A 71,288-nucleotide genomic window follows, 5' to 3' on the forward strand; every position below is an offset into this window, starting at 1 on the left:
GTTGAGGGTTTATCTTCTCTTCTTTAGGTTGTTGAGAAATGAAAATTGATTAATGGTGTGAAAGTGTGTTGTAGAGCCCTGCTATTACACATTTATTTTTTAACAGATGACAACCTATTATTTTGTCAAGCTACTCGGTCACAAAATGAATATTTAAAACAATTGCTAGAAGTGTATGGATTGGCATTGGGTCAGCAAATAAATATGAATAAATCTAAACTTTTGATTAGCCCAAACACATGACAGGAAGAGGTTGATGCTATTATGGCTATTTGGGATGTTCATTCTCTTTAGCATCATGATAAGTACTTGGGGCTTCCTTCTTTGGTTGGTCAACCTAAATGTAATACTTTTAAAGAGTTAAAAGACAGGGTTTGGCAGAAGCTACAAGGTTGGAAGGAAAAATTACTGTCTTAGGCTGGTAGGGAAGTGTTAATCAAAGTAGTAGTGCAATCCTTGCCAACTTACACAATGAGTTGTTTTATGTTGCCTAAATCTTTGTGTAGGGAGTTAGAAAGTTTATTTGCAAAATTTTTGTGGGGCCAACAAGGAACTGAAAGGAAGATGCATTGGGTTAGATGGTCCAACTTATGCTCTTAAAAAATGAGAGGGGGTATGGGCTTTAAGAAATTGGAGTTTTTTAATTTAGCCTTGCTTACAAAACAAGGATGGAGGATAATTCAGAATCACAATTCATTGCTTGCTCGGGTTTATAAATCGATGTATTTTCCTTCTACTGGTCTCTTACATTCAAAGTTGGATAAGAAACCTTCTTATATTTGGAGAAGCATTTGTGCTAGTAAACCATTGTTGGGGAATGGAGGTATATGGCAAATTGGGAATGGTGAAAAGGTTTGGATTTTTTAGAATAAATGAGTTCCACTCTTTTGGTTGCCTCATTCATCTTCATCTACTGAGATTATTCAAGAAGATTCCACTGTGAAACTACTTTTGAATCATGATACTGATTTTTGGAATGTGAATTTGATAAAATCTAATTTTCCTTCCTCTATGGATGCTGAAATTTTACAACTTCCTTTACCATCGCGGGAATGTGAAGATAAATTTGTATGGAAAGGTACAAAGGATGGGAAGTACTCAGTTAAGTCGGGATATCATTTAACTGTGACATTATTTGAGCTGAAAGTTCTCATTGTTCCAATCTTTCAAATTTTTGGTGTCACTTTTGGCATTTGAATCTTCCGAACAAAATGAAGAATTTTGGATGGTGTGCTTGAAAGAACAGCCTCCCTTTGCGAATGAATTTGTTGAAATGTGGTGTTATCTCAAATGGGAATTGTTCACTTTGTCAATTAGCTATGGAAGATGAGAGACATGTTTTCTGGGGCTGTCCAGAGGTTACAGAGGTGTTGGATCTACACTACCCTTCAGCTTTTCCATTGTTGCAAGTTGGTAATCAATTTTTTGATGCGGTGTGGCATATGATGAAAGTTGATTCAGATTTGCTTACTACATTTATTACAATTTTGTGGACTGTATGAAAGTATAGAAATTTAAAACTTTTTCAGAATCTTGATTGTGTGTTAATAAGCACTGTGGATAACTATTTGGCATATGTTGAGGGGTATACCATAAAATAACAACAGCTGATTGCGAGTAAAGAAAAGGTTCTCTCTTGGAAACCTCTTGACCATGGTATAGAAAAGCTTAATTTCGATGGGGGCATTGTTTTGTTCTGAATCTTTTGGGGAAGTGGGAGTTATCATAAGGGATGAAAATGGAGATTTGTTATTTTCTATGTGACGGAGGGAAATGAGGATGTATGATGTTGATGATATTGAGACATTGGCTACTTTGATGGGATTTCAGATGATCTTGCATTTAGGGTTTTCTAGCTTGCTATTGGAAGGAGACTCTTTGATTGTCATTAAAGCTTTTAACTCTAAGGAACCGAATTTTTCAAAGCAAGGGAATGTGATTTATGAGATATAAAAGTTACTTTCTTACTTTTCAACACATAATATTTTTTATGTTGGTAGACAAGGAAATGAAGCAACTTACTTACTTGTAAGGAATACTCGCTATGTGGATGATACGGTTTAATGATGGAATAAATGTCCAGACTTTATTCAGCCTCAAGTTCTATTATATGGTAATTTATAATTGCTGAACGTTAATGTTTGCTGCATTTTCTATTGTTATGAATGCAATGATATTTGTTAAAAAAAAAAAAAACGCAAAACGCAATCCTTTCCAAAACAAGAAAAAACAAAAAGTAAACGCAATCCTAACTCTCAAAAGTCAAAGCCGGGAGGTAACTGAAAGGCAGGGGTAAAATAGTCATCAGAGGTTCACGCGGTCCAGCTGAACAGGCACGTGTACCGGTGCCACCGGCCCAACCGGTCCTTACCACCCCAAATGGATCGGATTATATATTCTACCGCCAACCCAACACACGCATATACAGCACGGCTTGAAAGTTGAAAGAGAGCAAACAAGAACCCTAATTCAATTCGCTCCGATCCAAGATTCGCTAAAATCCCCCAGTCGGCGCTATTATCCAAGATTCGCAGATCAAGCTACCTAGGGAGGAAGAAGGCAGAATACGACGACATTGGAGATGATTGTTAGCCAGAAGATGGTGGCGGCCGAGTCCGAGGTTATGTGCCAACCGAGCCTTCCCATGCTGGACGTGAAGTACCATCTGCACGTGGCGACCAACCAAGAACACGCTCTTCCGATCGACGTGGTGGCCTCCCCTTCGTCCTCGTCTTCGACATCTGCCGATATTTCTCGCTTCGAATCCGTACGTTCCTTTGTTTTTCCCAAAGCTTTTCTTGTTTTCTTTCAATTTTCTGGAATTAATGGTTTCCTTTTTTTTATTATTATTTTTTATCGATGGGATTATTTGTATGGAATTTTACAAACCACCCTTGGATTCTGGTTTTGACGTTACTATTTTTAGGATTTGTTTTTGTTGGGGTCCCTAAGGCCCTATAATTGATCCCTAGATTTCTTTTGCTAGAAATTATGATGGATCCAGCCTAAGACTTTGTATTCTGTTCTTGATGTTATGATCTTCTTGGGGTTTGTATATGAAGTTCGATGATTTTATTCGTATAGAATTTAAGTAGTTATTTATGATGTTATGGTTTTGTCTATTTTGGGGTCCCTTAATTCTTATGGCTGAACGCTAGGATTATGCTCGTTTAAAGTTTAAGCAAGATTTTTTGTTATTATAACTTTATTGGGGAATGATTAGAAGCTATTTTACATGCACGGAGTTTGGTGTTCCCAAGCTTTTGTGGTTTAATTTGATGTTTGAGAAACTACTTGATCTTTTGAATTACCTTCTGATTCTTTCTAAAAAATTGAAGCGATCAATTGAGACAGGTGCAGAAAAAGTTTCAAATTGTTGTTGGGTTTCCTTTGCGGTAATTGGGCTTCTAAAACTTTGATATGAGTCAGGAGATGGTAGCACCACTGCTTGAGATATGAAATTGAGGAAGAGTGAGAGATAGAAATATGCTTCTGAGTTCTTGTGGTGTCACCTGAGTTTTCTGATTTTCTTTTTCAATTCAAGTCATTAACTTTAGGAATTTAAAGTTATATTCTCATTTTCCAAGCATGTATTGGACATGTATTTAGCTGTTTCTTTGTTTCTGGTATGTGTCAGAAAGTGGCATCCCGGGGTTCTTGGAGTATAGGTACTTCATAGATTAGAGCCATAGATCCATTTAACTGGTTGTAGACTTGTGGAAACTAAGAAACTAATATTGAGATTTCTAAGATTTCTGTTGTTTCTAGTTATTGGTTTGTATGTTGTTTCTTAATTTTTAATTGGATAACAGAGGTGTGACGATATGTTAGATATAGTTGCCAGCTTTTGTCTCTGTGAATAATGGCTGAATGGGTGCAATCAACAGCTTGAGATTTTATTTCTAATAAACAGAGAAATTAAGGGAGGGGAAATCTTCATTTTATATCATGAGAGCAGGAACAAGGCATTATTTACAATTGGTGACATCTGATCAATCTATGCAATGTTTTAATAGATCTGATGTTGGGTTTCTATTCTTTTCTTTTATGCTTCCTTTTGAAAGTTTAGTTCTTTATTCTCTTGTGGGTTTTCTGTTTTTTGTACAGTTGCTTTATAATGTATAATGTAGATACCTCTGACACTGGCTAACCTTTGTATATCTTCAATCAGGTTGTGAGTTGCTCGGACACGATTAAAGATGCTGTTATAGAATCTTCTGCTGCAAAGTTTGTTCCAAATATTCGTTCTGGTAGCTATGCTAACATCGGGCGAAGGGAATCCATGGAGGATGAACACATTCGAATTGACGACCTATCTGCCCACATGAGTTCCTTTTTTGGGTGTCTTATACCAAGGGCATTTTATGCAGTTTTTGATGGTCATGGAGGGCCTGATGCAGCTTCATATATGAAGAAAAATGCAATGAGATTATTTCTTGAAGATGCCGATTTGCCACAAACATCTGATATTGATGCCATCTTCTTAGAAGAGTTGGAGAATTCTCATCGCAAAGCTTTTTTGTTGGCAGACATTGCCTTGGCCAATGAATGCAGTGTTAGCAGTTCTTGTGGGACAACTGCACTGACTGCGCTAATACTTGGAAGGCATTTACTGGTTGCAAATGCCGGTGACTGTCGAGCAGTACTCTGCAGGAAAGGAGTTGCAGTTGAGATGTCTCAAGATCATAGGCCTTCATGTATACCAGAACAGAGGCGAGTTGAGGAGTTAGGTGGTTACATGGATGATGAAGATAATGAATATCTCAATGGTCTCGGTGTCACCCGAGCCCTTGGAGACTGGGCCTTGAAATTCCCACGTGGTTCTGCATCGCTACTCATTGCTGAACCAGATGTTCAACAGGTTGTATTAACAGAGGATGATGAATTCTTGATTATTGGTTGTGATGGGATCTGGGATGTGATGTCTAGCCAGTATGCAGTCAGTCTTGTCCGCCGAGGATTGAGGAAGCATGATGACCCACAGCAATGTGCCATGGAACTAGTTATGGAAGCATTACGATTGAATACACCCGATAATCTCACTGTGATTGTTATCTGCTTTTCCTCCCCTAGTCGTGTACGTCTTGAGTCAAGTTCTTCTCAACGAAAGTGGAAGTCGTGTAGTCTTTCTGAGGAGGCTTGGCGTACATTGAAGAGCTTGCTAGAAGGGAATTGAATGCAAAGAAGTCGTTTTATTTACTGATTTTCTATATTGGCTGTTGAGAGGAGATTTTAGGAAAATCAGCCAGCAATTTTGTAAGGGCTAGAAGTGAGTATAGGTTATGTCAAAACCTTCCAATTGGAAGGAGTGCTCGGCTATGGCCACCATATTTGATTACTTTTTGCATTCAGTATTTTGCCCTAATATTTAGAAAATTGTGAAGAAGTGCTACAATTGGATTCATACTTGGCATAATTGTTGAGAATGTGGAAAAAGTGCGGTCGATTTTATTACATACCATGAATTGGGTGATTCTCAAGCAATGCTTTTTTACTTTGGAATATGTGGTCTGATGATTGAAGGTTGTCATTAGGACAATTAGTGTGGGTTGAGTGGTGCCTTCTCTTTCAAATTTATAGTTCATTTTTTTAAATAATTATCGTGGCAGTGTCATTTTATTAAAAATATTTAAAAAAAAAAAAAAGAAATAAAGACGCCAACAGTAGATGATCCAGAGGGTAACCATAATCATTTTACAAAACAACTTATATATAATATTGTCCACCAATTATATAATAATGCCTCAGGCTGACATCTCATCTTTCGTACTCACATACTAAATACATGAAATTTGTTAGACATGAAATTTGTTAGACGCAGTCGGCATGCAGTGGACTGTACAGAATAAATAAAAAAAAAACGATTGTACAGAATGAATAAAAAAAAGTTATAAAAATAATTTTTTTTTTCATATAGGTCTTATATTAATTCATTTTTTTCAAAACGACTGCACGCCGAGTGCATTTACCGACTGCACAAATCATTTCACTAAATACATTGCTGCCTTCTCTTTCTTCAGGCCAAGTGATCCAGGAGAATTCCGTACCGGCTACATTCAAGTCTCAATTAATGCTTTATAATATACTTATTTTGTATAAAAAATAGTAGAAATTGCAGTATTATCTCATCCTTACCTTATTTTTCTGACGTGACATTGTTAATATTACTCATTTAATTTCTATCTTGTGCGTGAAGTAGAGTATATACTCATTTAATGGCACCGTTTTATGACTAATGTGAAATAACTCTATTTAAGAGGGGCTTCAAAGTAACAAGATCTATGAGGGCTAGGGCAACGGGTGGTAGAACCTCCCCAGTCCTCTACACTCGGAGAAAAGGGGGGGGGGGGGGGGGGGGGGGGGGGGGGGGGGGGGGGGTGTGTGGTCATTTTCCAGCCCACCTTGAGTCAATGTCCGTTTGCTCCTATCTAACGGACGAACATATTTTTCGACCCACTTCTTGTATTTCACCCTACCAATGTCTAGATATAAAGTTACAAACCTAAATCGTTAGATTCAACCCAAACTCTTCATATCCAACTCTAAAATCTTTAAAGTCATACCTCGAATGTGTAGATCTTTTTGAAAAAGAAAAAATGACCAAATCGTGGTCGTGAGTCGTGCAAACCCATGGTCACGCCTTGGTCGTAGATCTCTCAACCACAACTAGTTTGAGTCGTGAGTTGTACCAATGCTTCCCCCCCCCCCCCCCCCCCCCCCCCCCCCCCCCCCCCCCCCCCCCCCCCCCCCCCCCCCCCCCCAAAAACTTGCTTTTTATGTACAATTTTAATCAGCCCACTTGCTTGTTAGCCTTCGAGTGTGGGCAAATGGGACGGATAAGTGGACCTACTCAACAAAATTGACTCAAGTCTACACTAGCTCAAACCAGTCACCTCAAGTTAATTAAAAAATATCTTGTCAATTGAGTCTTTACCAATCTTATTTAAAAATATTAGTTTTGTTTTTTTAAATATATGTAAATATTCTTTTTATAATAACAGGTAGTGTCCCAGTCAGATTTGTAGAGTTTCGTTAAACTATAAACTTTGACTCCAATTTAGTAATTGGAAAACTCTAATCTTAGTCAAAATAGAGATGAAACCAAACTCAAAATAGAGTTGAAGTTCGAGATCTTTGGTGGCTCTAACCAACGAGAATAATGTTGTGTCTACTCTTTCTTGCCGCCTCTCCAAGGCCAAAACTAGTTGACTACCTTAATCTTTCTTCCTCTATTGTTTTTCCTTTCTTATCCCATTCTTCCAACTCCTTTCCTCCTTTTGCCAACCCCTCTCTGTGGCCCTATTGTTTCTTGTTGAGATTGGCTAGATGTAATATTTTTCACTCTTCCTAAACTAACATGATTACCACCAACAAACTCATTCATCTTTGATTTACATAAAGCCACCAAAATGATAAATTTTTATTGGCGGGCAAGGCACATGAACCTCTAACACTGTCCTAAAAGATTATCACCCCTCAAGTGCACAAAATTTTATGTAATTCTATTTTTTTTTTATTTTTTGTCAAAAATTGAGCTCTGCTAAAAAGAAATTGAATTTTTTGCTTTAATTTTTTATAGAAAATTTATACAAAATTTGTATATATAATTAATTTAATAAAATCATTATCTTGCTTGTTAAAAATAAAAAAGATAAAAGTAATCCGACGGGTGAGATTACATGTCATTTATTTTGGACTGATCCAGAACATACTGAAAAGAAAGAGAAATGCTACTGTACTGTTTCATGTGTACCGCTACCGTATATATATGTTTTTATTTAGTGATTAAGAAAGTGATTTTATATTTTTTATATATATTTTTACTTAATAACAAAGAAAATGATTAAAAAAAAGGAAAAATAAATCAAAAAATAAAATATAAAAAACCACTGAGCCGTACGCCCAGCGGTATGGTGGAGACGGCATGGTAGCCGCTCCCTGAAAAGAAATTGGGGTTTTGTATAGTTTCTGTATTTTGGCATTCAACAGCCGGAGTAACATTTTTATATTTATTATATATTTGGTGCGCCATAGTACCAGCACCCACCCTAAGCTTCTCCTCCGGAGAAAGAAGAAGAAGACGACCAAGGAAATGGCTTTGGCAAGCTTCGCGAGACGGAAGGCCTACCTCTTCCTCTCCAGAAACCCCTCCAATTGCAGCTCCTTTGTTTTCAACTACTCCCACTCCCTCACTCCCTCCTCGAGGGGATTTGCCTCCTCTGGATCTGATGAGAACGACGTCGTCGTCATCGGCGGTGGTCCCGGAGGCTACGTCGCCGCCATCAAATCCGCCCAGCTTGGCCTCAAGACCACCTGTATCGAGAAGCGTGGAGCCCTCGGTGGCACCTGCCTCAACGTCGGCTGCATCCCTTCCAAGGTATGGTTCCTCTCCTTATTTTCTATTCTATTTACACTCCTTTCCTTTTGTAATTTTTAATATACAAGTCCTTTCTTAATTTTTTTCAATGAGGGGTTGTGTTTTTTATTGGCGGGATTGAGTGTTTCTGAGAACTAATTACTTTATCGATTATGTTTAGGTTGTATTGCAACTTACCTGCGTGTATCCAAATATAACCTCATCATACTTTGGGTTTGAAATACATTTTGGGGAGTCGTTCAAATTGTGATCACATCATCATCTATGTAATCTATGAACCATAAAGAGAAACCCTTTAGAAGTCAATAAAAAAATGTATCGGTTCATAGATTACAGAGATGATCTAATTGGTTTATCAGGTCTTTATTCATATTATCAAGGTTATTTATTGCCCAGTAGGGATGTCTTTATTCATGTCTTCTGGGTAAATAAATCCTCTGTGCTCTTTATGAAAACTAAGATATTTTTTACAAGTAATCAAGAAGTTTTATTAATGAAATAATAGGCATGGCCCAATGAACCAGGAGCTATAATAGATAAAGTGTTACTAGGTGCTAATGATCGTTGGATTAAACGCCATTTCTTCAAAACTAAAATGAAGGGTGGAGTGTAAGGTCACGGGTTCAATCCCCATATGAGTGTTGTTCCATTTTATGACTACATGCCTTTCTCCCCCACTTCAATTGCCGTTAGTATGGGTCACACATGAAATTTTTACTGATAAAAAGTAAGTCTGGGTCACATATGAAAGCTTTATCTTCATATTTCTTGTCTTCTTGTGTTCAGGCACTTCTGCATTCCTCCCACATGTATTATGAAGCCAAGCATGCATTTGCCAACCATGGAGTAAAGTTTTCTTCTGTCGAGGTTGATTTACCTGCCATGTTGGCCCAAAAGGATAAAGCTGTTACTAATCTTACTCGAGGTATTGAAGGCCTATTCAAGAAAAACAAGGTGAACTATGTCAAGGGCTATGGAAAGTTCATTTCCCCCTCTGAAGTCTCTGTGGACACCATTGATGGTGATAACACCATTGTTAGAGGTAAGAATATCATAATTGCCACTGGTTCTGATGTCAAACCTTTACCTGGGATCACCATTGACGAGAAGAGGATTGTATCATCAACGGGAGCTTTAGCTTTGTCTGAAGTGCCAAAGAAACTTGTGGTCATAGGAGCTGGCTACATTGGCCTGGAGATGGGCTCAGTCTGGGGCCGGCTTGGCTCTGAGGTAACTGTTGTTGAGTTTGCCCCAGATATTGTCCCAACCATGGACGGGGAAATTCGTAAGCAATTTCAGCGTGCTCTTGAGAAGCAAGAAATGAAATTCATGCTCAAGACTAAGGTGGTAGGAGTTGATACTTCTGGAGATGGTGTGAAGCTGACACTCGAACCGGCAGCTGGTGGTGACCAGACCATACTTGAAGCCGATGTTGTTCTTGTCTCTGCTGGCAGGACTCCATTCACAGCTGGACTAGATCTGGAGAAAATAGGAGTGGAAACTGATAAGATTGGACGGATTTTAGTCAATGAAAGATTTGCTACAAATGTGTCAGGTGTTTTTGCCATTGGCGATGTTATTCCAGGGCCAATGTTAGCCCACAAGGCAGAAGAAGATGGGTTTGCTTGTGTAGAGTTTATTGCTGGTAAGATAGGCCACGTGGACTATGACAAGGTCCCTGGGGTTGTCTATACTCACCCTGAGGTTGCATCTGTTGGAAAGACAGAGGAGCAGGTGAAGACACTTGGTGTTGATTACCGTGTTGGAAAGTTCCCGTTCCTTGCAAATAGCAGGGCCAAGGCAATTGATGATGCGGAAGGGTTGGTCAAGATATTAGCTGAAAAGGAGACAGACAAGATATTGGGAGTCCACATCATGGCACCCAATGCTGGAGAGCTCATTCACGAGGCAGTGATAGCTTTGCAGTATGATGCTGCAAGTGAAGATATTGCACGCGTTTGCCATGCACATCCAACGATGAGTGAGGCATTAAAGGAAGCTGCAATGGCCACATATGACAAACCAATACACATCTAGGAAGTTGGCTATTACTTTCCTTTCACTTTTTGGTTTCAAAGAATTTTGGAATGATTACCTTCCCTTTTCTGAATCTTCCACTCATGGAAGCAGACGGGAACTTTGAAAATAGAAATGTCCTGTCATTTCACTGTTTTACCATGACAAAATATTTTTTGTTTTTATTTGTGTTCTAATAACAACATAAGAGGGTTATGTTGATCTAATGGGGTGCCATTACAGCCTATATAACTGGGTTACTGCTAGCGTGTTGGATATACCGCTATTTTGTCTCAATATTGTATACATCATGCATTTATATATAAATGCATGCATTGATGTTTCTGTAAATGCACACATAAATGAAAATGCACGCATGCTCTGCTTGTTTGGACTCTTTCTTATTCTTGCAACATTAATCTGGTAAGTAGTAGTGTCAGCACTTTTATCTATTGGATTGACCTTTTCGTTTGTGTGCCATCTGTACCTTTGGTGTATGTTCTTCATAATGTTCAATATGCCCGGCTCTAGATAAAGTGCTTCGATATAATATTTTTCCCTCAAATTTTCTTCTTAAGTGATTTCAAATTTTGTATAATGCATACGTATGTATGAATGTATTTACACAAAACCAAGGTCGCAGTGAAAGGTGGATCAAAACCAGATGGTGTAAGAGTAATGAAAGTTTGGGAGAAGGAAACTACAATTCGTCCTTTTCTGTTTCATCAGGTGGACTGCATTGCCCCAAGCGCAAAAAAAAAAAAAAAAAAAAAAAAAAACCAAGAGGCTCATACAATCCCACCAAATAAGAATCGAATGGGAGGACAAAAACTTCGATGGTGTTCAACAAAAACTATTTTGTCCTCACATATATACAGGAAATCCCTATCTCGGTTTGGGGGTATCTTAAACCAAAAGACCTTGCAAATACATCACATCCACACCGTTTGTCAAAGCTCTTCCTCCTCTTTGAGAGCAAAGGCCTTCATCAAAATGATCAGCGATTCACTCCATCTATCCTTGTAATTTTTAGCATGCGATTGCATAAAATCATCGAGGGATGAGGAAACCTGATTCATGCAGTTAAATATCTTCTCGCATATCTGGTTTCCTCCTTGCCTGCAAAGCTAACCGTGCATCTCTGTCCCGCTCAAACTCATGGTAATCTGCTCGCTGCAAGAACGATACCATTCCCAAATACTGGTCTGAGCTCTTCTTGAAAGCATCCAACTCCCTTATTTTCATCCTTGAACTCCCCTCAGTCCTTGTTCGTCTTGTCAAGCACACTGAGTTTCTGTTTCTTTTTAAGTTGTTCAAGTACAACATCAACAGCAGAAGGTGCAGGACCTCTTGCCTTTTCAGAAGCCTCCTTTGAATCGGCGTCAACAAACTTCTTAACTTCAATTTCCTGACCAGCAAAGTCCCCGATCTCGGTAATCTATAGTAGGAAAAATATGCGTAAAAATATAACTATCAAATTGTCCATACATGAAATAGGGGATTCACCAACCAACAAGACATGGTAAAGAATTTCACATTCACTATCAATTTAGACACATCATAAAGTGTTGAAGTCATCCAGCTAATTGTGTACTGTTTAAACAAAACTAGTTTATGAAGAAATTACTGAAGCATAAGTCCACCTATATATCATCAACATAAACTGATCGGTCCCAAGGTGAACAGAGCCTTAGAGATTTTTTGCAAGTTTTAGATGGAACAACCAAAAGATCAAGAGCTAAGAAGAGCAATGAAGTAATGCAAGGATTAGTGCATCCATTTGAGAAGTGTCTACGAAGAGCCCAACATTCAAGATGGGCTTGAGAGGAGAAAATCCAGTTTTTATCTATATGATATGCTATGGAAGATACAACTTAGGCCTATTGTTATTGAATGCCTTAAACTTATTTATTTCATTAAAAGAGTTTATTTTATTAGTTTAGAATAATTGGGTTTATTAAGAAAGACTGAAGGGCATGATGGAAAAGTAATTATTTTGTTAAACTAAGCTTTCAAAAGGGTTACTGTAGTCGAGTTACTGTAGCTGTGAAATTATTCACTCAGGGGCACTTTGGGAAGATGGGGGCTTTATTTTACCTAGGGTTTTGTGAGATTTTAGTTTAAATACTCTTTATTGGCTCATTTTGAAAATATGAAAAAGTTTATGAAAATTGATGAATTTTATTCATTATGAGTTGAGTTTATTTCTTTTTGTTCTTTATTAAACTTTGAACTTATCAAAGGTAAATCACATCCTTTATGACGTTCTTCCTTTGTAATTTGGGTTCTTGAGATTGGTTCTTCAACAAGTCTAGATTTTAATATAATCTATGTTCTTGAAACAAACTCTTAACGGGTCTAGATTCTCCACCCATTGACTTGATTTTGGTTTTCTTAGGTGAGTTTTTAAATTGATTGTCGGTTCAAAGGATTCCAATTCCCCAGGTTCATATCATTTGGTATTCAGAGTAAGGTTTCCAATCAGATCTGATTTTATCTTTTAATTCTTGCATCTTTAAATTTAACTCTAGGGCTTCATTATTCTAGGGTTAAAAAAAAAAGTGTAGAAATTCATTTTTCCTAAGGCTACCAAATTATTCTATTATTCAGGTTCTTTGTGTTTTGGTTCTTTTGAATTGGGGCTGCCGAAATTCCTTCATCCTAGGGCTACCAAAGTTGTTTTGTCATTAGGGTTTGTTAGGGTGGCCAAAATTTATATCATCTAGGGTTTCAAAATTCTAGGGTTTCTTGCATCTCTAAATTTGTCAATGGCTTAGAGTGCCGTTTCAATGATCATTTTCTATTTTCTTGTTAATTTTTGTGTGTTTGAATTCAATTGCTTGATTTAAACAATTGAATATTATTGTTTGTGATTGAATTGGTGAGAAAGGAAAAGAAAAGAATAGAAAAGAAAAGCCAAGAAAAGAAAATTCGATTTTTTTTTGCTTGAGTCTTATCATCAAAGGGACTGAATACACTACTATAGTTGGTATCCTATTTTGTATTTGCTATTATCCTCATATAATTTCCCAGATTTTTGTGTCATTTTATTCCTTCCATGTTTTCTCTTGTTCTTGTTTCTTCGACCGAATTACTAGTTGAAATAAAATAAGGTTGTATTGTCTTGATTGCATTCAATTAGTTCTTAAAGAACTTGAGTGAGAAAAATCTTGAGGTAAAAGGCAAGAGAGTGTGAGATCATTATCGGGAAAAAGATAATAAAGAATGAAACACGAGGTGAGTGTTATTATTTGAGTGTAAACACGTAAGTGAGTGTGTGAGGTTTTAACCACTAACATTCTTTTTGTGCAGCACATTACGATATCTCATAATAGTGACTCAACACCCAAGGGGGTGATAGACAATTCATTTTGTATGTTGTAGTCCATGCAGCAAAAGTTTGAAAAGTTAAATTTGGCATTGGGGGAAGTGAGGGATATAATGGATCAATGAGGTGCATTGATTAGACATTTGCAAAATGTGAGACATAGGAGGAGACGTGAGCCTAGTATTGAAAATAAGTATAAGAATGAGGAGTATGCCGAGTCACTTGTTGTCAGGTGTGCTCTCAATATACAAAGTAGGATGGATGACATAGAGCAGCATAGAGAGAACATTTTTCATAGTAGATGCCACATCAACAATAAGGTATGCAATATAATCATTGATGGAGGGAGTTGTACTAATGTGGCTAGCACTACTTTAGTTGAGAAATTGAATTTGTCCATCTTGAAACACTCTAGACCATACAAATTGCAGTGGTTGAATGATTGTGGAGAGGTTAGGATAAATAAGCAAGTGTTAGTTTATTTTTCAATTGTGAAGTACAAGGATGAGGTGTTCTGTTATGTTATGCCTATGCATACTGGCCATATTTTGTTAGGGAGGCTGTTGCGTCTAAACTTTGACTCAAATTAATGAACAAAAAATTTAGTGCAGTTTTATCTGCAAGTATACAGGTGTTGTAGTATTTTACAGGATTGAATCCACAGGGATTGACTTTTGTGATAAAGAAAATAAATTCAGATAATGAAACGAAATTACAAAAAGAAACGTGCAATCAAATGAAGATTGATAAAATAACTGAATCAAACTAAAATGATAAAATGAATTGATATGGAGAAAGACTAAGGTTTCGAGGATCCGTCTAATAATTTATGATATTGTTTCTGATCGATTTACTTCAATTAAACTAGAATAATGATTCCGTTTAATTGGAAGATTTAACATTTAAGATCAAGAAAAATAGTCGCTTATGATTGAGCGTGAACGATTGATAATTAAAACATTTACAAATCTATTTAAAAACCACAGGGATTCCTCAAGCATTCACTGTATTCGGAAATCACAATGAATCAAGACGAGTATATACATAATCAAAATATCCAACAATAAAATCCTTCAATCGATCAAGCTCGTAGAATAAATTTTACGTGAATCCGAAAACAATATTTAAATCATTAAACTTCACCTCTTACCTTAGTATTAAAATTTAGCCAAACATATTTATTATAAGTGCTATAGAAACCATATAAATATTATTCATTAGAAAACTAAAATGAAATACAAAAAATACTAGGCAACAATTTAGAAACAACAAAATTTGGAATCTAGTTAACATCAAAAGAATAAAGCTCACGACGTTACTAAAATGCATAAAACAGAAATTGAAACTATAAGATATTCATCAAGAAGAAGCTGCAGCCCGATGCCAAACGAAAAACATGAAGAAGCAAAAAAAATAAAACTCCAACCACTTCAACTCCACGTTATACTCAAGCACCAATCTCTTCATGTTCCTTTCTCCATCAAAATAAATCCCATCCAATTAGATTACTCCAGCCGGCTCACACATCCATTCCCCACATGTGACGCCCCCAAATCCCCCTGCACGGACACGGAAAAATCGAGACGTCCGGATGATGACAACCCGGGTCACCACCCTATCGACGAGTGCCAAGTGTGTGCAAAAGCAACATATGTGCACGAAGAAACACGCAGCGGATAACGAAAGTCATATAACTAAGTATCAGAATTTTTTTTAACGTAATACAAGCTGTTTAAAACATACATAAATAAAATATTACAAAAACACAAATATAGTTTTAAACTAAATACAAAGCATAAACTTCAGCACCCTGGCGGAGCCGCATCCTTGGGCTCAGTCTCCTCCTCCTCATCCTTGAATCCTACACCAAAATCTACGGAACCCAAAAGGTACCGCAGGTAAGTAAAACCCAAACACCACCAGATAAAAACACATAGTACTCAAACAACATGCATGAAGTGATGCCAATGCGCAAAACCCATAAAACATAATTTTCCACACACGCCAAAAAACTCATTTGGCTCAAAAACAAACCTTTCCAAATATCACGCCAAAAGTCACATTTGGCCTTTATTCATCTCAAACCATTATCCATTTTAACCCGTATGCACCATGACCTCCCCTAGGGGTCATCCGCACACCCTGGCTCCAGTGCCACACCGCAAAGTACCACCACGCATGTGATACATAACGAGCGATGCCCAGTTCCACGCCCCGCGTGTTCATAGCCAAACATCCTCTAGCCCTCGCCAGCGAAGGGCCACGGAGTCGGTGCGTAGAGCGATGCCTGGTTCCGTGCCCGGCGCGTTCGTAGCCAAGCACCCCCTAGCCCCCGCTCCCGTCGTCGCCCAGCGACAACCCATGGGACATCACTCAGTTTATTCCGCTCCCGAGTGACCAGAGGAGCTCCATCGAGATAATACCTTATCCCGGCTTGGGGTCGTGATACACACGCACCCGTAAGTCCACTTACGCCAATAAACAGGCTTTTCACAATTACACAAAAACACACGTGCATGCACCATGTAAATGCTATATCAATGCACAAAAATAATCAACCAACATAATTCAATAAAACAAGCAACTCCGTCCTCCATCCATCCGACCCCCGAACTCCTCGGACTCAGTCCGGAATCAACCAACCAGCAGATAAAATTATTGAATGAGCAATATATTTTTAAATCTGAAAATAGGGTTTGGAAAATACTTATTGCGCTATATGGTATTTTTAGAAAGCTTGCGGCGTTGCAAACGGCGGAGAAAAAGCAACGTAACAGTGAAAATTCACTGTGGCCGTGGGTTGTAAAATACCCACTTTTGAATGGGGACAAACCAGGGCTTGGGATTGATAGGGAATGGTCTAGGGATGATTATGAAGTTATTGGAAGTGGTGGTTGGCCGTGGGTGGCGGCGGAAACGGTGGAGAGAGGCCGGATTTTCCAAAATGGAAAGCTAGCTCGTGGGAGCTATTCCGGTGGCTATTAGAGGCTGGAAATGGGTGGGTTAGGACGGCAAGGGACCGGTGATGAAGTGGTGAAGAAGTGGTGGCCGGAGGTGGAGCGACGGCGGCAGATTGAGGCAAAAACAGTGGGAGCTTTGATGGCGTTTTCCGGCCAAACGGCTGGCCGGATGAGGTTGGGATTTGGTGGGGAGGTGCGCCGGAGGGAGGGGGTTCGACCGGTGGGGGCAGTGTGTCGCACGGCGGCCGGACGGAGGAGGGTCGAGGGGTGAGGCGGTTTACGGCGTGGGAGAGGAGAGAGAGAGAGAGACGGGGTCGACGCGGGAGGTAGGAAGAAGAAGGAAAAGAAAAGAAAGAAAAAAAAAGAAAAAGAAAAAGAAAAAGAAAGAAGAAAAAGGAAAAAGGAAAAAAGGAAAAAAGAGATGTAGGAAAGAGATGAGGTCCAATCCTCACTCCGGGAAAACAAAACAAAACCGCCGAAAAAGAGATCAAAAACCGTAAAACGATTAAAATAAATAAAACGCAACATCAAATAAATTAAAAACCAATTTTAAAATGTAATAAATTAAAATAAATAAACTAATATATTAATTAGAATAAAAACAACCATTCAGTGAAAATACACGCGAAAGCGGGTCATCACACCACATCAACTTCTTTTCACATTAATCCCCAAAGAAAATCTGGAAACTCTTTACACGTCTCCCTCTACCTCTCTACAACCGACCTACACATCTCCAAGAAAGAAATAATTCCAGCCGACTCCCTTGTTCTCCAGCTAATCACCTATCAACGATTGCTTCTCTTCTCTTTCAACCACGTACCTCTCACCCTTCTATCTCTTACGTAACCTGCCTTCTTTCACTTCCAGAATTTCTTTCACTCACCTGCACCTCACTTTTCAGTAAAATACAAAGACACCTCTCATCACTTTCCAGCACAACACTAAAGCACCTCACTTTCTTCCACTCACAATCCTCTTACTCTCACAATTCCCACCGACTGCTTCTCTCTACACGTCCAACACAACATCCCAGCCCCCATCTCTCTCTCAACTCACACTTAAATAATCTGCACCGACACCCTTCCAGCACAACACAACTCCCTACACTTAATTCTCTCTCACCGACTTCATATTTCAGCAAAATAAAAACACCCACCGACCCCTCTCTTTACTTTCCAGCAACTCTCCTTTCTTTCACTCACACGTCTCCACCTCAATGTCTCTTCTCACCCTCTCTTACCAAAATAGCCAATTAAATTCCCCTCTCTTTAACCGATTGCTCCCCTTTTATAGACTCCCACGTGATATAACTCCCTTAATGCAATTTAAGCACGACACTTCCTTTTCTTTTTTCTGCACGTCTCCATTGATTTACACGGCTCCTCCCTTGATTGAAAACTCAAGCACGGCTCCTTTGGTTGAAAAATTAAGCACGACACTTCTCTACTCACCCACTCTCCTATCTCTTCTCTCCGTCCACTTTAGCTGCACCAACCTTCTTTCTTTTTTTTTTTTTTTAATTTTTTTCAGCCCACATGCCTTCACGTTTTAGCTCCATTTTTAGACTTTAATGTTGTACCTCCAAAAATTCTCAAGCCTTCGTGAGTTTCGTTCAACCATGAGGATCACATGCATCTTGAATAATCCAAGGAAGAAAATAACCACTGATTCTTCATTTTGTGTCTTCTTTTTCAGCTGCCAAGTACGTCCTTCCTTCCTCTCAATTAGTATGCATTTTTGATCAAAAGTTCCAACCGAATCTCATTTGAATTTTATTTAAACTGAAAATAAGAAGAAAGAAATAACACTCAAAAATAAATTATCAAAAACAGACTATATATGTGAGGAAATATTGTCCCATTAAATCATAGTTATAAAATTAAGCATAAACATGATATCAATCAATTAAAAATCACAACTCGTATTTATGCTTATTAACTATTTTTCTATCTAAAACTAATAATAGTGTCATGAAGAATTTAAAATACATTGATTTTTAAATAGCTAAAACATGCAATATTTCAGCTCAATCAGAGGCCATGTCAGCATGATAGAAGGGTGATCCATGATGGGATCAAGAGCATATACAACTTTGTAAAGGAGGGCAAAACAATCAAACTTGCTCATTTAACCACATAACAATTCCATGAGGACCAATTGAAACTGAAGAGTAAAATTGATCAAAAAAGAAAGAGTGAAAGTGAGGTTGATCAAAAAACAAAGAGAAAAGTGAGTTTTTATGTTAAGGCGAATTTTAATACTATGGAACTTAACGAATCTTTGCCTAGTGTTATTATCTCTTTATTGTAGGGATATGAAGTCATGTTGCCTAGTGATGTTCTTAGTGGATTATCATTTATTAGGGGAATAAAGTATCAAATTGATTTTGTGACAGCATTGGATAATTGACAACATTATATTTGGCCAAAAGAATTTGTCCTATATACTAAATTTAAGTCATTGATACACTTGAAAGGACAAGGTAAGTTGAATAGAATACATGCTAAGTGAGAGGAATGTAATGGGACATTTCCTCATGTCATCAAATACACATATAGTAAGGAAAATTTTGTGATTGATGCATTATCAAGAAAGTATGTCCTCGTCTTCATTTTAGATGCAAAGCTATTGAGATTTGAATATGATAAAGAATTGCATGCTAATAATGTTGACTTTGCTAGTGTGTATGGAGTACGTGAGAAAACATCATTTGGTATGTGCTATAAACTAGATTGATATTTGCTTAAAGAGAATAGATTTTGTGAGCCTACTAGTCTTATTCGTGAGTTACTTGTGCATGTATATGGTTTGATGGAGCATTTTGGTGCAAAGAAGATTGTAGACGTGTTACATGAATGTTTGTGAGAATATCATTTGCTATTCATTGACTTCTTGCATGAACATTGGCAGGAGTATTACTTGCCTTTCATTCAGTTTGCATATAATTGAAGTGGTCATTTTGGTGTCAACAAAACCTTAGACATATTGTATGAACATTTCTTTTGGTCTAAGATGAGAAGAGATGTCAAACGTATTTGTGGCAAGTGCATTACATGTAGAAAGGTCAAACTTAAGGTTTTGCCACATGGATTGTATACACCCTTACCTGTTCCTAGTGAGTCATGGGTAGACATATTTATAGACTTTGTTTTGGGGCTACCTAGGTTGAAAATGGGTAGAGATTTTATTTTTGTAGTTATGGATAGATTTAACAAAATGACACATTTCATTCCATGTCATAAAACTGATGAAGCCACAAATATAGCTAACTTGTTTTCTAGAGAGATAGTGCTATTTTATGGTGTGCCTAGGAGTATTGTTTATGATAGGGATGTTAAATTTATTAGCTACTTTTAGAAGATTTTGTGGGAAAAATTGGGTACTAGGATTTTATTTTCCACTACTTGCCATCCATAGATTGACGGCCAGACTGATGTAGTTTCTAGGACCTTAACGCAGCTCTTACGCACTATTGTTCATAAGAATTTAAAATTTTGAGAGGATTCTTTGCCATTTATAGAGTATGCATATAATAGGACCATGCACACTACTAATTCATATTCTCCTTTTGAAGTTGTTTATAGTTTTAATCTACTTACTCCTTCAATCTTGATGCTCTTTCTTGTTGATGACAAGAGTAGCTTGGATAGACCTTTTCAAATACTTGAGAAAATTAATGATACTTTATATCTAGTGGATCTTCCAGGGAAGTATCATGTGTCTGTTATTTTCAATGTTACTGATCTTTTTCCCTTTGATGCAGGTGGAGATTCAAGGTCGAATCCTTTTGAGGAGAGGGGGAATGATGGGTCCCAATGTGAACTATGTCTTATAGATCTTTTGCAAGTTTCAGATGGGGTAACCACAAAATTGAGAGCTAAGAAGAGTAAGGAAGCAATGTAAGGATTGGTGCAATCTACTTGAAACGTGTCTAACAAGATCCCAACATTCAAAATGGGCTTAAGAGGAAGAGATCCAGTTTTCATCCATGTAATATGCTATGGAAGACACAACTTAGACTATTGTTATTGAACGTCTTGGACTTATTTATCTTATTAAAAGGACTTATTCTATTAGTTGGATTTATTATGAGAAGTACTTAAGGGCATGATGGAAAAGTAATTATTTTGTTGAATTAGGGTTTCAAGAGGGTTACTATAACCGAGTTACTATAGTGTGGTACTGTAGCAGTAAAACTATTCACTCAGGAGAATTTTGGAAAGATGAGGGCTTTATTTTACCTAGGGTTTTGTGAGATTTTAGTTTAAATACTCTTTATTGACTCATTTTGAATATATGAAAAAGTTTATGAAAATTGATGAATTTTATTTATTGTGAGTTGAGTTTATCTCCTCTTGTTTTTTATTGAACATTTGGACTTATCAAAAGTAAATTACAACTTTTGTGGCGTTCTTCTTTTATAATCTGAGTTCTTGAGACGTGTTCTTCAACGAGTCTAGATTTTAATATAATCTAAATTCTTGAAACGAGTTCTTAACGGGTTTAGATTCTCTACCCATTGACTTAATTTTAGCTTTCTTAGGTGAGTTTTCAAATTGATTGCCGGTTCAAAGGATTCCAATCCCACGGGTTCATATCATAAACCATTCCCATTTGTATCGAAATTAATTTCACGACTATGGACACACTAATACATGAAAACCAGATGAGGCCTGACAAAAAAGTACTAATAAATGAGGTGCTTAACTTAACTTTCCCCATGCCTACAGCATTAGCCGCAGCATCCTTAATTGCTGAAAGGGTAGCAGCAGTAGCAGCAAGCTTCTTGGCCTGATCACTCCTGCTGTCTTGGACAAGACTAGGTTTCTAAAGCGGTACATCTTGTCCAAGAGATCCTTTGTTTTTTGGTGCTAGCCCTAGATATGCCATCCAGCCCTACTAAATAAAATCAAGCAAAAATGAATAAATAAGGTCTACGCAAGTTCCATTAGAAATAGAATAGATAATAAAACCCTCACCTTGGATGGATTCTTTAGTTTTTTATTCATTGTTTTTTTCGATAGTGAAATATTGTTTCATTCATTCATAAAACGGACAATTACAACTTTTGACTTAAGAAATACAAGCCAAATTCTAACTTTTCTAGCTCCCCAACACTCAAGTTTCTTTGTGACTGGTAGGATCTTATCCAGCGCTTTCAGACTAACCATTTGAGAGGTAGATCTTTGTTTTAGAACACCGTCAAGACAGCAAACAAAGCTTCCACACATACTCTACGAATCCCTAGTCCTAGAGACAATGTTTTCTATTTTATTATTATTATTATTATTTTGGATTTTTGTTTTTCCCTAATTCAACCTAAATGAAAGTAAATAACCTAAAAATGCATGAAAAACTGAGTTTGTCTTGGCGCGTGCGGTACACGCGCCACCCTAGGAAATGGCGAGCATCAGATCTAAAAAAGCCAGAGGCCCTGGACTCAAAAGCTCCTTGGACGGACGCATATGAGATTCACACGCCAACTTCAACCCGCGTGTGTGGCTCATGCACCACTCATTTCGGTGAACTTTTTCGCCTTTCTGAAAGATTGGCTCCTTGGGAATCTTGCGGTGGGGCATGTGTTGGTTGCTAGGCACCGAAGAAATTCAGATCGGATTTTATGACTTTATTCATTTGCTCTCACATAGCATCTACCTGAGCTTTAATTTCTAGCATGATGAAATTAATACATTAGCCTCCTGGTTTCAAGAAAGAGCCCTAACACCACTTATTTCATTTATGGTGCCTGAAACACCTCTAAACACACTCTCGGTCTTCAAAATACCTCTTATTTCTCTCCATCCATAAACACCACAAAATACAATGAGAGATCATTTTCCACAGAGCAACAATGTAAACACTTCCCCTAATACCTTTCCAACACTTAAAAATATCCATAACTCTTCCAGGCATAACCCTTGCCACACCAGTCCGGTTAAAGATCTCGTTCCAGAAAAACTGAGCCATGTCACATAGTAACAATAGATGATCCACGGATTCTCCATCTTTCTTACCCAGAAGCACCAATCCATAATGATAAAATCAGGTTTCAGGATGCAGTCCATTTCAAGAAAGCAATCTTAGGAAGGACCCACCTATCAGATGTTGAAAACCCAATCATATTATATAAATTTGAAAATCAATTGCTCATTGGATAAGAGAATTGAAAATGAATATACATCATTGGACACCCTACTGAAACAAGGAAACAATCCCAATTGCCAAATAAGATCTGAACTAGGACAATGTGCTTAAACTGACAATAGGTAGCGAATACCAAGGTCAAAAGGTGCAAACCTATAGGTCTTGTGGCTTTGGCTACCCAAACATAGAGGTGCAAAACTATTACAAGTTGAAGGCAACTCAAAGAAAGTGCCAACCACAAAATGAAACTGAGTCACTGAAAAATTAAACCTTTTTGGCTTAAAATCGTTTTGAACACTAAGAAAAACAAACTAGGCGAGAAGAAAATTTATTCCGCCAGGAATTTCCTGAAGTAGTACCTTGCACCAGTAACAACTCACACAGAGAACCTTGAATCAATGGACACAAAGAACTGAGAACAAAAGAATGACAAAAATCAAAGAATCAAGAATGGGATTCTTGGAAGTCTTCAAAGGACTTCTAACCTCTTTTTTATTACTCAACTTCAAGAAAACTGATCAATATAGAATCATATGAGGCCCCTGCTTTTATAAGCTCCTTTCTATGTAAAACGACAACATATCAAACTCAACTAATACAAATAGGTGCAACATGCACCGTTTCAACCCATATTGCACTAACTCATAACGTACTGTATCACTTAAACAATACTCATGGATAGTTAAAACCGTTAAACCCATGAATCCATTCCCTGCACTTCACTCCATTTCTTACAGCAGGTTTTACACTTGACAACCTATCCTCCTTTAAGGTCTTTGACCTCAAGGGCCTTATAAATTTCTCCACCAATAAAGGACCTTGCCCGCAAGGTGTGGGTAAAGCCTCTACAGGTCCCACAACAACTCTCATTAATTATCTTCAATTGGTGCACCAAGCCACTTTATTAAGACTTTAGTAGCTGCATGCTACCCTGCCTTCCTCATTCTCCTCTCCAGAATTTGCTCAAGTTCAGGATGGACTTGACCTTAAGAATTCAAAGGTGGAGGAATAGGTAGTGGAGTAATATTTTGGCCAAGTTTCTTTTTTAAGCAAGAAACCTGAAATACTTTATGTAGCTTTGAACTAGTAGGCAAATCCAACTAATAAGCTACAGAATCAACTTTCTGCAACACTTTAGAGGGACCAAAAAATCTTGGAGCAAAACTATAGATTATGTCTCATAGCCACAGACTTTTGTCTATAGGGTTGGAGCCTAAAAAACAACCAATCATCTATTTCAAAAACTCTTTATGTTATTTTCTTGTCAACAAACAGTTTCATTCTCTGTTTGGGACTTGTCTGTGGATCCTTTAGAAAAAGGCAATCCCTTTATAAAATCTATTGAAATATCTTGTCATGGAGAAGAGGGAATAGGCAGTGGCTGCAAAAGGCCAACTGGGTGAATTGTCTCATTCTTACTCGTCTGACATATCTCACATTCTCTGACCAACTTTCTGATATCATTCCTCATGCTTCCCTAGAAAAATTATTGCTTAGCTTGATGCAGTGTCTTATGGTATCCCATATGGCCAAGTAGTGAGTTATAGTGAATGTGCTATAATACCTTAAGTTTGAAAGGAGAATTCTGCACCACCACTATCTTGCCTTTCCTCAATAGCAAGCTTTGTTGCAGGGTATAATGCTTAGGTTCCTTATGATCTAGTTGAAGCCTCAATAGGATGCCACCAGTGGTTGCATATAACTGATAACTCTGCTTCAACTCCTCAATCCAATCTGAAGTTGGAAATGTAATTAGTGCCAAGACAGCTACTACCTCCTTAGATTTCCTTGAAAGTGCATCAGCCAATTTATTATCTTTACCTCTCTAATAACCAATTGTGAAATTATAGCCCATCAATTTTGAAAGCCACTTCTGTTGGACCTCATTGCCAACCATTTGTTCAAGCAGATACTTCAAAACTTGTTGATTAGCCTTGATCTTGAAGGCTCTACCCAACAAATATGGTCTCCATTTAGCAGCTGCATAGACTAATGCCAACAATTCTCTTTTATAGGTATACAATAAGAGTGCTTTTACCTTTCAAAACTTTGCTATAAAAAGGTATAGGCTGACTCTTCTGCTTAAGTACAACTCCTAAACCCCCATCAGAAGCGCACACTTAATCGTAAAAACTTTGAGAAAAATTTGGCAACCTCAACACAAGAGGTTGAGTTACAGCTATTTTAATTCTAGAAATGCTTGAGTTGCTGCCTCTTTCCATGTAAAATAATTCTTCCTAAGTAACTCACTCAATTGGGCTGCAATCATATCATAGTTCCTTATAAACTTCATATGATAACATGTACGACCAAGAAACCATCTTAAGGCCTTTACAGATTTAGGAATGGGCCACTCCAACATTGTAGAAATCTTTGAAGGATCACATTTAACTCCACTGTTAGAAATTAAATGGCCTAAATAATCAATTTTTTCCAACCCAAATTTGCACTTCTTGCTTCAACACCCCTAATACAATTATAAGATGTTCAACATGTTCTATTAAACTTGAACTGTAAATTAAAATGTCATCAAAGAAGACTAAAACAAATCTTCTCAAGAAGGGTTTGAAGATGTCATTCATGAAACCTTGAAAGATTGGAGGGGCATTAACAAGCCCAAAGGGCATTACTAAGAACTCATAGTTGCTCTCATGAGTTCTAAAAACTATTTTTTCAATATTCTCAACTTTGACCCTAATCTTGTGGTAACCAGATCTTAAATCCACATTGGAAAAAACTTTTTCCCCAAATAATTCATCAAGAAGCTTATCAGTGATAGGTATTGCAGAAAACCAGCATTGCCGAACATTTATGTTATCAAAGAAGAGTTAAAAAAATTCTCTCCAGTTCAAGATTTAATTCTTTCCAAGTTCAACATTTATATTATTATAAACCTTGTAAGGATAGCTTCACTTCACACAAAAATTCATTGACATGCTAGTGAAATCCCAATTAATAGGACACAGAGTCCTCAACCATTGGACCCTAAGCACAACATCACAATCCCCTAATGATAAAACATGAAAAGATACTTTGAACTTAGACCCTTGAATTGTAATCACCTTTTCACAAGTCCCCTTACTCAAAACTTTAGCCTCATTAGCCACCCTCAATTGCAAGCTTGAATCAGAAAACATCTTAAACTTGGCTGCATTACAACAATTGGATCAGGGAAGTTGTGAGTACTTCTTGAATCTATTAAAATTTCCACTAGACATGTACCAACCCTTCCTAGCAACTTCATAGCATTATTACTCCAGCAATTGCATATATCGAAATCCCCAGCCCTTCTTTTTCTTTCCCTTTGCTTTTTTATCAAGGTTGTAACTTCTTCACTGTCCTCTTCTCTCCTAGCATTAATAATAGTATCCACTTGTTCTTGATTTTCAACTTGCAACATATAAACTTTTGGATTTTTGCAAACATGGATTGGATTCCAATTCTCTTCACAATGATAGCACAAGCCCTTTCTCATTTTCTCATCCATTTGAGCAGATGAATTTTTTTTAATAGGTTGTACAAACCTATTCACTTTACTTCCTTCCACTCCTACTTCCAAAGTCTTCTCACCAATCCACTCTTATTTCCTTCCACTCTTCCAGTGTCTTCTATTTGACAAAAGGTACTCTTCTTGAATCTTTGCTAGCCTAAAAGCTGCATTGAGATTAATAGGATTGAATATTTGAATTGGCTATTGAATTTCATCCTTTAATCCACTCAAGAAACAACTTAAGTTATGCATCTCAAATAGCCCTTTAAGCCTATTTGATAACCCTTCAAACTGAGACTTATACACAACAAAAGATGATGTTTGCTTTAGTTTTTTCAAGGCCTCCATAGGATCATCATAAGCAATTGGGGCCAAATCTCACTTGTAGAGCTTTGATAAAAGAATCCCAAACCATAAATAGTCCATAATCCACAGCATCTTGGCACCAGACCAATGCCTCCCCTTCCATATGATAAGAGGCCATCAACAATCTTTGACTTATTGACAATTGATGGAAATCTAAATACTAGGTAGCCTTAAATATTCACCTAGCAAGGTCGGTCCCATTGAAATGGGGAAATTCTAACCTTACACCCCTTGGTTGGAAACATCTGTTATCATGATTCATTAATCTTATATCATTAGAAACATCTATTGAAATTTGTACTTGACGACTTTCAACAAAAGATTTCATTATATTAGCAAGTTGGTCTAACCTGTCAGTAATGCCCATAATTGCCTGACGATGTTCACCAAGCTGCTTTTGAGTGCCTTCTTGCTACTTCTGTGTACTTTCTTGATGCATCTTCAATGCTGCTCTAGTTCCTTCTACCATGAGAGGATTGTCCTCTCTGATATTACTGTTAAGTATCTTGCACCAGTAACAACTCACAAAGAAACTTGAATCAATGAACACAAAGAACTGAGAACAAAAGAATGACAGAAACCCAAGAATCAAGGATGAGATTCTTGGAATAAGTCTTCGAGGGACTTCCATCCTCTTCTTTATTACTCAACTTTAAGAAAACTGATCAATACAGAATCATACAAGGCCTCTGCTTTTATAAGCCAATTTCTAGGTAAAATGAAAACGTATTAGACTCAACTAATACAAACAGGTGCAACATGCATCGTTTCAAGCAATATTACACTAACTCACAACGCATCGTATCACTAAGTGATACGATGCGCACTTTTTCACTTGGACAAACCCTTCAAACCCTTCTTGAGAAGATTTGGTTTAGTCTTCTTTGATGACATTTTAATTTACAATTCAAGTTTAGTAGAACATGTTGAACATCTTAGAATTGTATTGGGGGTGTTGAAACAACATACTTTGTATGCAAGGATGTCCAAGTGCAAACTTGGGTTGGAAGAAATCGATTATTTAGGCCATCTAATTTCTAGTAGTGGAGTTAAATGTGATCCTTCAAAGGTTTTTGCAACGTTGGAGTGGCCCATTCCTAAATCTGTAAAGGCCTTAAGAGGGTTTCTTGATCTTACATGTTATTATAGGAAGTTTATAAAGAACTATGGTATGTTTGTAGCTTCATTTATTGAGTTACTTAGAAAGAATTCTTTTGCTTGGAGTGAGGTAACAACTCAAGCATTTTTGGAATTAAAGACAGCTGTATCTCAACCTCCTGTGTTGAAGTTGCCAAATTTTTCTCAAAACTTCATAATTAAGTGTGATGCTTCTGGTTGGGGCTTATGACTTGTACTTATCTTGAATTGTATTGGGGGTGTTGAAACAACATACTTTGTATGCAAAGATATCCAAGTGCAAACTTGGGTTGGAAGAAATCGATTATTTATGCCATCTAATTTCTAGCAGTGGAGTTAAATGTGATCCTTCAAAGATTTCTGCAATGTTGGAGTGGCTCATTCCTAAATCTGTAAAGACCTTAAGAGGGTTTCTTGATCTTACAGGTTATTATAGGAAGTTTATAAAGAACTATGGTATGTTTGTAGCTTCATTTATTGAGTTACTTAGGAAGAATTCTTTTGCTTGGAGTGAGGTAACAACTCAAGCATTTTTGGAATTAAAGACAGTTGTATCTCAACCTCCTATAGTGAGGTTGCCAAATTTTACTCAAAGCTTCATAATTGAGTGTGATGCTTCTAGTTGGGGGCTTATGAGTTGTACTTATGCAGGAGGGTCATCCTATAGCCTTTTTATAGCAAAGTTTTGAAGGCTAAAGCGTTCTTATTATCCACTTATGAAAGAGAATTGTTAGCATTAGTCTCTGCAGTTGCTACATGGAGACCATATTTGTTAGGAAGAGCCTTCAAGGTCAAGATTGATCAACAAGCTTTGAAGTATCTGCTTGAACAAAGGGTTGGCAGTGAGGTCCAACAGAAGTGGCTTTCGAAGTTGATGGGCTATAATTTCACAATTGATTATAAGAGGGGTAAAGATAATAAAGTGGCTGATGCACTTTCAAGGAAATCTGAGGAGGAGGTAACTGTTTTGACACTAATTACATTTCCAACTTCAGATTGGATTGAAGAGTTGAAGTAGAGTTATTGGTTATGTGCAACCACTAATGGCATTTTGTTCAGGCTTCAACAAGGTCAAGAGGGACCTAAGCATTATACCCTGCAACATGGTTTGCTATTGAGGAAAGGCAAGATAGTGGTAGTGCAAAATTCTTCTTTCAAACTTACGGTGTTACAACACATTCACCATAACCCACAAGTTGGCCATGTGGGATACCATAAGACACTACATCAAGCTAAGAATGAATTTTTCTAGGGAGGAATAAGGAAGGATATCATAAAGTTAGTAAGAGAATGTGAAATATGTTAGAGGAGTAAGAATGAGACAGTTCACCAAGCTGGCCTTTTGCATCCACTGCCTATTCCCTCTTCTCCATGGTAGGATATTTCAATGGATTTTATAGAGGGATTGCCTCTTTTTAGAGGATCCACATTAATTTTTGTATTAGTGGACAGACTTACAAAGTTTGGGCATTTCTTCCCTATGGCCCATTCTTATACAACCACAAAAGTAGTTGAGATATTTTTTAATGGAGTTTTCAAGCTGCATGGACTTCCTAAATCAATTGTTTCTAATTGAGATCCCATTTTCACAAGCAGTTTTTGGAAAAAACTATTTCAATTGCATGATACTATCCTTAACTTTAGCTCTACCTACCATCCACAATCTGATGGGCAAACTGAAGTTTTAAATAAGGTTTTGAAAGGCTACTTGAGATGTTATACTAGTGACAAACGTAAGAAATGGAGTTTGTGGACTCCTTTGGCAGAATAGTGTTATAACACCACTTGTCACTCATCTACTAGTTTATGCCCTTTTGAGGCTTTTTATGGATTTCCACCTTCCAGATTGTTAACTTACATTTCTCGCACTATTGCTATTGCTATAGTGGATCAACAATTGAGGTCAAGAGATGAGATAATGACCTTGCTAAAAGAGAATTTTCTAAAGTCCCAACAGAGAATGAAACTATTTGCTAACAGGAAAAGGACATAAAAAGTTTTTGAAGTATATGAATGGGTGTTTTTTAGGTTCCAACCCAATAGACAAAAGTCTGTGGCTATGAGGCATAATCTAAAGCTTTTTCCAACATTTATTGGTCACTTCAAAGTGTTGTAGAAAGTTGGTTCTGTGGCTTATAAGTTAGATTTGCCTACTAGTTTAAAGCTACATCTTGTATTTCATGTTTCTTCCTTAAAGAAGAAATTTGGCCAAAATATTACTCCACTGTCTACTCTTCCACCCTTGGATTCTCAAGGTCAAGTCCAGCCTGAACTTGAGCAGATTTTAGATAGGAGATTGCGGAAGGTAGGGCAGCGTGCAGCTACTGAAGTCTTAGTAAAGTGGCTTGGTGCACCAACTGAGGATAATTCATGGGAGTTGTTGTGGGACCTGCGGAGGCTTTACCCACACCTTGTGGGAAAGATCCTTTAATTGAGGGGGAATTTGTCATACCCTTGAGGTCAAGGAACTTAAAGGGGGAGATATTGTTAAAGTGTAAAACCAGTTGTGGGAAATGGAGTGAAGTGTAGGGAATGGATTCATGGGTTTAAAGGTTTTAACTGTCTAAGTGAAATGGTGTGCATTATTTAAGTGGTACGGTATGTTGTGAATTATTGTAATATGGTTTGAAACAGTGCGTGTCGCACCTGTTTGTATTAGTTGAGTCTGATACGTTGTCATTTTTTACAAAAAGGGACTTATAAAAGCAAAGTCCTCATATGATTCTGTATTGATCAGTTTTCTTGAAGTTGAGTAATAAAGAGGAGGTTGGAAGTCCCTTGAAGACTTCTTCCAAGAATCCAATTCTTTATTCTTGGGTTTTTGTCATTCTTTTGTTTTTAGATCTTTTTGTTCATTGATTCAAGTTTCTTTGTGCGAATTGAGGCGTCGAGTTCGTTGCTTGTTGCCATTGAAGCCTTGGAGATTTCTTGAAAGCAACCTCGTTGGATTTACTATTTAGGGAGTTTCTTCTGATTCCTTCGGTTACATGACTTTCTGGGTCGGATCAAAGTATTGGACCATTCCAGGTTGGGATTGATCCAAATTTTAATAAGTCGTTGAGACTTGAGAGTTCATAATCCTAAATTATGTGACACCTTGACTCCCATATATAGAAATACGGGAATTGTGATGTTGGGATGATAACAATACGGGTCACGCATTTCAACGATGAATACCAATTGTATGTACAATAAAAAATGCAGTGGATAAATTAAATAAGTTGACTAAGTACCATAATTTTAAATACAAATTTACTTAAATAAAAGTGTTTCAAAAGATATTACAATTATCCAGTGAAAACATAATAAAACCAAAATTCATGAACCAAAAGTAGGAACAAATTCCAACATGCGAGAAAGCGACCCCAGGTCACTCCTCCGGTGGAGCCAAAGCTTTAGACTCTGCATCATCATCTGCATCAAAATCTACGATTCCATAAAATGGAATTGCAAAATATCAAATACCGCGTGAGATATGAATTTCAGTAAGTAATCAATTAAACAACTCACGAGATAAAAACACATTTATATAGCCAGCAAGTATGCATGCACATGCTGAAATATGCATGAGCTCAAAACCATCATATTCCCAAAATGATTATTTTTCAACGCACACAAAAAATCTCATTTGGCCAAAAAAAAAAATCCATTAAAATAATTACCCGTCATTTTCTTAAAAAATGGCCTAACATAAAATCCACCACTTTTCCAGAAAATAGTCCACATAAACCCTTTTATCGAAGCTTGTCATTTTTTTAGAAAATGGCCCATTATCCATTTTATCGTATGAATCATGATCTCCCTTAAAGACCATCCACATACCCTGCTCCCTTCATCATACCACGGTAACAACTGTGCGTGTAACTTTGTAACTAGCGATGCTTAGTTCCGCGCCTAGCACGTTCGTGGTCAAGTATCCTCTAACCCCTGCTAGCAGAGGGGCCACGGAGTCAGCATGAAAGCGTAACCATCTTGTCCCATCCTGTTATAGCCTAGCGACAACCCAGTGGATGTCACTCTATATATTACACTCTCGAGTGATCATAGGAGCTCCCCTAAGATAATACCACATTTCAACTTAGGATCGTGATACGCACACACTCAAAAATATTTCTCACACGAAAACCTAGTTTAACTGACTTAAAAAGAATAGATAATTAAGAAACAATTAAAACCACAACTTACTAAAATAAAATAGTAAAATACAACAGTAAAATAATTTGAAATAAAGGGCTAATAAATAATATATTATAACTAATAAGAATGAAAAGCACAATAAAATAAATTATACAACCTCAGTAGTAATAACAACAAAATACTATAATAATAATAATAAATTTAAAATAAAGGAACCAATAAAATATTTAGCACAATAAATACTTAAAAATACAAGGAAAAGAGGGATGTCACATATACTAGAGAGAAAAAATCAAAACAAATTTCAGAAAGAAAATATAAAATAAAATAAGAAAATTATTAAAATAAATACTAATATTAGATATAGTTTTAAGACGTGCAAGACTAACGTACTTTTTTAAAAAAAAGAGTAAAATTTGTTATTAAAAAAATTAACTTTTTTAGGTGAATTCTATATTTATCTTCTTTTTTTTTTTTAAAAAAAAAAACAAATTTAGAAATTGCAGACTTTAAAACTGTAAATGTCATTTATTTAAAATAAAATATAAAATAAGAAATATTAACTAATTCAATAAAATATGTCTTTTCCAAAAACAAAAAATAAAAACTCTACCTTGCTAGTGATGTACAATGATAATGACACACAAATGGTAACAAGTGGAGTCTGAAAATCTATAGCGGTCCGATTTGGATAAAAGAATTATTTTATCTATATTATTATTATAATTTTTTAAATTTTTGTATAAACTATAATAAACAATTTAATATTTTTAAATTTTAAAATAATAATAATATTAAAAAATATTATCCTAATAATATTTTAATTAATTTTTAACTTTCTTTTCAACTCAATTTATTTAAACTCACTATCTAAACCGCAATAAAAGCTTTGCCTTTTAGACCCTACAATAGTATTATCGTTATATGAATAAGTTATTTCACATTATGAGAGTGATCAAACATCTATATAGGTGACGAGATCGATTTGCTTCTTGATTTTTGTTTAGTTTTCAAATTGAGAGAAGGTGGATCGAGTAGATGGGGCGAAGGTTTTTGTATTGGTTGGGTGTACCGTGAGTACAAATTTGTAATTCTCTTTATTTTTTTCTTTTTTTTTTTTAATATTATTTTAACATTATTAATAGTTAATTATTAAAAAAATTAAAAATATATTCAACTTCACTATTAGTTAATTTTTTAATTACCAAATAAAATTAAAAAAATAAAAATATTCAAACAGTAAAATTGAGGGGTCAAGTAACAATTTTCTTTTATATTTATTTTTGTTTTTATATAAAGACTGCTTTCTACAGCCACATAAATTGTATACCGAAAACACACTATAGAAGTATGTGACAAAAGCCCCCCTGGTAGATTTAAAAAAAATAAAAAGTCAAAAGTCAAAAAAGTAAAATCCGTCCCCTTCACTCCACCTCACCCAAATCAGATTCCTCCCCTCCCATCTCACCCAAATTAGCGTGTAGCAACCCCTTTTATTTATTTATTTATTTATTTTAATTTTTAATTTTTTAAATATAATTAAAAAATATAAAAAATATATAAATATACTTAAAATTACTTTCTTAATTATTAAGTAAAAGAAAAAAAAATGACCAGCGATCAACTAGAGCGGTTAATATAGATGGCATACAAGCTTTTCTCTAAATTATATGGGCAAAAAAAATGATGAAAGAGGCTAGAGTAGCAGAGTAGAGTGGCTTGGAAACGAGCTAATTGTTCAATACGTTTCTTAGCTTGGAAATGCTTAACTTTCTAAGTTTACGAATTAAAATGGCTAATTTGTATATATTGATCTCATGTGTATTGCTTTTCTTCTACTGCATTGTATATATGAAATGGAAACAGCTCCAAGGCAGCAACAATCACTTTTTTTCCATGGAGTGGAGAGGGAGCAAAGTGAGGCAAAGGTTCGAGATGGAGTGGAGAGGCAGTAAGGTGCGAGTAAGGGCGAAAAGCTGTAGTCAACAATGCATGGAATTTCAGAGGAACTTAAGGGCTGAAAAGCTACAATCAACAAATCGTCGAATTTTACTATTATGTATTCTTTTAGCACTCTATTACAAGAGTCCGAGTAACATTTTTCAAGTTTTAAACACTTGAAAGTCTGGTGCTTAATTTTGCTTCAATATTTAAAAAAAAAAAAAAAAATTACTAGGTATAAGAACTAAGTTATAATAATCAAGTTTATAATTTAACATAGCTTTGTATACATTAAATATATTTTATAATGACAAGACTTTTGATATATGATGTGAGATTAAGTAGTAAAGGATTTTTATTTATTTTTTATTTTTTATAATTCTAATATTTAAATAGCAGTACCACCAGTTTTGTTATAGTAGCCTCGCAAAAAGAGTTGACAATTTATGTGATAACTATAGTTTCAATTTGCATTTATATTTTTTAAAAATTTAATTTTTTTTAATTTATTATCCTTTATTATTATTTTTTTAATATATCATCTACCGATATCTCTTAACGTAGCATCAAATGATTGGCATACAAGTACAACATAACAAAAAACTTCCGATCATTTAACAACAACATATTATAAGATGATGGGTGCATGATGGTAAAATTGATGATTAGTAGTATCATTATTTGAATTTTAATTTATGACACATCAAATATTTAATAAATAACTCTGCCAAATATTTCAAACTCTTAGTATTTAATAAATAAGTCTTAAAACATGCAGACTGTCTCACAGATTTTGATTATATTTGGTACAAACACTCTATAATATTTCACCTTACAACACGTACAAGAGTCAATCACCATCGGTTCCATATAAGAGGAACTAAGCTGCATTGCCGTTTCATCAATCAAATACGAACAGTAGTGGGTTTGTAGTCAATCGCAAGGACTTTTTCCGACTTGGAAAGGAACAAATTTGCAAATTCAACATGAGCAGGATGAGCTACATACTCTGCAACACCTTCTGTACTCTCAAAGGTTGATTCAAAGACATGAGTGAAACCCTGATGCAGGTTTTCAATGCTTACATCATTGCCCCTGTTAGATTAAAGGTGAAATGAGAGATGAATTTATTTACAAAGTTAGGAGGGTAATAGAACATCACTATAATTTTGAGTAGACTTGGTAAGAGGACATTTTTTTTATCAACAGTTCTGAATCCAGGAGAGATTCTCCACAGCAACTTTGATAGGCATCAGCATTTTGTTTACAGAATTCCACAAGATAAAAGAAATTAGGTTACTCCTCAGATATCTAATAGGTAATATGCATTGTATGTGCGTGCCCACCGAATTAAAAATTATCCAAGCCAAGGCAGTTAAAAGCTCAAAAACCATTAACATTGCACCCCATAATAGACAGCCTTGCTTGGTTAAACTGATAAGATGAGAGTTGAATAAAATATTGTTAGAATATAATTTTTTAATATTATTTTTGTTTAGAGATTTGAAAAAGTTGAGTTGTTTATTGTATTTTGTGTGGAAGTTTAGGAAAGTTGTAATGATTAAATGAAATGAGATGGTTTCTGTAATCAAACGAGGTATTACTGATTTAGCCTGGACATGTTACTCAGGTTATTTGAAGCTGAACTTGAACCCGCTCCCATCATTATTCAACAGAATGCAGTACTGAAAATAAAGGTGTATAATACCTATACGCCCCCACTCAGATCAAATATAAATATACATATATATATATATGTGTGTGTGTGTGTGGCCCCAGCATGCAATCCTATAAATACTAAAAGATAGTCGCTTTCTTTCCCATCTACTCCATTCTACTTTGACTGGTAGTTTTTCCATTCAGTACTACATCTGCTTGAGTAAGTATGCCGATAACAAATATATGTGACTAATGACATTGACTCCAAGACGCCAAAAATCATATTTGTTCATGGATTTTGAAACCTAATCCTCACAACCAACAAAGATCTTCGACCTTCCACCAAACTTTCATCAAACTAGCATGTGACAATGCTACTGACACTGAATGTACTAATTTTGCCTATCTAACAAACAACCGGCCTCAACTAAGGAACGGACCTCATTGTAATGTGATCAAAGGTAATGATGCAATTTTGGCCCTTACTGAGCTCAATAAAAAACTTGAACTCATATTTATTACAGGGTGAGCCTTGCAGCACAGAGGGTGCCATGGAGCAGTTTGATGATAACCATGACTTAAGACTTCAAAAGCCACCACCAGACCCATCTCCAAGAACAAAAGAAAGTCAGGATTTAGAGTATCTTCGCGATATCCTTGGTAAGCTGTAATATTTTTCCCAAATCAAATTAGATCCTTTGTGAGATCATAAAACCCAGAATATGGATTCACGGCAAACACCAAAAAAGTTATCTTCATTCGATTACATAGCACAGTTTTGCTTTTCCCTGTAAAAGAAGCGGATTGTAAAGGGGTCGAGGAAATCATTGACTCCATAGAGGGGTATCTGCTCTTTGAGGAAGCAAACACACTCTACACCTCATTCTTAAAGGTGAGTGAAGGGGCCCAGACTACACAGCAAATATGATAATCGCGTACAATCTCTTGTTCAATTCCGTTACAACTTTCAATTAGGAAAGGATCAAAGAAAAAATTAAAAACAAACATGGAATTCAGTTCCCAAAACAATAAACAAAAACAAAAACCTTTACTTTTTTCCATCCCTGTTGGATGCGTCAACTTAAAGACCCAATGCTACACTAAATCCGACAGAAAATTGGGAAAAGGAGTTTAATTACCAGTGGAAGGACTTCATGGGTTCGACGAGATTGACGAGGTTGGCGTAGCCTTTAATGAGTTGATCAATCTCCTCCTGTGCCGTTCCGTCTTTGAACCTTGCTAACACTATGTGCTTCACCAATCCCTTCGCTTCCTCCATCTCTCTCTCTCTCTCTCTCTCTCTCTCTCTCTAGACTCTCGTTCTTTTCAGTTTCCACCCCGCATTACATGTATGCATATCTATAGAGTTACCCTGGAAAAATTTACGTTTTTCTTGTAATTTCGTTGGTGAAATTGCCCCTATTTCAGTGACTAGTTGGTGCATTTGTTTGATATGGGAGCATTTTCTATATACATCTTTAAAATTATATTTTTTGAAGATTAATTTCATATCTAAAGAAAAATTCCCACGTTATATTATGTATTTTAAAATTAAATAATAATAAAATATTATTATTATTATTTTTATATATTTTACAATTATGACAATGTGCTCAAAAATATTAATTTAATATATCTAAATATTACCAATTTCATACATAAAAATGACCAATTTTATTAATAAATATTAATATATACTAAAACATACTTTATTTTACCAACTTAATACAAATTTCATATATCAAAATTATTTTAATACAAATTTCACAAAGTTAATTTTAATAGATAAGAGAGAAAAAATAATAAAATAATATTTAAAGAGTGAGTGGTACTTCTTCAAACTTACAAAAACATTATGCATAGCTATACAAAGTTTTGAAGATGTATAATCTAATATGGACCAATTTAGAGATATATTAACTAAATATGAAGATGAATATAAAAATATATAAGTCATTACCAATGTTCAGTTGGAGCAATTGTGGGGATGAGATTGGTTGTTTAACTGAATTTATTATTTTTTGGAATCTTTTTTTTAAATAAATAATTTTAATTTATTTTATAAATTTAAAAATATATAAAATTTATTTATATTTAAATACGCTTTAAAGAACTCTACAAAATATTAGTATTTATATATTTATATATAAGTTGAGCAAGCATTCTAAGATGTCATCTGTCAGACCACATCATGTCCAACAGCAAGTTATAAATTTTTTAATTTTTATTTAGTTTTTTCAAATATATTTTTTTAATATTTCTAATTATTAAAAAATAAAAAAAATACATAATTTTATTAATAATCATCTTTTCAAACGTTAAGAAAAAAATAAAATAAATTAAAATAGATGAATGAACGAGAGGTCCACTTTTAGAGCACTAAAAATGGTTTATTCATCTTTATTTTTATTCTCAAATTTGAATAAACTTACCTTAAAATTACTTATATTGACTTATCTATCTTTATAATTTTAAATAACTAAAACAATGATTATTCATATTTAAAAATGTCATTTTCTTTCTTTAAATATTATTTTATTATTTTTTCTCTCTCCTCCCAATTCTCTCTTTTCTCTCTTTTCTTTTTTCTCTTCCCTCTTTATTATTTTATTATTATTTGATCAAAAAATACATAATTTAATATAAAAATTTTTCTTTATATTCAAAATTAATCTTTAAAATATATAATTTTATATATAAAAATAAAGAATCCATTGCCAATACTCATTTTCCAACTGTAAAGCATAACGTTTGACCATCAAATTAACCAAAATTTCACAATAACAATAATATATTAACAGAAGTGCTATGTACAGTTGCCAGTCGGCGTGCAGTCCACTGACGTGGCAAATATTAAAAAAAAAAAGACAGAACAAACGAACGAAACAGGGTTACCATTTTGGGATTTATGTTTTCCCGCTTCCTGCGTTGGTCTGGTGTGGTGTTCAGCTCGCCTTCTCAAGCTCATCTTCAAGGTCGGGTTGTCATGCTCCTTTTCTCAAGCTCCTCTTCGAAGGTCGTCTTCATCACTCATCAGGGCAACATCTTCTTCTGCATTTAGAAAGCAGAAATCGAACTCAGCAGTTCGGCGAGTCGTTGGCATGGCTTCTGGAGAAGTTTTAGAGTGTCGATAGATGGTGAGTTGGGTTCTCTGGCTTCGTAGTCTTCAAATTTTCAACTAATTTGTGTGGGTATTTGGACGGGTTGTCTTCCTCGTGTGGGTCATCTTCCTCTTGTGGGTCATCTTCAAGAGGCCGAAGCATCTTCAAGAGGCCGAAGCCACAACCATCGAGCTAGTCCTCACCGAACTGTAAAAACACTTCAGCTTCTGTACAATGGTAAAGAACGAAACCCAGACTTGACTATGTTTCTTGATTTCTTGGGTGTTGTTGTTTTTTTAGGAACAATATTGACAAAATCTGTTGGTAGGAACAAAATTGCACATTGGTTGATTTTATTGTGCAGAAATATTCAAATCTTGTGCTTCGGATTTACAGATTACATGTGTGTTTTGTATGTATTTGAAAACAGCTATATGTGTCATTTGTTTATGCCGTAGAAATGGTTGTTTGGAGCTGCAATCTTTCATGAGTTTCTAAACCAAGTCAGAGAGGACCTAAAGACTTCATCATACAAAATTTTTAAAAGTATTTATGAACCTTCTTCTCGCTATTGTACATTTGAAGGGAAAAGTCCCAATTGATTCTATTCTAAAGTCACCTAGTTTCTTTCTTAACTGGAGATGCTATATGCAAAAAATTAAAGCATGAATCTTTCAATTAGGCATGAATGAGATTCCTGTTGGGTTTATTTTGAATCCTGAAATGGATTTCTGAGGTTGTGGATTTTATCATCATTTCCTTGATCTTGTTTTGTCTCAAAATGCTCATTGAAATATTTTACAAAATATGTTTCACTTGTACAAGTAGCTGAATAAATAAATGTAGTAGACAAATAAACCAACCAATTTTATCAGAATGACACAATTTCATTCAGAAGAGAAATTTTAAAAGTTTTGAATCTTATAAATAGGTTAGGGTGGTACCATAATAAATAACTCAAAACGAGGGCATTATACAGTAGAGGGAGTGATTGAAAAATTTAATGAATTTCAAGATTATAAATAAGAGGGAGTGTGATTGTCTAAGCCGATCCAAATAATGAGACGATAGATTGGTCCTTGATATTCTTCCCTAATATTTACCTTCGATATTGAACAATTTGTACAGGGCATTGGAGAAGGGGAAGAACACTCATCTCCGCTACCACCATCTAGCTCAAATCTCCCAACCTCAGTATGTTATTTCAAATTTATTATACTTATTGAAATTGGTTTGCTGAATGTTTATCATCCTAATTATCATTATTATTTAAACTCCAGGACATCCCTCAAATTGGTATAGTAAACTTGCAGAATTACATGCACGGTTATTATGGACCAGAATTTTCATGGACACCAACATTTTTGCCATATGCAGATGGCAACCAATATCCGAGCAACATTCAGTTGGTTACATTTGATCGTCTTTTATGTATAAGTTTGGTTTTTGTGGAGTTTAATTGTTCACATTTTTTTATGTTTTATGTAGAATGCTGATTACCCATTTCAATATGGGATGAGACCGCCGACTCCCATCATCTCTACAAGCTCTGCAACGAGTGCAAGAGTTGGTAAAGAAACTACACTCAATGATTGCATGGAAACTTAAACACCAAGTACTTCCTCTAGAATTGATGAAGGAAGTAAAGAGGATATACCAAATTCCCCGAATACCAACGATGGCACGACTGGGGAACCCCACTCAGTGCAACCGGATGGTGGTGATATACTAGAGGAGCCAAAGTCAGGGATGGAATTCAAATCTTTTGAAGATTTGCAGAGCTATTATAAGGATTATGCTAAGAAATGTGGGTTTGGTGTGATGACACAAAGGAGTGAGAGGGGAGAGGATCAAGGTATCAGATATGTCACTCTTGGATGTGCCCGCGGAGGGAAGGCTTGAAATAGGAGTTTAAATGTCGCCAACCCACGTTCGACTGGAAAGACAGACTGTAAGGCAAAGATTAATGTCTTAAAAGTTGAGGGAAAGATGCTGTTAACAACAGTCCATAATATACATAATCATAGCCTTAGTCCAAAGAAATCTCGCTTCTTTAGATGTAACAGAGAAGTGAGTGAGACGGTTAAAAAAGTTCTTGATACGAACGACTTGGCTGGCATCCGGATAAACAAGAGTTTCGGATCTCTTGTTGTTGGTGCAGGTGGCTTCGAGAACCTTCCATTTTTGGAGAATGATTGTCGCAATTATATCGACAAGGCATGACATCTACGACTTGGTGCCGGTGGTGCTGGAGCACTCTGAGATTATTTTTTGAGGATGCAGTACAAGAATAATGGTTTTTTTGCAATGATGGACTTAGATGATGATGGGAGGCTAAGAAATGTATTTTGGACAAATCCACGTAGTAGGGCAGCCTACCAGTATTTTGGTGATGTAGTCACATTTGACACCACGTACCTCACAAATAGATATGGGATGCCACTTGCACCATTTGTTGGTGTAAACCACCACGGACAGTCCATTCTTTTGGGAGCAGGGTTGATTTCAAGTGAGGACAAAGACTTTTACATGGTTATTCCAAACTTGGCTCCAATGTATGGATGGTATAGCTCCAAAAGCTATCATAACAGATCAAGACAAAGCAATGAAAAATGCTATTGCTCTTGTATTTTTGAAAACACAACATAGATTTTGCCTATGGCATATATTGAAAAAAGTCCCTGAAAAGCTTGGCTCCCATTATGCCTATAAAACTGGATTGAAAAATCAGTTGATGAAATGTGTATATGATAGTCAGAGTATCGAAGAGTTTGAGAGTTCTTGGTAGGGGTTAATTAAGACATACAGTTTGCATGAAAATTCCTGGTTACAAAGTTTATACACTGAGTGGGGGCATTGGGTACCTGTATTTTTGAAAGAGTTCTTTTGGGCTGGAATGAGTACAATACAGCGAAGCGAGAGCATGAATGCCTTTTTTGATGGGTATGTTCATGCAAAAACAAACTTGAAGAAGTTTGTGGACCAGTTTGACAACGCGCTGAGAAAGAAAATTGAGAATGAAACAAGCGCGGACTTCCACTAATTTAACGCCACCATTCCCTAAATTTCTAGATCTCCCATTGAAAAGAAATTTCAAGAGTTGTACACCAACACTAAATTTAAGGAAGTTTAACAGCAAGTAATGGGTGTGCTCGCTATGGATCCAGCTCTATTTAAAAGGAATGGATCCATAAAAGCCTATCTTGTAGAGGATGAAATTCGTGTTGAAGAGTTTGCTAAACTGGTCACATTTTCAGTGGAGTTGAATGAGGAAAACTCTGATGCGAAGTGCTCATGTGGGTTATTTCAGATGAGGGGTATACTGTGTAGGCATATTCTGGCCATATTCAAATCAAACCAAATAAAATCATTGCCAAGTAAATACATTTTAGATCGATGGAGGAAGGATATCAGAAGACAATACACTTTGATCCGCAGCAGCTATGACTGTAACGATGAAAGGCCAGATACAAACAGATATTTAGGTCTATTGAATGTATGTTATAAGATGATAACTCTTGCAGCGGGTTCCATTGAGCACACCACGGATGCATATCAAAAGTTACATGCAATGATTGACCTATATGAAAAGAATCGAGAACCCCCATCTATGACTATAACGGGTTCTAATGTTGCCTTGCATTCAATTGACACGACTACAAATGCAAATTCAAAATGGATTCTCAGTCCTCTTGTTGTGAGAGGAAAAGACAGACCTTCATCTCTAAGGAAAGCATCTACAATGGAGAAGCGAGTGCTGAAAGTTAAAGCGAAGAAGCAGAAAGCACCTGTCAACAGGAAAAGTAAACCGGTGCACAATTTATTATCCTATCATGCTTCTTACTCATATTGGCCAAGTAATATTGCTCTTGGGTAGATATATAAAATGATGCCCTATGTCTCACTAATTACTTGTTTCTTAGCTTTCAAGAGAAGACACACCAATTCTCAACAATCGGAGAAATTTATTTGGCATATCGGAGACCCCCGCTAACATTGTCGAAAATGTTAGCCAGGTATATGAGCTTGTTTATTTTTGCCTACTCTAAAAGTGGGCAAAAATATATTTAGTAGATAGTTTATGCATTGAAGAAAGCATTGAGAATCACATCATTTTGATTGTGAAATTTTTGTGGTCTATTCAGATTGTGGCAGGCAACTTAGCATTTGACATTAATGGATCCCAGCCCTATGAAACACTGTTTGAGAGTCAAGAAACTGTACTGACTGTTTCTTAAATTCATGTGCAGTCAAAAGATTAATACGAGGACTTCCATACTAATTATTTGCACTTTATTCATTACAGATTAATTTTGGGTTGGATGGCTCCCAACCGCATTATGTGGATGAGACACAACCAAATCCAACAATGACATTGGGCAATTTTTAAACTTTGCTATTTTTTGACATTAGTGGAAGTGATTCATGTGTAGATGTCATTATTCTCGTGTTCTTGAATGTAATTGGACAGTTTCTAGTTTCTGTTGAATGTATTGCACCTCTATGATTGGTCTCCACCAATTTCGGATGTTCAGCAGGGCTTGTAATGATACATTTTCAGTAAGTTATATGGTATAGCATGATTTTCAACTCCAAGTGAAGCTTTAAATTTCATCTGCACATGAAAGGAGGTTTAAACATTAGTGGATGGTTAATTTTTATTATTGGTAGGGCTTCAAGAACCTTCCAAGGAGGAGGTTTTAAATAGGATTCAACACATATGATATCCTATGCAACAATACTTTGACCATTTTCAATTTCTTGCTTTACATAAGTTACATGCTTTGATTTTTAAAAAAAACTGGGAATTATGAATTTATTTGGCCATGGGGAGATTGAGGATGTAGCTATAGCAAATAGATTTTAGTGAAGCTACTGAATGCCTTTAGCACTATGTTCAATAATGATAGAAAGAAATATAGAAGCTTTTGACTATCTCAGCTTTAAGTCCCTTCATGTTCTAGGATATGGATAAATATTTGATTGTCAAAGAAGGAATCATTTCGGTTGATTGTTCATAAAATGGGTATGAAATTTCAGAAATTTGCATGGCTTTGTTCAGATTGTGCAACTTAAATTCACGTATGGATGATACGTGCATGTCCAGAAAAAGGGACGTAATTCATGGGTCAGTTTCCATGAATGCCTTTTTGGTACACCACGTTTTCAGGTCCTGGGCACATAATGACATAAAGAAAACAGGCTTAGCCCTTATTCTCAGCTGTAACATATTAATCCAGAATCACAGAACTGAAAAGAACTGACATTTTATTTACACATCAAGTGAAGCAGGGATACATATTCTAGTTTTGGGTACATGTTCTATGAGAATACACAGTCCCAAAAAACTGCAGCTGTAACACTGACTGTGCATGTTCAGAATACAACCACAAACAGAATGTACAATCTCAAAATACAACAGTTCTCCCATGAAACATTTCCCCCTACAGATTTACATCTTCCATCAGAAGACATTAAAAGACAATACAAAGACAATAAATGACATAGCTTTATAGAGTAACTTAAACTACATGAAACTATAATTAGATCGAAGAAGTCTTAAATCACTTAGACAACAAATTGTAACAGATAACAACAATGGCAACAACCCAAAGTTTGTGGAGTAGTAGGCGTGAACGCCTATTTTCAGCTTCTTGCTTTAAAAGCAACAACTCCTTCTTCTTAACCTCCTCAAGTATATTGGATAACATTTTCTCAATCGCATCAGCTCTCTTCTGGAACTTAAGCTCCCTCTGTTGAAGATCGTCGAGTATTCTTTTCAACTCTTCATCCTTCCTTAATAGTTCATTTTTTATTTGGTGAAGTTCTTGCTCTACGTCCAAAGTACGATCCACCCGCTTAAAGAACTTGCAAAATGGTAAGCCCTGGTCATTTTATACAAACAATACTTTTGGTTAGATGTACATATTTAAACTTGGTACATGAAGGAATTATACTTATTGAAATGTTTTACCTCATTGTTGTACTTTGCACAGCCAAGGAAGGGTCGTCCTGGATTTCTGGGAGTATTTGAGTATCTCAGTGTCACTTCAACCTCCAAGTACATTTACCAAAGGATGAGGGAGAAGTTGAGGATGATGACATTCTAACATGAAACAAAAATCCATTAATTCAATCATATGGAAATATAATAAACTGAGTTTAAACATAACCAAAGAATTTATTATACAAATACAGTTTGCATGAAACAGAAATCAGTTCAGATTTATAAAAAAACAGATTGAGGATTTAGTGTTTAGTGCACATAAAAAAACTTGGCTCACATTTAAAGTCTCAAGTGAGATCCTATAAAATAGAACACTCCAATTGATTATACAAATGAAAGTATCATGAAACCAATCTCACTTGGCTCACATACAAACATATTGAAATCTACATACTTGAACTTAAACAGAACAATCCAATTCATTGTACAAAGTTCATATGTTGGAGTAATAAAAAAACTCGGCTCACATTTAAAGTCTCAAGTGAGATCCTATAAAATAGAACACTCCAATTGATTATACAAATGAAAGTATCATGAAACTAATCTCACTTGGCTCACATACAAACATATTGAAATCTACATACTTGAGCTTAAACAGAACAATCCAATTCATTGTACAAAGTTCAGATGTTGGAGTATAATAAAAAAACTCGGCTCACATTTAAAGTCTCAAGTGAGATCCTATAAAACAGAACACTCCAATTAATTATACAAATGAAAGTATCATGAAACTAATCTCACTAGGCTCACATACAAACGTATTGAAATCTACATACTTGAGCTTAAACAGAACAATCCAATTCATTGTACTCGAAATTGACCTAGCAATTAACAAATCAAACATGATACAAAATAAAACTCAACTTCGGTTGGTTACTTTGAACTGCATTCATTCTCGATTCTTCGTAATTACAAAACCTGCAGACAAAACAATGGAAGAATCAGATTTTGAAACAGAAATAAAAATAAATAAATAAATAAATAAATATATCAAATAATATATTTCAACACATATCCGACCGCGGGGAGGGGGGGGGGGGGTTTACCAACCTTGAGTGGGTTCGGGAGTTAGGGTTAGGGTTTCGGCCCACAGATTTAGGGTTAGGGTTTCGGCCCACAGCTTTAGGGTTAGGGTTTCGGCCCACAGATTTAGGGTTAGGGTTTCGGTTCGGCCCCCAGATTTAGGGTTAGGGTTTCGGCCCACAGCTTTAGGGTTAGGGTTTCGGCCCACCGATTTAGGGTTAGGGTTTCGAGAGTTAGGGTTAGGGTTAGGGTTAGGGTTAGAGTTTCGGCCGCCAGATTTAGGGTTAGGAGCTCAACAAACTTTTGGGAAATCGAAACCCAGCAAGATAAACAAATTACCCAGACTATAAACAGAAACCGAGAGGAGAAATGTGAGAAGAAATTGCAAAATCAACCAACAGATTCAAGCACCCACACTTGCGAAGGAGAAAAAAGACGACGAACATACGAATGGATTATGAGAAGACGAAGGACAACCCTAACCTGCGAAAGAGAAAATCGAGACTCCCAAAACATAAACACCAAAACATAAACATAAGGATAAAATCTCAAGCTTGCTCAAATCGATCGAAAGAGAAAACCGAGACTCCCAAAACATAAACTTTATATTTCAAAATCGGAAACTTGCTCAAATCGATCTGCGAAAGAGACCTTCTCGTCAGGTTCGCAATGGCTAGGGTTAGGGTTGATGGAGAATGGGAGAGGAAAGGGACGAAGGACTCGATGGAGAAGATTAGGGGAGACGAAAGGGGCGAAGGGTCGAAGGGTAAGGGTGGAATGGGCGAAGTGGAATGGACTTGAAGTGTTTAGCACCGAAGGTTCCCTTCAACCAATACGTACCGTTTCATTTAATCGGATGACACATAGAACCCAACTACGCGGCGCTTACCTGCTGCGCTTGCCATAAGCATTTTTCATATATTAATAACTAATAAGAATCTCCATCTTATCTCACCCATCAAACACTCGGACGCTAGAGAGCCATGGCGTCTTTGGCTCAGCAATTCACAGGGCTGAAATGTCCACCACTCTCTTCCTCGCAGCTCTCAAAACCCTTCTTCTCTTCTAAACAAATCCATCAGAAGCACACTTCGGTATCTCCCATTGTCTCAGCAGCAGTGGCAATCTCAAATTCTCAGACCAAAGAAAGGGTCAAGCTCAAAGAACTCTTCGAGGAGGCCTACGAGCGGTGTCGCACTGCCCCAACGGAAGGCGTTTCATTCACTCTTGAGGACTTCCAGACGGCTCTCGACAAGTACGACTACAATTCTGAGCTTGGGACCAAGGTTGGTTGGCCACTGTTTTGTGTCCCAGAGTTTGGATGTGCTCTTTCGAATTGTGAGTTGGAGTTGGGTTTGGGGTGATAATTCGTTTATGGGCATGAGCTAAATTGAGGGATTATTAATTCGCTTGCCTTGAAACTCGTATTCTCAAAGTAGGCATGTGCAGCAGGGTGGTGGTTTCGTATGAGTTTTCAAAATGGGTGTGAACAAACTTGATGCGCTTTATGTGAATTTCTGTGCACTTTGATATTGGGTGTGTGTTATTAAACTCACGTTGATGAGTTGATTTATGAGTTTGAGTGACTGCAAAAAACTCACCTCAATCTCTGTGCACTTTGATGTGTTTTTTCTTTATTTGTGACGTTTCTGGTTGACTGCAAAAATCATTTAAGAAAGAGAACAAGGATTTGTCATATTTGATTCCAGTTTTCTATATCTTCATTGGGTCTGTATGCAGGGTCTGCTTTTCCTGAATGAAAAATGATAAACACACAAGTAAAGAAAGGAAGCTATAGCCTATTACTTTTGTATTGTTGCATTCGGTTCTTTTTATGCCCAAATGCATATGAACAAAGTCATGGACACACGAGGAAGAAAAGTTTGATGAGTTCTATGCATATTTTCTTTCAGGTCAAGGGAACCGTATTCAGCATTGATAAGAATGGCGCACTAGTTGACATTACTGCAAAGTCGTCGGCGTACTTGCCTGTTCAAGAGGCATGCATTTACAAAATAAAAAATGTGGAAGAAGTAGGCATAATCCCTGGTTTGAAAGAGGAGTTTGTAATTATCGGAGAAAATGAAGTTGATGATAGCTTGATCCTCAGCTTAAGAACAATCCAGTATGGACTTGCATGGGAAAGATGTAGACAGCTTCAAGCTGAGGATGTAGTCGTCAAGGGTAAGGTGGGTGCCTGCACACCGAAATTTTGCTTCTGTTCTGGTTTCTTCTCTTGTCTGGAATGTTAGTATGTGATCCTTTTCCATTATTATATTTAGACAATAAGTGAGATGCTAAGCACCTTGAGTAGGATTCCCTAGGGTATGTTGCAGGTCAAATGCGTTGGACTTTCAACTGGTATTTGGTCTGGGAAGTTCTTGCCAGAAATCCTTTCTTTATTTGCTTACTCCTGAGTCTTTCATGAATTCAATTATTCTTGCATTATTGGAAGTATGTGCTGTTTGCATAACTGTCCTCTATTCTTTCCTTTTTTTAATTTTTATTTTTTTTATTGATTCCTGGAATTTATATGCAGGTTGTCAGTGCAAATAAAGGTGGAATTGTGGCTATGGTGGAAGCCCTTAGAGGGTTTGTTCCTTTTTCACAGATATCATCGGTTAGTTCTTAAACATGGTTTGTACATTCCCATGCCTCAATTTAGTTGGTTAGCACCTTATGGTAATTACGTGAAAAAGTCGTAGGTGAAAAGAATTTAAAGCAGCAGTCGAAGTCAGGATGAACTGGCTGCAGTATTGACTACACTTAAGCATGTATCAAATGATGATAAAAGTAAAAACTACATTGCCTCCTAATAAAAGCATGCATGATTCTTGTTTAATGTCATGTTGAGAAAATTTTGCCACACTAATGTTAGACCAATCAAGTATTGTACCTGTCATCATTATGTGATTGTATTTTGTTATGTATGATTCTGAGCACGAGATATTCTGACAAGCATTTCTTTCTCTACTGTGCTTCATAGTTGATATCCAATTATTTGAAATCCAAAATTTTCACACTTGCTTGTGCATATGTATCAGAAATCCCCTGCAGAAGAGCTTCTTGGTAAGGAGCTTCCACTGAAGTTTGTGGAGGTTGATGAGGAACAGTCAAGGCTTGTCCTCAGTAACCGCAAAGCCATGGCCGATAGCCAGGCACAACTAGGAATTGGATCGGTTGTCATTGGAACTGTGCAGAGCTTAAAGCCATATGGTGCCTTCATTGACATTGGTGGAATCAATGGCCTTCTTCATGTTAGTCAGATAAGTCATGATCGCGTCTCTGATATTGCAACGGTACTTCAACCTGGTGATACCCTCAAGGTATGTCCTTAATATGGGTTCTTGGCAGATAATTGATGCTACTCTGTAGAGATGAACATTTTAAAACCAAGTCTCATGGTGTAGGTCATGATACTGAGCCATGATCGTGAGAGAGGCCGTGTGAGTCTTTCCACCAAGAAGTTAGAACCTACTCCTGGAGATATGATTCGCAATCCAAAGCTTGTTTTTGAGAAGGTATTTTCCGAAAATTGATTCTAAGCGTTATTAGTAGTTGCGTTTTTTTATTATCATATTCTATATTCTGGTGATGGAGGTTAATCCTTTCTTTTGATTATGTTCCCACCATCATGGTGGATAGAGGAGGCTCCAAAATGAAATGAAGTTTTTCTTTTTTTAGCTTATATTTCCCTTTTCTCTGATACATGGAAGACTTCTATGTTGATTCCAATCATTTCGGAATTAGAGAGGAATTCATATCAACGTTAATGATTTTATGGCAGGCGGAGGAAATGGCTCAGACGTTCAGGCAGAGGATAGCTCAAGCAGAAGCTATGGCTCGTGCAGATATGCTTAGGTTCCAGCCTGAGGTACTTGTTTAGTTATTATCTCCTTATATATTTGAACTAGTCCAAAAAAATAAAGGAATTAGGAGATGTGCATGGAAGACCAATATATGATTGACATCAAGTTGAGAGCATTGTGTGCTGAGAACATGAACTAACATTCCTGAAGGTCGGGTTCAAGGGCTGGGAGAGATTATCAGTGATTTTTTTAATGAGATTATTTATCAAATTTTCTGAGCCTAATTTTGCAAATACTCTCCATCTGCAGAGTGGATTGACTCTCAGCTCCGATGGAATCTTGGGGCCTCTCACTTCAGACTTACCGGCAGAAGGTCTAGATCTGAGTGATGTTCCTGCAGCTATAGATCATGATTGAGACTTGCATAACGTTTCTCCCTTTCTGCAAAATCATACTCAAATATTTACTTCTGCATCCAAACAGATGATTACTTAAATTTTATTCGGATCACACTTACTTGACCAAGCTTGTTCTTTTTCTTTTTCTTTTCTTTTTTAAGAAAAAGAGTCTTACTAATGTCACTTGATGGGCATATCTCCTGGGTGCTTTGATATTGTTTTGCGATTACTGCTATTTACTTCAGAACCATCACCTTGGTAAAATGGGCATTAGATAAGCAGCCTAGTGTGCAAAAGTTCACTAGGCAAGTAGCAGAATATTCAAAATCGACCTGGAAACACTGATTAGCCCCTAAGCATTCTCAATCTCTGTATCTAGAAAAAGTGTCATGAAATTGCCAATAACAAGACTGCAGTTGGAGCAGTACTTTTTCAGGAGTCTAATGATCATCCGTGCTTTTTGCTTTCATTTCCTTATCGATCTACTTATTTAGATTTTACCACCCTCCCTCGAACGTATTAATGTGTAGACAGCGTGAATTGTCACTAATCCGTAAGTACGATGTCACAGAAGTACGGAGATTGCAGGCTTATAATTTTTTGGCAATAGCCCCGAATAAAGAACATGATGTTGGTTTGGAGGACCTGAGTAAAGAACCAACCTTCATCTTCCACCTGAAATATTGACTTCTTGTGCTCCTGCCTGGACTCTCTCTCTCTCTCTCTCTCTCTCTCTCTAAGAGTCTCTCTGCAAAGCCCCTCTGAAAACAGGGAGGAGTTTCAATACCTACCAACCCTCCTCTCCGCTGGCCCCCATCTCCGCGGAGGGGAGGTTTAGAAAGCCTTTTTCTATACTGTCTTTTCGTGCTTTTGGTTTTAGAAAGGATGAGAGCTACACGCACCGCACCTTACCACTCTTCAATAGGTTATCTACTAGGACAAACCAGAATCACCTCATTCCGCCTCTTCCTAGTGTGATGCCCTACAACAGCAGTAAGTCAAAACACAGAAGTTCATAGCTTTCTAGACTTCCAAAACGCTAAAACCACCTTTGCAGCTACCATTTTATTGGTATTTGATCAGAATAGAAAGCTCAAGACCGAAACCTTTATTAGGCTCCATTATTCTTTTGTTTTTCTCTCTGTATGCACCGCTACAGCATTTGTAATGAGATTTTGTTGAGCCCCACCTTTTGTACCTTGACATTATTCACAATGTCTTCTCTCCAAAAAAAGAAAACAAAACAAAGAAATAATTGGCACTTATACGCTACTTAAACTAACCAGATCTCAACACATGCTGTATTAAGATTTCAATTTCTTTTAGGTTAGTATTAGCTAGTATCACAACATACTAGCTAATACATAGACCTCATTTTGTTCTTTCTGGAGCTGTTACCAAGTAAACAAGAGAAGCTAGTTTTCAGTAAGTTGTAATCTGGTTAGCTTCCTCTGCTGCCGCTCTTCTTGCCTTTCTTTTGCTTCTGTTTCAACTGAGTCAGTCCTGCAGCCGTTATCTTCACATTGCCAATAATTGCTGCAACTAGCTCGGGATCTGTACATGCTTTCATTAATTCCTTCTCTCTACTAGTTGCTTCTGGCATGTGGCTAAACAAATTCATGGCAGTTTTTGCGGCTGCAAAAAAGTGAAAAAATAAAAAATAAAAAATAATGGATTATTAATGAATTGGCTATTTTGAAGTTGGGACTTCATCAATAATGTAATGTTCCAAAGGTTAGCCCGCTAAAGCTGTGATACTGTTCCATACATCCACAGTGAGGTTGAAGATAAGAAAAACTTGAAAGGGATGTCCCAACAATGAAGGCAGAACATGCCATCACACACATTGCATGAAATGTAGAGCAGCAATTTTGACCAAGTGAAGATAAGAAGGAAAAAAAAAAAGTTCTCACCAAATGAAAGGGAGGTGTGTTGTGGTGGTGGTGGTGGGTGTTGTTGGGTGTTGGAGACAGAAGTTTAACACAAGCAAGCTTAATAAGAAGTGTAGATATTAGGAAAATGGAAATTTTGGATACCTTTCCCTTTCTTTGCAGTGCCAGGAATTATCTTGACACGGTACTTGTATGATTGGAGTGCATTATAAGGACCACAGACAGGCACAGCATATAAGAGAACATCAGTTGGCAGTGGATTCCCAGTCAAGTAATCCACATCATTTAATTTCCCTTTCTCTTCTTCACCAATCTCATGAACGTCATCTTCTTCCATGGCCACCTTGTCCATCTCGGAAGTATTACCCAAAACCATATGGGGATCACCATCAACACTACCACTTGCATGACTATACGAAGACTCATCTGGATGCTCTCGACAGTCCCGAGACAGGTGACCTACCTTCTTACATCTGTAACATATTTTTATGGCATCATCAGGACCTGCCAGATTAAAAGAATTTCTATGAAATAACCACTTTAGATGATCGTGAACATCAATACAAATAATCAATGTTACTACTTTTTTTTTGGTAAGTAATAAAAGATTTTATTGAAACAAATGTATAAGCATATGTACACAGGAAGTATACAAAAGAAAACACCTAAATACATTCTAGAAAACGGAAAGTGACATCAGAAAATCATGAATGGAAAGACCATTGTTCCCTAAAACTGAAAACCAAGATAGTAAGGAATGAACAAAAAAATTCCAGATTTGTTCTAAACAAAACTCTATCATTAAAAGACCGCTCATTCCTTTCCATCCAAATACAGCACAAAAGATACAAGGGGATCATCTTTCACACCACGCCCACTTGAGAACAGCCATGAATTCCATTCCAGCAAGTAGTTTGACCACTCTCGACGGCATCACCCAATCCAAGATAATTTTGCCAAAACACCATTCCACAAAGCCCTTGCCACCTCACAATGCAAAAGGAGGTGATCCATTGTTCCCCATTCTTTTTGCACATGCAGCACCACTCCATAACAAGAATACCTTGCTTCCTTAAATTGTCCAATGTCGTGATTTTCTCAAAAGAAGCTGTCCAAATGAAAAAAGCCACCTTAGATGGCACATGCGACCTCCAAATACTCTTCCGAGGAAAGGAAGGACTGTCCTGAAAAGACAATAACTTATAATACAAAAAAACAGTGAATTTTTTACTCCCCTTCCAAGTCCACAACATCCTATCCAAGGCATTACCATTAATCCTTAGTGAGTATAAAAAGCTAAAAAAAGTTGCAACTTCATCAATCTCCCAATCTTGAACTGCTGAGTTAAACAAATATCCCACCGAATCACACCATTAGAGCAAGAAAACAGATCTGAAACAACAGCAAACTTATCTGAAGCCAATCTAAAAATAACTGGAAACATACTGAGCCCGCTCACCACACCAAATGTCAAACCAGAAACGGATCCTTGATCCCTCGCCAATAGCAAAGTTCACATGACTAACTAAACTCTCCCAACCCTTTCTAATGAACTTCCAAAGCCCCACACCATAAGTCCCCCAAATGGCATTAGAACACCAACCCCCCATGCACTACCATACTTCCAATCTATGATCTCCCTCCAAAGCGACTCCCCTTCCATTTGATATCTCCATAGCCACTTTCCCAATAACGACTTATTGAAGGACATCAAATTACGAACACTTAGCCCTCCAACCGATATGGAAGTACAAATTTTATTCCTACTAACAAGATGGAACTTAGTAGCTTCACCCATACCATCCCATAGAAAAGCACGAAACAGCTTCTCAATCTGGTTTGCCACTCCTGCGGGCAGTGGAAACAGTGATAGAAAATAAATAGGGAGATTAGAGAGAGTACTCTTCAAAAGAGTGAGTCTACCGCCTTTAGATAAGTAAAGACACTTCCAACCAGCCAACCTTCTCTCAATTTTCTCAACAACCCTGTCCCAAATAGCATGAGCCTTAAAAGGCGCCCCCAACAGGAGATCCAAATATTTCATAGGAAGCGAGGCAATCTTACAGCCCAACAATCTTGCCAAACTATTGATGTTGCACAACTCCCCCAACGGAACCAACTCGGACTTGCCCAAATTCACCTTAAGTCCCGAAACAACTTCAAAGCATAATAGTACAGCCCTTAAGGCTTGAATATGGCCACAGTCTGCATTATAAAAAATGGTGTCATCTACAAAAAGAAGATGCAAAAGAGTAACAGACCCGTTAGTTTCATTACCAACTGAAAAGCTAGATAGAAATCACCCCTCCCTCCCTCCTCTTACAACAACCTCCACCATCCGGCCTCCATAACAATGACAAAAAGGAAGGGAGATAAAGGGTCCCCCTGTCTCAATCTGCGTGAACTATGGAAAAAACCAGCAGGATTGCCATTGATCAAAACCGAGAATTGGGGATTTGAAACACAGTGCTTAATCTATGAACACCTTGCCCCAAAGCCACATCTCTCAAGCATATTGAATAGGAAATCCCAATTCACATGATCAAAAGCCTTTTCCATATCCAGCTTGCAAAGGACACAGGGGGTGCCCTTCCTTAGTTGACTGTCAAGGCATTCATTAGCAATAAGCACCAAATCAAGGATTTGTCTATCCCGAATAGATGCATTTTGGGGCTTAGAGATGATTTGTTCCACGACCTTACTCATTCGATTAGCAACAACCTTCGATGTTATCTTGTAAACCCCACTCACAAGACTAATAGGTTGAAAATCCTTTCGTTTAGAGGCCCTAGGCTTCTTAGGGATTAAGGGTAGGTTTGGGTAGTAAGGAGTGTTGAGAAAAGTAGGTGAAAAGTAATAATAAAGTAATGAATAGTAGTAAAAAGTAGATGAAAAGTAATAAATAGTAGTAAAAAGTAAATGAAAAGTAATAATAAAGTAATGAATAGTAGTGGAGTATTCTGAGAATACTTCAGATACTCTCGGTACCCAAATGTAGCCTAAAGCAATGAAGGTGGCATTAAGAGATTTTTCAAACTTTTTAAAAGAGAACAACTCCCGAAAGCCCCATATGCCATCCGTCTCTACTTTCTACGAACACATGTTACAACTTTTATATATGACAACTGAATTATCCACCCCTACTATGCATTCACAAAAAACTTGGAGAACATACTATTGCCGGGTTTCTTCTCTTTGACTGCAGCTGCATTTCCATTTTGCGTCTCTCCATCAGTCTTGTTTGTTTTTCCAGCAGACTGAAAATTCACAAATATTCAGTTTCAAATTTTTTGATTGGTAATATTTGGTTTTAAATTTATTAGTTGATTAACTAGAAAATGACCATGGAACAACAAAGAGGTACTGGACAAGTTTCCATACAGAATTTGTCAAAAGAAATATCTGCATGGAATCCTAAACTCAAGAAATGAAAACTACAACTGAGTGAGTGTGCAATGAACTCTAATTGGTAATATAGTTAGGGATTTACAGCCTATCCTAAAAACTCTTTTATAAAAATAAATTACAGTGCATTGTCAGTATGTCATCTGTATCTTAACATTGGATTTTACATTTCCTAAAGGCAAAGAACTGAATTACTGCAGGGTAAAAGAACCACCGAAAACTAGCCTTGCTCAACGAGTGGGGTTATATACAGATATTCACAAGCACATGGACACACATGCACCCATATAAACTATGCCCACAGATAAGATTGTCATGGATGGAGAGAAATCAGCACCAAAAAACAGGAAAGAAGAACAAATCAATATAAGAAGGTAGAAGAAATATATGTATCTCTCCTGATGACTGGCATAGAAAGAAAAGTGCAAGTACTTATACTCACAGCCAGTAAAGCCATACGAATGTTCCTTTCTTCCTCATCTTGATCAGCATACTTCTCCTTCATCTTCTTCAGTTTACCCCTCTGTCCACGGCTGATTTTTCCACCACCTGGCACTGTAGTTTGGGATTTTTTCTCTTGATAACCAACAGAAGTATCACTTTCTTGTGGTTTTTCAGTTTCATTATCAACATCTGTGTCTACACCCACACTTTTCTGGCCTTTCTTGAGTTTTCTCCTCCCAGCCTTCGAGATATAAGGTTTATCTTTTGCTATAGCTATTTTCTCTTCAAGATTATTTTTCTCAAATGGATCAATATGAGAAACTTCAAGCCCATAACTTCTACCAGATACACTGGCAGATCCTAGCCCAAGAGCTCGATCAATGAGATCCTCAAGTTGTGGGGTGACTGAAGCAACACCATTCCCAGCAATACCAGATACATTTTCGTTATCAACAAAGGTAGGCCTCTCCTCAACTGAAAATTCATGAGAATCAATATCTTCTGTACTAGTGGTAGTCAAAACACTATGAGCAGGTTCTAGCTCTGATTCTTCAAATACTGATTTATGCAGATCTGTAGATAAATCTGGAATGCTTTTCAATTCCACACTAAGTTTTTCATCCATGACTTCAGTCTGCGACTCTGTATCAGATTTTTCTTTGAGAAGCTGACTATCTTCCACATCATTTATGCTTTCATCTTCACCTCTTACCCTCCTTTCATTTAAATGTGATCCCAAGGAGCTCTCATCCAAGCGAAATAACAATCCAAATCCCATAATAAGAGGGTGTGGAGGAAGAAAGTTTTTCTTCCCACGTATCATAAAACTCCCAACTGTAAGATATTCCCCAGTAGGAGCAGTTTTACTAACCTGGTGAGGGTGAACCCACCAAGCACTTGTTACAATCTTTGAGTCCCATGCCTGACTATGGCAAACCTACATCAAAAAGTAAAAGAAAATTTGTGATCATATTTTTATCTAGCATAGTTATTTACACAACCAAAATGACCAATATATTGAAAGGTTACTGACTTACTGTGAAACATCCTGCTTGGTTTAAAGTCAGAGGAGGTACTGGTTGTTCAGGCCGGTGATTTTTAATCACAGTACTAGAAGCTCCATGCAGATCTCCATGGACATACCTGTTACAGAATCAAAATCAACATCAGAATAGACATAAACTTTAAATTCTCATGAACCCTAGCAACAGCATACTTGTTATATCTGAAGTCATTGAAGATATTACTAGTTTTCCCAGAAAAGGAAAGAAGATAAAAATCACCCAGTCGGGATTTAGCACATATTATAAAAACATGATCCAAGCATTTACTTACAGATCTCCTTTTGACATATAACGCTTGACTATCATCTCATTCTGTTGAGCATCACGCCCACTGATAACTAAATAATTCTCACTGCTGATAAACCAATTAAACTTTTCAAACCAGTGAACTTTGCGCATATGTGAAATTGTGGCAATGGTTTTTTCCTGCATTATTATTTGTAGGAAGAAGACAATCAGCATACAACAACGCATCCAAATTGATAACAACAATTAAAAAACAAAATTTGGGTACAAATTGACAATTATCTGCAGGTCAGACTGCTTTTCCCTTGATACAAACAATGTTGACCATGTATTAGACATGACACCTATGTCAGTGCCTATAGACACCCAAGTCACCAAGTTTGAATCTGGTAAATCTATGAATTACTGGCTGGGAGAACGTAATCCCATTTTTCAAGTTGGAGTGAAAGACCAGCTCAGGTCGAACTCTGGTTTCAGCTTGCAACTTGGCACCGACTCTCTTTTTAGCAGAAACTGATAATTCTGCTCATCTTGCAAATATTCAATTCCAAATACATTTTACTCCATTAAATAAATATTCATACTCTGATAAATCGGCTGTAAATCAAAATGAATGATAAAGAGACTACTAGAACTTCCTTAAATACTCCAATATGAACAGTCTACTTTCTTTTTTATTAACATTAAAATCACCACACAACACAATTGAGGTGATCCTATGTTGTAGTTCACTTTATATCTCTAGCATGAAACACGTTGTGAAACACAATTCCTCTTGCAAGATGAAAACATTTGGGATCTTCAATTCTAAGATCCTGGTTTGAGCATAGAAAAGTACTGAAGGGGATCTAAATTGCTTGGTGATTCCAAGAGGCTATAATTTTAATATTGACTAGTTCTTTTAGAGTATAGGCCAATATGTGGATTGAGCTTTTCTTAAGCCGTTACAAATGATATTGGATACAATCCCAACTCAAAATGTAAGACTTGAGCCTGCCACCTATAATGGAATTGCATGACGAGAACATCAGGGATTTGAGGGAGAGATTGAAATATCCCGGATTGAGTATAGAAGGGTGGTGAAGGGGATCCCACATTGCTGGGGAAGAAGAAGCTTGCCCTTTATTATGATTCCAAGGGACTCCAACTGTGGCATTGACTAGTCCTTCTGAAGTATAGGCCTAGACAATCCCTACCATAAGTGTGGGATTTAAGCCATGCCACCTATGATGGAATGGCCTAACGAAAACGTTAGAGATTTAAAAGGGGGAGGTTGTAATACTCCAGGTTGAAGGAAGAAAGGTAGCAAATGAAACATTGCTTGGAAAGAAAAATTTCTTGCCCTTTATAATGATTTCAAGGGGGGACTAGATCTTTTGGAGTATAACATGTCTTGAGATTTCCTAGGGTTGTTCCATCAATGTGTGCGATCTAATACATAATTGATATTTTTTATTGTTATAAGTACATTATTGATCTTATTAACTGAGTTTATCGTATTTAGCCAGATAATAGCCATAGTTTTTGATAAGTCAGATCATATCATAATCAGGTGCAAAAGACATTTGAGATCCAGGTGCACATTCTCTCATTACACAATGATCATCAAAGCTGCATCCAAAGTAACAAGTTTCACATTAATGTTGAAACTGATGGGCTTTGCACAAATCATCAGTGTGATAAAGCCTATCGAAAGCTCAAATAAGGCGCTGATAGAGATTTACTGACAAAACTACCAGCCACCCCAATCTAATTCACGATAGCCATACTTGTGAGGAAATTTATAAGCCAATCAATCAAGCAAATATGCGCAGTTGGCTAGCAAAGGAAATCTGGTACAGAAATCTGTTTAATAAGGACAATTAAGGATCACATCCCTTGCATATTCTACATTATAGCCAGCAAACACCACTCCCCCCCTCTTTCTCAAAAAATGAAAAAACATATCCTGACAAGTCTACGACCATTAAGTAATTATATAGTTTAGTTCACACATGAAATTAGAGTTCAGCATTTCAGCACATCACATGTAGCAGTGAATGATGAAACTACCTGTGAAAGCTGTAGACGAGTCTTTCTCTCAGCAGCTTTAAAAGCCTTTTCATGTGCTGTAACGGTCTTTTCCTGTTTGTTCTCCTGTTTTTTCTTCATTTCATACCACCGCCGAGCATTGGCATGTGCTGAAAGAGCTAAATCAACTTCAACCTAAAAAATTATATTATAATAATCGAAAGTACAAGTTTAGACACATTTTATCATATTGATTGGGAGTTCAAAACAATGCCAAAGAAAACGATAAGCTTCATAAGAGATGGCAAACATGGAGGTAAAAGATGGCTACAATGCCAATGATAACAGCAATAATTATAGAACATTTCATAAGTGACGCTACTCAAATCTTATTTGTCATTCAGCTGGTCAGACATTAAACAACTTATCAACTTTGCCACACTCATCCTACACTTTGTGCATAGACTAATCTGAGACCAACTGTCCAAACCATCCTGTTCCTTAAACTCAAGTCCACCTCAACTCATCAGGAGATGCTCCCTCCTTCCAATTGGTTCAAAGTTAACACAGATGAAACATTTGATTCTTTGAGAAAGATTGATTGTATCTCAGATGTGGTTAGAGATCATAATGGGAATATGGTGACTAGCAAATTATCTAAAATCATGGCTCAGTGCTAGTGACAGAAGCATGGCCAACATATAAAACGGTTTTTCTACTACACTCTTCACACGCTAGTCAAGCCATCCTTTATGAAGAAAAATGAAATGTTACTAAATCCTATTCTTGTGCTCATTGTTCATGGGAAATCTCAAGTATTGAAAGCCACCATCTTGAAGTGAGTTGATGATCGCCTTATAGGTCATGGAATTAAGTGGCTAATGGAGTAGCTTAACAAGTTGCTGTTGTGTCAAAAAGATGCTATTGCCTAAGAATGTCTCTCAAAGGACTTCCCGGCTTCCAAATTCACTTGAATGTCTTTCTCTTTTGTTACTTTTTTCTTCAACCAAAACAAAAATTATTGATAAAGACAGAAATATAGCACATTCATATCCATGCATATGAACATAGATGCGGCTACAGAAGTCAATGATAGAAGTGCATAAAATGCAGAATAAGCTGTGAATGTTTCGTTCTTTTTTTTTTTTTTTTTTTTTTTCAAATTATCTCAAGTAGATGCGGAAGTAAAGAATACCACATCATAATTCATGTAACACCTTATCCACTGGGAATGTCTTCTCATCATCATCCATTTCATCAAGGTTGTTGCTCAACAGCAACGTCATGCAATTTCTTTCAAGATGGAGCTTGTCAATGAGTCCAGCCACAGGATTTCCAGATTTCTTCTCCTCCTTCACCATACGAGCTAGGTCTTCCCAACTCATGCCCTTTGCAAGAGCCACCCGCACAGCTAATATTGCAGCATCCACATCTTCCAAGTTGTATTCTATCAACTCCGCCATTCTAACAGAACGATCAACTTCATTCCTCAATGTATGCACACGATTTTCCTACAGTGTAGGATATAGCAATGTTAAAAGGAGGAAAGGAAGGTTTGCAAAAAAAAAAAAAAAATCTTATCCTCATTAATGTATATCAAAAATTTAAGTAAGAATCATAAAAATGTGGGATAAAATCCTGATCAAAGAGATCACTGATATCTGACTATTACAATATTGTTCTTTCCAATGAAGACATTATAGTGTAAGGAAATCAAGGAATCTACATGCATGACTATTACAATATTGTTCGCATGCAAACCCAAAACGTCAAGTCAAAGCCAATCGGTTGAATAGATACATGCATGGCTAAGTTCTCATTTGTCTCATTTCCATCATCACCGACAAAAAGCTAATCAAATTTGTCATGACTACATAGCAACCACCTTACTGCAATCTATATTTTATTTTATCATCAAATCCTGTGATGCTGGGAAAAGAACCGATCTTTTAATTTTTTTTTTTTTTTTGATTGGCACCGGGTGTCCAAGAACAGCATCCCAACTAATCCCAGGGTGCTGATCTTTAACTTTGACTCCAATATATTTTTTACCAAAGATATATACAAGCAAACAAAATAATGCAGAAATGAAAGTCATCTCCATCCATTCCTCCAACTTCAGAAAGACTCTGAACCCGCAAGTCAATTGCACCTTATTTACGACAAGGCATATTTTTCAGCAGAAGAGACAAAGCCAACTCCCATAAACATAAACAATAAAAGCAAGCTCAAGGATGGAGATGGTACTAAAATCAGGGAGTGCCAAAGTAGAACCATTTAGTGAAGAAACAAATACCAGTCAAGATGCACGTAACTCTGATACTCATTAGGACACATGGCATAGCAAAAAAGGGGAAGAAGAATGTAGATCTAAGAACTAATTTTCCATGGGTGAACAACATTAGGAATTTCAGTCCCAAACCTCATCCCCACCCAAAACAAAAAAAAAAAAAAAACCAGATTGAGAGAGAATTCAGTTTGATTGTCAAGTCAAATCATCTCATTGAGGTGTATTTAATCAGTCTTTACACTTCAGAGAAAAAGAAGCAAACCTGATCCAAACGTATTTTATTTAGTTTCTGGACAGCAGAGCTCTCTTTTGCCTTTTGCTGTTGTTCTGACCTTTGACTCTCAATTTTGCTGTAGAACTCATCCAAAGCTGCATCAAATGTTTCAAACTTTACGTACTCCCTCATCTTGAGCTGGTTCAGCAGCATGGGGCAGAATTCATCATAGATCTGCAAAGGATGCCAAAAAAAAAAAAAAAACTGTAAAATATTCAACCATGATGCTTAGATGTGACTGGCACTTTCTTACCGTCAAAACACAAGCTAAAAGAAAAGCTACAGTTTTAATAATGACCTGGCCAGTACTTCCTGGTTCAGAAAACGTACAGTCCTTTCCCAAATTCTGTTTCTGAATCAAAATGAATCCTTCAGGAACTCTATCTCCTGAAATAATATCCTCCAGCCAGTCCTCAAACTTCTTAACAGCTTGGACCAAAACCTGAACTGTGTCATCATCCCATTTGTTATCTTTAGGAACCTTTGTACTAGGAACTAGACTGGCATCTAGTAAAATATGCTCAGCAAGTGCAGGTCCATAGCCAAGTCCCTCCCCAAGGACAGTTTTCAACGTGGCCTGTTTGGCACGAGAAACGTCAACATTTTTATTTGACTCAAATGACTTCCCACCTTTATGGCTACCATGCTTTTCTTTTGTTGCTGCTGAGACATTGGTTCCCGTTCCATTATTCTCAACAGGTTCATTGTTATCAGGTTCCTTGGAAAAAGTAAGGGCTGCTTGCAACTTTGCAGCAGTAGTTCGCTCAAAAACTCGACAAATTTCAGTAGGATAACGATGACGTGACATAATTGCAACCCCTTTATCATCATCCCTGTTGTTGACAAGTTCTTATTATCTCTATTAAACAAGAAGCATAACAGGAGCTACCAAAGATTATGCTGGCCGCGTTTTAAGGAAAGAAATTGTAACATCCAACAATAACACAATGAATGAAGCAAAAAAGCCTAGCAACAGGCTCCAATAAAAACACCAGCATAATTAAGGTATCTCAGCAACCCCTAGGCAGTTGGGACACCCAAGAAAAAAGCATGACCAAGCAATGTCTAGTGAACAGAGACAATTCTTCTGATATCTTTGTAAAATTTTCAAAATAAGCAAACTAAATAGATGCAAGTCATCCAGAATATGAAGTAGATTTGTTGGCAGCTGGCTAGTAGCAGTTATCAAAGGTCTAGCTCTTAAACTCAGTACAGGAAAAAGGGAGAAAAGAATACATATGACCTTTGAGCTAATGAATTTTACTATTTCTTTTTTTCGAGTGATAAATTATGGTAACAAAAGAATTGAACAAAGATTGCTAAAATCCAGCTTTGTTTCTGTTTAATCACTAGCCGATCAGCACATCAGAATTCAAAAGTCTATATCACACAATGTAGATGAGCGATGTATGTTGGAATTTATGAGGTACGACATGCATCTAGTGAAAACAGTATACTTTTTCTCATTGTTAAGTTATACATGCACCAACTGGTCTTGAACCTATGACCTCAGTTTCCGGGGAAAGAGTCATGCCCACAAATAAAATGAATACTGAATCACCAACCTGTGGGAACGGAGAAGCGTCAAGACCATAAAATCAGAATCTGTGAGAAGAATGTTCCCTTGTGCATACAGCTCTAATATAACATAGTGTGCACTGGCCCCGAGTCCAAATTGAAAAAGAATAATCTGTAACAAGGTTAAAAAAAATCAAACACCATTAAGCTAACCAAAACCAAGGAACAAGAAAAGAAGTAATTAATTAATTAAAAGTCCAAGCACTTCTAATGCGTGAATGAATATCCCAAAATTGTCTATACCCGATCATACCCAAGCTGCCGTACATCCTCAAGTCTCCTGGTGCGTATATGCTTCCTTAATTTGAGAGTAAACCCTGAAGGGGTATTACTTTTGTCCCTATTGACGGTGAAGAACAAAGCTTAGTGGAACTAGAAATTAAGCATTTATACTTCTATTTATTTGTTTTATTTTCCAGTTTAGCGAAATAAAGCATACAAGCAGAAGCATTTATAAACATTTTAAATAATTTCACTGAAGTCCCTGTTGCCAATCAAATAATACTAATTTCACTGAACCCACTAACTATCTAGAAAAAGAAATAAATATATAAATTCTTTTTGCATTTCTCAGAAGCCAAACGCATGTAGTAACAATTAGGGGAAGCGTGCAATTTTATCAATGAAGTCTCACCGAACATATGCGGTAGTGTGCAATCTGGCACCACTTTCCACCAACAACAGAACCTTCTCGCTCTCCCCGGATTCCGTGACCCCACTACTATTCATCAACTTGAATACATACGTCTGCGAAAGTTCACACACACCATAACCAATTCCAGACTCAACAGTATATATATTTGTATTATGCGTGAATCTATTTGGAATTACGGTTTGGGAAAAGAGAAGGAATAGACCTTGGGAGAGAGATCATAGACATTGGAACAACGCATGCCGATTAGCCTACGCAAGCACTTGACCTCTGCGGCCACATCGGCCGTGTTCATGCGCACCTTCACCATCTCTCTCTCTCTCGCTCTCTGCTATTGAGGTTTTGTTCGTGGATTGCGAGCTTTGATGAAAAACAATCAGAGCGGCTATCGAGTTTCAGTCCGCGAGAACGGAGAAAAAGACGAGATTCAAGCTCAATTCTTACCCTCTTCCCTTCAATAAAAATAAGAGAAATGAAATATACGTTTGAAAAAAATAAAATAAAATAAAAATAAAATATTATTAGAATATATATAGACGATATTATACGGTCCATAAAAATGGATTCATTTGCAATCTAAATAGAGAAATAATTTGTGCAGTCGTCGTGCAGTCGCTTTGAAAAAAATGAATTAATATAGGACCTATATGAAAAAAAAAATTATTTTTATAACTTTTTTTTATTCATTCTGTATAATCATGAAAAAAAAATATTTTTATAATTTTTTTTTATTTATTCCGTACAGCCGACTGCATTTGCCGACTGCGTCTAGCAAAGCCCATCTAAATATAGGAATAGACAAAATTTTTTCCATTTTATCATTAACTTGACCAGAATACCCTTTATTTCTAAATAAAAAACCAGTCCAAAATCTAAAGCTAATTCTGGAATCTGATATATTTCGATCCGAATGATTGCCTTCATTAGTTTAAGTATCAATAGGTGTTTCCACATTCATGTTTGTTTCTTGGAGTAATTGAAATCCTCCCAAGAAGACTTGATCAATATACAAGGAGAGTACAATTTGCTGCCCAAGCTCACATCACAACAAGAGCACTTCAAATTCTCCTCCCCATTTTCGCCACCACTTTGAATGAAAACCAATCTTATTCATCCATAGAAAGAAAGCAAACCTCTTTGACAATTTTGGATAGTCAAGTTACGATGGGATGAGCAAGCCTCACACATATCTTGTGATTGGACAAGTTTCCGATAATTTGAGTAGTAACTTAGTTTGGAAATCTCGGAGGCTTGAGCTTCACAAACAAGATCTCTATAAGAAGTTTTACTCTTTCCAGACTCCAATATATTCTAGGATGGCATAGATGAGAACAATTGTGATTCTGTAGGTGTTTCCGTGCAAACTTGTTGGTTGTCTTTGATGTTGCTCTATTGTTGGAATGTACCGAGAGAGGAGAATATCAAAATGGGGTTTTAGGCTAGTATTAGCGTTGATGATTAGAGAGAGAGATGGAGTGAATAAGATAAAAAAGAGAAGCTGTTGAAAATAGAAGAGAAGAGAATTTGAAGCCCAATGGGTACTCGAGGAAGGGGATGGAATTGCAATCTGGGTACTTGAATTGAAGCCGACTGGAATTATAACATGGGCTGAATGGGTACTCGACGAAGAGGGTCCTCTTTTGATGAAGGAGACGGCAACGTCAATGCCAATGGATTGCTATGTAGGCGATGGCTACAATGACGGCTATGGCAACAGTGATGGTGAAAGGGCGAGGGCAAGAGGGCAACGGGTGACGTTTCATCGAGGAAGGGATTTCACCCCTTGGTTGCTCTAGGAATCAGAGGCATGGAATAATTTTTCTCTTGATGAAATGCTCTGCTTCGTTTCATCTATAAATGAAACCTTTTGTTTTATTTAGGCTTGCAAAGCAGTCCACATTTGTGGATTACAAGAAGAATTATTCTTTTAATATTATTATTCTTTTAAGATTTAAAAAAATTAAATTATTTATTAAATTTTTTGTAAAAATTTAGAAAAGTTGTAATAATCAGAAAAGATGAGATTAGATGAGTTGAGATAAAAACTAAAAGTTGAATAAAATATTACTAAAATATTATTTTTTAATATTATTCTTATTTTGGAATTGAAAAAAGTTGAATTGTTGTTTATATTTTATATAAGAATTTAGAAAAATTATAATGACGAAATGAAATGAGATAAAATTATATGAAACACATCTTATATTTAATCGGAATCTTAATAGACAAATTTTATGCTGGACTTTGATTAAAAATGGACACATTATAAAATATATAAAAAAATAGTACTTTTAAGTGAAACTCATAATTTTATAAAATGTCAACATAAAATTTATCTATTTAAAACTTGTATTTAACATTATTCTAAAAATAAATCTGACTAGTCACATCTTTATAAACGAATTTGAATAGGTAAAATTGTAAAAATATATTTTGTTGAGAAATTTTTTGGGATATTTTTAGTAGAGTTTGAGAAGATCGTAGGGGCAAATAACTGACTACAAATAATGAGATTTGATGTCTCCTCCCCTCTTGCGAAAGGTGGGGTTCTCTCTCTACTGTTCACTTGAACGTAGAGGTCTCCCTCTTGAACTTAGGTTGAAGAGGTTAGTTCAGTTTCTTTCTTCCTGACTGTTAGTTCTCTTAGTATCGTGTATGGCGGACGAGTTGTCTAGTCTTTACGAGGGCCTATGCCTCACGGAGGAGGAGAAACAAGAAATTTCCATACCATCAGAGGAAGTTCAAGTTTCCTTGGAAAAAAGCAAGAAGTGCTTGGCTGCCCACGTTATCGTAGGAAAAGAAGTCAATAGGGGAGCCTTTCAGGCTACTATGATCAAGGCTTGGAAAGTGGAGGGTTAGACCTCCTTTAAGAATCTTGGTTCCAACAGGTTTTTAATTGAGTTTCAAAACTCTAAGGACAAAGAAAGGATAATGGCGGCTAGGCCCTGGTCGTTTGACAGATCCTTGGTTTGTCTCTTTAACTGTGAAGGCTGCTTGGCTCCTAAGGACATAGCTTTCAACGAAGAACCTTTTTGGCTGCAACTACATGACTTGCCTTTCGCTGGCATGAACAAAACCATGGGAGAAAAGCTAGGTGCTGCTGCAGGCACTGTGCTATCGGTGGATGTAGATGCCAATGGAATGGCCTGGGGCAGTTTCCTCAGGGTTAAAGTACTGGTTAATATACTGAAACCTCTCACGCGTGGTAGGTTTATCACTATGGGAGAGAAACGCTTTTGGATACCCTTCAAATACGAAAGACTCCCCATGTTCTGTTTCCACTGTGGTGCCATCAAACACTCGGGATTCTCCTGCCCAGCATCACCCTTGAGAAGCAAGCCGCTTGAAGAAACAGCACCTCAGTACGGTTCTTGGCTTAGAGCTAACACACAGCTGAGAAATTTCCCAACATTCAGTAAGAATGAGGGTGTCTTCGAAAATTCAAGTAGTTGGCGCCAAAACAAACCTGGGGACAGTAGGGTTGAAGAAGGTGGGATGGGACAGAATACCTCTGGGACTAACAATGTAGATGACGAGCAAGCTGACATTGGAAGTTCAGACAACTATCAGCTGAGAGGACCTTTACTCGGAAAAGGAAAAATGAGCAGCTCTAAGGATCACAATGGACAAGCTCTTCAGGTAAGTTCTGATAGCCTCGAAACCCCCTTTCTGACTCATGTACTATCAACGGATCCTCTGACCTCTAAAGGGATCCTGTCCAACCTTAGTCCTTCTATGGCCCCTACTGATAGCAGAAACTCTAGTCCTCACCGAGACACGGTCCAGGTTAGTTCGCCTTCCCATAACTCCCCATTGAAACAACCCATTACTGGTACTACTAAAGGGCCTACTTGGAAGAGGAGGGCAAGAGGTCTGGGCCCTCATATCCCTGGCCCAACAGACTCTTTTATGAGTGATCCTTACGTCTCAAAACAAAAGAAAAGGCTTGGTGAAGAACATATAGAGCCTATCATGACCAGAAGAAGAACCAAGCAAGCTAAGTTGGCAGTGGCTGGGGCCCAGCCCTGCCAGTCCCCATGAAACACTTAGCCTGGAACTGCCGAGGGCTTGGGAACCCTCGGACAGTTCGTGAACTTCATCTAATGGTGAAGGAAAAGAGCCCGGAAGTAGTATTCCTATGTGAAACCAAGTGTGGAAGGAGAAGGATTGAGTATACTCGGGATAAGCTGCATTTTGACCACTGCTTCTCAGTGGACAGTACTGGAAGAAGTGGAGGCTTGGCCTTCATGTGGAAGGATGGAATCGATGCTGTGTTGGATACTTACTCTACTCACCATATCTCAATTACCATAACCTTGGATAACTGTAACAAAAAGTGCACTCTAACAGGCTTCTATGGACAGCCAGTGACCTCTAAAAGAAATGGTAGTTGGGACTTGCTTAGACTTATTCAGTCCAAGATTCATTACCCATGGCTTTGCATGGGTGACTTTAATGAAATCCTGCTTCAGGATGAACAATTTGGTGCTACGATACGTCCTTTCAAGCAGATGGAGGAATTTAGATTGGCTTTGGTGGATACTGGACTTATGGATATTGGTTTCATAGGATCAAAGTTCACCTGGTGCAATAAAAGGGCAGGATCTGATTTCACTAAGTGTCGACTGGACAGGGCCTTGGTTAATGATGCATGGCTAAACCTCTTTGAAGTAAACCAGGTTTATGTCCTACCAGGACTTTGCTCAGACCATAATCCGTTGTTTATCCAAAGCTTGAACCCAGCTCACTTGTTAGGCCCCAAACAGAAGCCTTTTAGATATGAGGCTGCTTGGGGGACAAGAGAGGGTTGCACTGAAGTCATAAAAGCTGCATGGAAACTGTGTTACCCTCGAAGGTCTAAGCTAGAATCTACTCGAGAAGGCCTAAAAACTTGTAGGGACAAACTGAGGGTATGGAGCAAAGAAGCTTACAGAAACCAGAGGAAGCTACTCAAACAACAGATTGAAAAGATTAAAGCCCTACAATTAGCTAATACTGGTCAGCTAAATAGTCAAATTAGCTCACTACAGAAAGAAGTGGATGGTTACCTGGAAGAAGAAGACCTGAAATGGAGACAAAGAGCCAAGCAGAGGTGGCTTCAGGAGGGAGACAGGAATACCAGCTTCTTTCACAAGAGTGCCTCTCAAAGGAAAAAAGTGAATACTGTCAAGCAAGTTAAAAGTGAGGATGGAACTCTAGCCTCTAGTATAGAGGAGATAGCCAAAACCTTCCAGGACTTCTACCATAATCTATTCTCATCATCTAACCCGAGAGGTATAGAGGCTGCTCTCGCCTCTCTGCCACCCTCAGTCACAATTGAGATGAATTGCTCCCTGACTAGGCCTTATTCTGCTCAAGAAGTGGAAGTAGCTATCAAAGGCATGAACCCCCTCGGATCACCTGGCCCAGATGGCTTCCCAGCAGTTTTTTATCACCAACACTGGACCAGCATTGGAAAGGAAGTTACAGCAGCAGTTCTTGAAGCACTCAATACCAGAAAGGGTTTCAATGAGATCAACCAAACTTTCATTTCTCTGATTCCGAAGAAGAAGTGTCCTCAGATGGTAACAGATTTCAGACCAATTAGTCTCTGCAACGTTTTCTATAAAATCATTTCTAAAGTGATAGCCAATCGACTCAAGCTCATACTGCCTAAGCTCATCTCCCCCACTCAGAGTGCATTTGTCCCTGGCAGGCTGATTTCAGACAATGTGATTGTTGCCTATGAGCTATTGCACTCTATGCAAAACAGATTGAAAGGAAAGCATAATGGCTACATGGCTTTAAAGCTTGATATGAGCAAAGCCTATGATCGAGTCGAGTGGGAGTTTCTGCATAAAGTGATGCTTAAAATGGGGTTTGATAGCATATGGGTGGACTTGGTAATGCAGTGTGTTACCACTGTTAGCTATTCCCTTCTAGTCAATGGTGCTCCCCAAGCTTTCTTCTCCCCTTCTAGAGGAATCAGACAGGGGGATCCCCTATCCCCCTACTTGTTCATTATTTGCTCTGAATTCCTTAGTCATAGCCTCAACCAAGCTGAAATGCAGAGTCTAATATCAGGGATCCCAGCTGCTCGAGGGGCTATCCATGTAAACCATCTCTTCTTTGCAGATGACAGCTTAGTCTTTTGCAAATCCAATCCAACAGAATGGAGTATAGTGCAACAAGTCCTAAGCAACTATGAACAAGCATCGGGACAGAGACTTAATCTTGATAAATCATCTATCCTCTTCAGCAGTAACACCAAGGTAGAAACCCAACGTGCCATCTTGCAGCTTGCAGGGATTAAAGCTTCAGGCACCTTTGAGAAATATCTGGGCCTGCCATCTTATGTGGGAAGAAGTAAAGTCAAAGCTTTCAACTCAGTACTGGACAGAATCAAAGCAAAAATGGCCAATTGGAAAATCAATGTACTGTCTCAGGCTGGGAAAGAAACTTTATTAAAAGCAGTCTTGCAGTCCATCCCTTCCTATAGTATGGGTATTTTCAAATTCCCAAAAACCATCCTTATGAAGGTTAACCAGCTTTTACAATCCTTCTGGTGGGGCAGAAAGGGTAATAGATCCAAAACTCACTGGTTGAACTGGCAAACACTGGGGAAATCCAAACAATGTGGAGGTCTAGGATTCAGGGATTTTGAATTCTTCAACTTAGCACTCCTAGCTAAACAGGGTTGGAGGGTGATCCAAAGTCCCTTATCCGTTGCTGCTCAGGTCCTCAAAGCTAAATATTTTCCTAACTCAGATTTCCTATCAGCAAAGTGTAGACCCAGTGACTCCTATCTATGGAAAAGCTTCATTTCTGCTAGACCAGTTCTTGAAGAAGGTCTCCTTTGGAAAGTTGGAGATGGTAGCAAGATTAAGGTTTGGAAGGACAAATGGATTCCATTTCCCTCGTCCTATCAGGTGCAGTCACCAGTCAACATCCTGGGAGCAGAAGCTGTGGTCTCTGAACTTATTAGCCCCGACTCTATGCAGTGGGATCTTCCTCTTATTAATGCAATCTTCTCGAAGTCTGAGGCAGCTCTCATTAGCAAAATCCCCATTAGTCCTTGCAGAAGCAGTGACCTGTTGACCTGGAGATGCTCAGCCAATGGTAAATTTACTGTGAGGAGTGCCTATCACCTACAAGGCTCAATTAGAGAGAATAGAATGGGACAATCCTCAAACCAAACCTCACTTTCAAGCTTTTGGAACAGGCTGTGGGGAATCAAGGCATCTCAAGCTACAAGAAACTTTCTCTGGAGAGCAGCAACCGAGTCCCTTGCCACAAACCTCAACTTGTTTACAAGGAAAATGATTGAGTCCCCCCTCTGCCCAATATGTTCCCTCGAGCCTGAGTCAATCTCCCATGCAATATGGTCCTGCAGTGCAGCTCAAGATGTGTGGTCGATGAGGTCTAAAAGAATTCAAAAACTGAGTATTCATGCAGGTCCAGTCAAGGAAATACTAGGGCCTATCCTAGCCCAGTTTCTTCCATTGGAGATCAGTGAAGTGGCTACTACAGCAAAAGCTATCTGGCAGAGAAGAAATGC

At 37.2% G+C, this 71,288-nt stretch overlaps 6 protein-coding genes across 8 annotated transcripts; 3 read left to right on the forward strand and 3 right to left on the reverse strand.

Annotated features, from left to right (window-relative positions):
• Positions 1 to 2,409: 2,409 nt before the first annotated feature.
• Positions 2,410 to 5,456, forward strand: LOC122300332 (probable protein phosphatase 2C 13). The gene is made up of 2 exons (XM_043110903.1): positions 2,410 to 2,767; positions 4,172 to 5,456. Exons 1-2 carry the CDS (start codon positions 2,582 to 2,584, stop codon positions 5,174 to 5,176), a joined length of 1,191 nt encoding a protein of 396 aa, XP_042966837.1. The 5' UTR covers positions 2,410 to 2,581; the 3' UTR covers positions 5,177 to 5,456.
• Positions 5,457 to 7,898: 2,442 nt separating this feature from the next.
• Positions 7,899 to 10,790, forward strand: LOC122300334 (dihydrolipoyl dehydrogenase 1, mitochondrial-like). Its single transcript, XM_043110904.1, has 2 exons — positions 7,899 to 8,377; positions 9,164 to 10,790. The coding sequence occupies exons 1-2, from the start codon at positions 8,093 to 8,095 to the stop codon at positions 10,412 to 10,414; spliced, it is 1,536 nt and encodes a 511-aa protein (XP_042966838.1). The 5' UTR covers positions 7,899 to 8,092; the 3' UTR covers positions 10,415 to 10,790.
• A 23,841-nt stretch (positions 10,791 to 34,631) lies between these two features.
• Positions 34,632 to 36,899, reverse strand: LOC122300335 (stress-response A/B barrel domain-containing protein HS1-like). The gene is made up of 2 exons (XM_043110905.1): positions 36,698 to 36,899; positions 34,632 to 34,994 (listed from the first exon to the last, which is right to left on the reverse strand). The coding sequence occupies exons 1-2, from the start codon at positions 36,835 to 36,837 to the stop codon at positions 34,805 to 34,807; spliced, it is 330 nt and encodes a 109-aa protein (XP_042966839.1). The 5' UTR covers positions 36,838 to 36,899; the 3' UTR covers positions 34,632 to 34,804.
• A 7,096-nt stretch (positions 36,900 to 43,995) lies between these two features.
• On the reverse strand, positions 43,996 to 45,576 carry LOC122300336. The gene is made up of 2 exons (XM_043110906.1): positions 44,634 to 45,576; positions 43,996 to 44,544 (listed from the first exon to the last, which is right to left on the reverse strand). The coding sequence occupies exons 1-2, from the start codon at positions 44,724 to 44,726 to the stop codon at positions 44,224 to 44,226; spliced, it is 414 nt and encodes a 137-aa protein (XP_042966840.1). The 5' UTR covers positions 44,727 to 45,576; the 3' UTR covers positions 43,996 to 44,223.
• Positions 45,577 to 46,619: 1,043 nt separating this feature from the next.
• Positions 46,620 to 50,090, forward strand: LOC122300338 (30S ribosomal protein S1, chloroplastic-like). Its single transcript, XM_043110910.1, has 7 exons — positions 46,620 to 46,975; positions 47,603 to 47,878; positions 48,229 to 48,309; positions 48,734 to 49,015; positions 49,100 to 49,210; positions 49,477 to 49,563; positions 49,808 to 50,090. The coding sequence occupies exons 1-7, from the start codon at positions 46,673 to 46,675 to the stop codon at positions 49,913 to 49,915; spliced, it is 1,248 nt and encodes a 415-aa protein (XP_042966844.1). The 5' UTR covers positions 46,620 to 46,672; the 3' UTR covers positions 49,916 to 50,090.
• Positions 50,091 to 50,983: 893 nt separating this feature from the next.
• On the reverse strand, positions 50,984 to 64,207 carry LOC122300337 (nuclear export mediator factor NEMF). 3 transcript variants are annotated; one of them, XM_043110907.1, is made up of 14 exons: positions 63,957 to 64,206; positions 63,734 to 63,846; positions 63,343 to 63,439; positions 63,087 to 63,211; positions 61,820 to 62,354; positions 61,510 to 61,695; positions 60,175 to 60,468; positions 59,000 to 59,152; positions 56,973 to 57,127; positions 56,675 to 56,780; positions 55,636 to 56,574; positions 54,964 to 55,045; positions 51,933 to 52,292; positions 50,984 to 51,531 (listed from the first exon to the last, which is right to left on the reverse strand). In XM_043110907.1, the coding sequence occupies exons 1-14, from the start codon at positions 64,059 to 64,061 to the stop codon at positions 51,338 to 51,340; spliced, it is 3,444 nt and encodes a 1,147-aa protein (XP_042966841.1). In that variant the 5' UTR covers positions 64,062 to 64,206; the 3' UTR covers positions 50,984 to 51,337. The 3 variants fall into 3 exon arrangements, with proteins under 3 accessions (XP_042966841.1, XP_042966842.1, XP_042966843.1); XM_043110908.1 differs by lacking the exon at positions 63,957 to 64,206 and having other exon boundaries at positions 63,353 to 63,439; positions 63,734 to 63,776; XM_043110909.1 differs by lacking the exons at positions 50,984 to 51,531; positions 54,964 to 55,045 and having other exon boundaries at positions 52,133 to 52,292; positions 63,957 to 64,207.
• Between the last annotated feature and the right edge of the window lie 7,081 nt (positions 64,208 to 71,288).

The sequence above is a fragment of the Carya illinoinensis genome, chromosome 2 (assembly GCF_018687715.1).
Source record: "Carya illinoinensis cultivar Pawnee chromosome 2, C.illinoinensisPawnee_v1, whole genome shotgun sequence".
In the NCBI taxonomy this organism is placed as follows: Eukaryota; Viridiplantae; Streptophyta; class Magnoliopsida; order Fagales; family Juglandaceae; genus Carya; species Carya illinoinensis.

Coding starts and splice junctions, on each gene's coding strand:
- LOC122300335 (XM_043110905.1), bottom strand. CDS start 36,837: ATGGAGGAAGCGAAGGGATTGGTGAAGCACATAGTGTTAGCAAGGTTC. Junction 34,995..36,697: donor CCCATGAAGTCCTTCCACTG/GTAATTAAACTC, acceptor TTAATCTAACAG/GGGCAATGATGTAAGCATTG.
- LOC122300337 (XM_043110907.1), bottom strand. CDS start 64,061: ATGGTGAAGGTGCGCATGAACACGGCCGATGTGGCCGCAGAGGTCAAG. Junction 63,212..63,342: donor GGCAGCTTGGGTATGATCGG/GTATAGACAATT, acceptor ACCTTGTTACAG/ATTATTCTTTTTCAATTTGG. Junction 52,293..54,963: donor AGAGAAGAAACCCGGCAATA/GTATGTTCTCCA, acceptor TTAATCTGGCAG/GTCCTGATGATGCCATAAAA.
- LOC122300332 (XM_043110903.1), top strand. CDS start 2,582: ATGATTGTTAGCCAGAAGATGGTGGCGGCCGAGTCCGAGGTTATGTGC. Junction 2,768..4,171: donor ATATTTCTCGCTTCGAATCC/GTACGTTCCTTT, acceptor ATCTTCAATCAG/GTTGTGAGTTGCTCGGACAC.
- LOC122300338 (XM_043110910.1), top strand. CDS start 46,673: ATGGCGTCTTTGGCTCAGCAATTCACAGGGCTGAAATGTCCACCACTC. Junction 46,976..47,602: donor ATTCTGAGCTTGGGACCAAG/GTTGGTTGGCCA, acceptor ATTTTCTTTCAG/GTCAAGGGAACCGTATTCAG. Junction 49,211..49,476: donor CAAAGCTTGTTTTTGAGAAG/GTATTTTCCGAA, acceptor ATTTTATGGCAG/GCGGAGGAAATGGCTCAGAC.
- LOC122300334 (XM_043110904.1), top strand. CDS start 8,093: ATGGCTTTGGCAAGCTTCGCGAGACGGAAGGCCTACCTCTTCCTCTCC. Junction 8,378..9,163: donor TCGGCTGCATCCCTTCCAAG/GTATGGTTCCTC, acceptor TCTTGTGTTCAG/GCACTTCTGCATTCCTCCCA.
- LOC122300336 (XM_043110906.1), bottom strand. CDS start 44,726: ATGTACTTGGAGGTTGAAGTGACACTGAGATACTCAAATACTCCCAGA. Junction 44,545..44,633: donor GTGCAAAGTACAACAATGAG/GTAAAACATTTC, acceptor TAAAATGACCAG/GGCTTACCATTTTGCAAGTT.